The sequence below is a fragment of the Lycorma delicatula genome, chromosome 12 (assembly GCF_047948215.1).
Source record: "Lycorma delicatula isolate Av1 chromosome 12, ASM4794821v1, whole genome shotgun sequence".
Lineage (NCBI taxonomy): Eukaryota > Metazoa > Arthropoda > Insecta > Hemiptera > Fulgoridae > Lycorma > Lycorma delicatula.
The window spans coordinates 12,213,007-12,285,095 of NC_134466.1; the positions used below are offsets into that span (position 1 = coordinate 12,213,007).

At 29.4% G+C, this 72,089-nt stretch overlaps 1 protein-coding gene across 1 annotated transcript; it reads right to left on the reverse strand.

Moving 5' to 3' along the window:
• Nucleotides 1–9,028: 9,028 nt before the first annotated feature.
• hb (zinc finger protein hunchback) lies at nucleotides 9,029–50,461 on the reverse strand. Its single transcript, XM_075380376.1, has 6 exons — nucleotides 50,229–50,461; nucleotides 19,370–19,514; nucleotides 17,496–18,040; nucleotides 15,212–15,413; nucleotides 11,788–12,501; nucleotides 9,029–10,200 (listed from the first exon to the last, which is right to left on the reverse strand). The coding sequence occupies exons 1-6, from the start codon at nucleotides 50,294–50,296 to the stop codon at nucleotides 9,478–9,480; spliced, it is 2,397 nt and encodes a 798-aa protein (XP_075236491.1). The 5' UTR covers nucleotides 50,297–50,461; the 3' UTR covers nucleotides 9,029–9,477.
• Between the last annotated feature and the right edge of the window lie 21,628 nt (nucleotides 50,462–72,089).

A 72,089-nucleotide genomic window follows, 5' to 3' on the forward strand; every position in this document is an offset into this window, starting at 1 on the left:
TTATTCTACAATTAGATCTATTTGGTGGCGCTGGGGTCGTGATATTTCTAAAAATTGTATTTATGGTCCGATTTAGCTCATATTCGGAATATATATATATATATATATATATATATTAGTTTGAAAAGACATATTTTTGCAAAAAAAAGAAAGAAAAAAGATTTTCATTCAAGAAGATCGAGTGCTTTATTTGATGAGAATTTTGAAGTTGTTTTTTCATAAAAATAAGAAGAATCTAACAGATGAATAGTTATTGACTAACTTGATTTATCGTCCTATCAATCAATCGCATGATTTCAGATTCAGTATATTCTTGCTGTTCTACTTGAGTGGTATCTTTCTCTTTAACTTGGTTATTTTTTTCAGTGCGTTTGGTAAAATCTTTTCAACTTGATCTTCAGCTACATAGTATTAGTCTCATAGGTAATTTGAATTATAATTCTCATCCTCTCATTCTTAACAGTATTAACACAAAACAAAAATACTTTTTAATAATAGCTTCAGTGCAACATAACCTATCGCTTGAAGTTTTTACCTTTGAATAAATAAGTAAATATGAACAATGAGTAATATTTAATATATTTTAATTAGGTGTTTATTAGCTTGATATTGTGCACAGTATACGTCCAATTCATATTTATTTTTCCAAGTAAAAAGTTGATTAGAATTTTAAAAATCAATTTAGTGATATAAGGCTAAACTAAAACGCATTCTTATGGTAGCATAATTATAAAATGAAATACATTCTCGCAAATAACATAATTTAAAATTTTTTTAGATATCAATAGATATTATATATTGTGGTTAAAAAACGTCTGAATATGACTGTAAATTTTAGTTGTAATGGCTTTATTTTGAGTAAGTAAAGTTTGATTACTTTCGTAACTATTTCAGAACACTTTCATAGTATATTACGTAACAGAAAACACGTTAAAAGTTTAATCTTCCTCAAAAATTCATTGAACATGAATTGAATTTTTTTCTGGTATATCCTTAAGCATTTGTTAGTCAAAAAAATAATCGAATGAATTCAATAAAGTTTTTGATATTTATAATATTTTAATGAATAAAAATACTTTTGTGTCTAATTTTGAAATTAGAAAAGCGTTACTTTATCATCTTGAAAATTATATTTTGATTTAAATACACATTTTCATTTATTTTTTCAGCGTGGAGTATTAGCTGCATTTTCGCTCCTAGTATTTCGTATACGTATTCCGCAAAGCGGTGGTAAAACTTCTCGGTTTCGTATACGAATTCTTGTTTAAGCATAATAATCAATGTTCCGAGATTTTCAGCAGATTCTTGTTGAAGCATTGATATTTTGCTCCTTTTTTTTCTTCAGTCATTTGACTGGTTTGATGCAGCTCTCCAAGATTCTCTATCTAGTGCTAGTCGTTTCATTTCAGTATACCCTCTACATCCTACATCCCTGACAATTTGTTTTACATATTCCAAACGTGGCCTGCCTACACAATTTTTTCCTTCTACCTGTCCTTCCAATATTAAAGCGACTATTCCAGGATGCCTTAGTATTTGGGCTATAAGTCTGTCTTTTCTTTTAGCTATATTTTCCAAATGCTTCTTTCTTCACCTATTTGCCGCAATACCTCTTCATTTGTCACTTTATTCACCCAACTGATTTTTAACGTTCTCCTATAGCACCGCATTTCAAAAGCTTCTAATCTTTTCTTCTCAGATACTCCGATCGTCCAAGTTTCACTTCCACATAAAGCGACACTCCAAACATACACTTTCAAAAATCTTTTCCTAACACTTAAATTAATTTTTGATGTAAACAAATTATATTTCTTACTGAAGGCTCGTTTCGCTTGTGCTATTCGGCATTTTATATCGCTCCTGCTTCGTCCATCTTTAGTAATTCTACTTCCCAAATAACAAAATTCTTCAACCTCCATAATCTTTTCTCCTCCTATTTTCACATTCAGTGGTCCATCTTTGTTATTTCTACTACATTTCATTACTTTTGTTTTGTTCTTGTTTATTTTCACGCGATAGTTCTTGCGTAGGACTTCATCTATGCCGTTCATTGTTTCTTCTAAATCCTTTTTACTCTCGGCTAGAATTACTATATCATCAGCAAATCGTAGCATCTTTATCTTTTCACCTTGTACTGTTACTCCGAATCTAAATTGTTCTTTAACATCGTTAACTGGTAGTTCCATGTAAAGATTAAAAAGTAACGGAGACAGGGAGCATCCTTGTCGGACTCCCTTTCTTATTACGGCTTCTTTCTTATATTCTTCAATTGCTACTGTTGCTGTTTGGTTCCTGTACAAACAGCATCTTCCTTTTGCTCCAGAATCTTCAAAATTGATTCTAGTTGAAGCAATCAAATTATACTTTTTCCAGGTTTCAAAAGATTTTGTTGAACTATTCTGTTTATATACCAGTAAGTTACTTTTATTTTTGATATATTGATAAGGAATTTAAGTGATTTTATTCTGAAAATGGAGATCGATTTCCTCACTACTACATTACATCATGATGACGTGAAAGATATTCTCAATAATCTACGACTAACGAAAATGCATATAAATCTGTTTAGGTGTTTGATGAAAAAAATTTGAATTTTTCTTTCCCAGTCGGAACGTATGCGGATGGACGCATTATTCCTGTGTCGAAAGACACTGAATATATTCAGATTTTGTACACCTGGACATTACGTTCGTTGCTACTACGATACAAAATTTCTTTATATTTATGACTCTATAAATAATGATTGATAAACTGAATAAAGAATTGGAATTTTTCTTATGACACCTCTTTCTACACGTGGTTTGAAAACGATAAAATTCCGAAGAGGTCAAAATCAAAATAATTTATTAACTGTGGAGTTTTTTCTATGGCCTTTGCGGTTTCACTTGTATTTTGTATCAAGCCCGATAAAGTCAGGTATAATCAAATATTAATGCGACCACATTTGATGAAGATGTTTCAAACATAGATTATTGAATATTTTCCTCAGGATCCGCGCTTTTCTGTACAAAAAATCGTTCCGTTAAATGAAGTTTCACGTCAACTAATATTTAGGATCATTTGATTCCCTTGATTTATTGAAGATTCTTTTCATTACGATGAATTGACCCCTTTCATTTGATTCCCTTGATTTATTGAAGATTCTTTTCATTACGATGAATTGACCGTCAATGTGCGGCAAAAAAACAATTTAGAATATTCAAAAGTGTTATCTCGAATTAGAATCGCTTACTTGAACAATGAAAATCTAAAACAACTTCATTCTAGAAAATTTGTTTTTACAAATACCGACTACTATAATAATTTGCTCGAATTGTGCAATTACATCGATAAACTACCAGTAGATATAAATGTCTTACATATAGCAACCCCCTTATTTTTACGTATGTAAGAAGAAATAATCTTACATATCTAGTCTTCTTACATATGTGTTCCGAAATAGTTACGAAAGTAATCAAATTGTACTTTACTTCTTCTTACATATGTGAAACATTAAATACCGAAATGTTAAGACGGAAATGTTACGTCTCTTCTGAAGAAACTGAATTAGGCCCTTCATAACGTCATTTCCTAGGTCAAATTAGTGCTAAAGTCATGTCGATTAGAAATATGAATGTATCTCAAGAATTTGTTAATGGTACCGTAGGTATTGTAAAAAGTATAAAAAAACGATGATAAAAATGATGTTCAACAAGTAACGATTACTTTATTTTCTGAGGAAGAACGTATAGTTAAAAGAATAAGTGTTAAATTTGAATTGATGGACAAAGTTTTAGTCATGCGGAAACAATTTCCTGTGTTTAAGCTATGCTATCACAAGGAATTAGTACAAAAAATGTCTTCGTAGATGCTGGTAATAATATTTTTACAGTCGGTCAAGCATATGTCGCTTTTTCAAGAATAACGTCTATTGAGGGATTGCATTTGATCGATTTTGATCCATCAACGATCAAGGCCAGTTCTGAAGCAATACATGAATACAATAGATTAAAAAGTAAATATAGGCTTGATCTTCTAGTTCTTGAAGAGAAAAAAATGAATTTAAAAAAGTCAAGGATGATATTTGGGTTAAGCGTAAACGTATCAGTGAGTACCAAGAATCGAATGATGCAAGCGATATTAACCACGCCAAAAATAGAGAATTGCACGGATTATCTAATGGTGATTTAGTTTCTTGTTACGCTAATTCAATTATTCAGTGTTTGTTTAATTGTGCATTATTGAAGAATGAGATCCTGAAATTAGCGAAGAATCATATATTACATACGCGACTGAAAAATTATAAAATAAAGAAAACGTAGACGTAATAGAAATAACAAAATTTGTACATGAGAATTTCAATATTCAACCACAAAAAGAAGCTGTTGAATTTTTCACATATTTAATTGACAAAGTTGAACCTTTCAAGAAAATTATAGAACACACTATCCAATTCACGATTATTTGTGGAAATGATAAGTGTAAGTATGCTTCGGACCACAAAAAAAAAATAATTTAGTTTTGCACATTAATATTAAAACGGATAGTTTAAAGAAAAATTACACTTTAAGTCTCCAAGATTTAATTCATAATTTTAATGAGAAAAACTCATGTCAAAGCTACATGTGCTGAATGTGGAAACACAGATTTCATACGTAGAATGGAAATTCAATTTTTAGGATAACTGTTGATCATTCAAATAAAATTATTCGAAAACAAAATAATTGTTATTTTGTTTACGCAAAATAACAAACTAAAGGAATGAATAAAAAAAGTGTCTAATGATGCTTGGAAACTATTCCAGAAAAAAAATAAAATTATAAGTATATATTTCATCACGGGCAGTCGATGAAAGAAGGCCATTATAGTAGCATGATCAAAATTGGGAAAAATTGGATTTACTAATTGTAAAAAAGTTGGCCAAGAAATTCCAAAAACGTTTATGTTTCAGTTATAGAAGAAATTTGATTTTTTGCTAGACGTGAATACAATGGACGAAAAGTTATTAGCAAACACATAACAGATACCAGGAATTTTAGAAAAAATAAAAACAGTTTCATTTTAACGAATGAACCGAAAACAAAAAAAAAACACAGATTATATCAAACTCCCAAAACAATAAAATTGTTAAGGTGTCGGCGAGAGTTTACAGTCAGTTGGAAAGATCGAAAATCAAAATTCAACAATTTATTTATTTATAGTTCTTCAAAAAGACATTGTCCGAATCAAAAAAGTTCAGATATGTATGAAAGGCGAGATAATAATAGTTACATATCTTTCCTACTTAATTTTCTTAATATATAGTTAATAACATAAATCGTATAATAAAAAATTCGTCAAATGCAAAAAGTCATGCCCGCCCGATTTCATACTTTTAAGAACAAATTTGAAAGAAACTTCAGTATTTTACGCTTAACATTTATTATTATTTATTTTTCCACGCAAATGCATTACGATCTCAAAAATAAGTTCAACTTTGTCCGTAACGGGAAAAAATTCTATAAAGTAATATAATCAATTTCTGATTTCAATAAAAAGATCACTTGATGAACAGATCAAGTATTGATCAAAGATCATCAGTAGGGGCAATACGGGTCGTTATGACAATTTAAAGTGAATGTTACACACCTTATTGTGTGAACTAATTATCATTCATAGGTTTCTATTGACGTATTTATCATATGTTCCTTATGGTTAAAAAGTCAGAGTATTAATCATTTGTAATTTTACGTTTAATAAATTGATATTTTGAAAATTCAAAGTGACGAAATCATTTCTAATGTCACCTTCACTCTAAAGCATCATACTACCATTACTGGTTCTAAAATTACTCGTTAATTAGCTTGGAAAAAAATAACTTTGTGAATAAAAAAATTCTTAAAACATATTTCAATTTTGTGATCGAAATTTACGTTTTGTTTTGCCATTTTGAAATTATACAACATTTTTTCTAGAATAGAATTAATTTTTGAAACAAAGAAAATGACGAACCGTTAATATTTTTTAAGCTAATTAATTAAACCCCACCGGGTTGGTCTAGTGGTTAACGCGTCTTCCCAAATCAGCTTATTTGGAAGTCGAGAGATACAGCGTTCAAGTCCTAGTAAAGCCGTTATTTTTACACGGATTTGAATACTAGATCGTGGATACCGGTGTTCTTTGGCGATTGGGTTTTCAATTAACCACACATCTCAGGAACGGTCGAACTGAGAATGTACAAGACTACACTTCATTTACACTCGTACATATCATCCTCTGAAGAATTTTCTAGACGGTAGTTACCGGAGGCTAAACAGGAAAAAGAAAGAAGAAGAAGAAAGCTAATTAATTATTTTCATTCATTGAATCGTTTTATACTGTCACGAATTAAAAATAAAATATCAAAACATTTTTTCATTAAATTTAAACATTGTAAAAAAATAAGTATGTTCATGAAAAATTAGAAAATAATATAAATTAAAATACACATTATTTTGCATGAAACTCCCGAATTCCGTTAAATTATTTTATACCGTATAAGTTGTTATAGATGACTAATTAGGATTTAGAACTAGAGAATGATCACTCATATTATTTGCATTGGGAATTATCGTCTTTCAAAAGCAAGTCAAGAAGCAGAACACTCTATGGATCGTGAATTATTAGGATTTATGAAGTTGTTTAAAGTCAGCAAGAGTTTTTGCAATTTCATTAACATATTTGAGAAAATTTGACGATTTTTTATTATATGATTTGTGTTATTAAGTATGTATAACGATTGTTTATCTCCAATTATTTCTTGATGATTTCATATGTTTTATTTTAAAAAAGGTTTCATCATTTAGTTACATTATTAGTAGAGGAATAAAATATTTAACCGGTGTATATTGTTTTGTTTGAAGAAATGAAGTATTAAAAAATATATAACATTTATTATCCCGCCTTTCATATATATATCTGAACTTTTTTGATTCGGAAAATGTCTTTTTAAATAACTATAATTAAATGAATTTTGATTTTCAAAGTTTTCAATTGACGGTAAACTCTCGCCGAAACCTTAACAATTTTATTGTTTTGGAAGTTCGGATAACTTTTTACAATGAAACGGTCTATACTTTAGAGATAATCTCTCTTGTACTTGTAAAAATATTAAACAGCCGTCATTTTGGGTAGGGTTTCGTAGCCTAATTATTGCGTCAAACGTTTTGTTTTTCAATGCCGTATAAAATTAATTAAGGGACACCCGAAAAATTACTTGGGGTACACCCACGTTAATTTAATGCATTGATTTGTTGTTGTGGGAGGGGGGGGGGTCGTTTATAAGCTTGAATTATGTTTAAGTAGGCTGTTCTTTAGAAACAGATTACAATCTTTTTGTTGCACATAATAATTTTCATTTAAACTTCTGACAATGTGGTATGCCTAAGTTTATCGCTACAATGTTGGTATTTTGATAATCCTAACTTTTGAGCGATAGATAATAATGATGACCCCCATCACCCCATAGAATTTTTAAAATAATTGAAATGTTAATGTTTTTTTAATTTTAAATGAGCTTAACCACTTATTTTCTATATAAATGTGAAAGTTTGTCTGTTCTGCAACAGTATCATGCGAGAATCAGCCGACCGATTGCTTCGAAATTTTCAGGTTACATTTGTGTTATCCCAAGGAGTGTTTTAAGCCATAGTGGCCCCGGCCCCCTTGGAAGTAAAATTGTGAAAATTAATGATATTCATTAAATTAACAAAAATTAATCCTTTTAGTTAATTATATTTCTGTCACAATGGCAACAGAAATATAATGAAATAAAATGACTAATTCTATTTTCTTTAATGAATATGTAAATTATTTATTAGGCTCATAACCATGTGGATAACGAAAATGTCGGGAGCAGGGGACGGAGCCTTGACCGGTTAGTTTATATGCACATAATTTTTTTATTATTTTTCCATTCGTGATGCTTTATTAGCTTTAAATATAAACCGAAATATAAATTTCGAAGTAAATAGTTTTGATTATGATTTCAATTATTACACGATAACGGATTGTTTTCGTGAAATTCGAAAACATCCTTTTTTTTTAAAAAAAAAGCTCAAATTTTGGTGATCTCATATTTAAAAAACACAGCTTCATAGTTGAATTTAAATTGAAAAATAAATAAATAAACACATTGATTATTTTTAAAAATTAATCTTTTTATTAAATAAAATGTGTAAAAATATTTATAAACTTATTAAACAAGAATTTAAATATACTTATATATATATATATATACTTATATATATACATCTTTTGTGGTATTTTATTTATTTATATTCAATTTTTATCTATATTTACAATATTTAATTAGTTATATTTGCTTAACATATTTTAATATAAAAATATAAACGATTTTTTTAAAACTTAAAATTTCTTTATAGTACAATAAAAAAAATTATAATTTAAGTGTTTCTTAACACTGAATATTTATTTTATATATTAATGTAAAGTACAACTAAAAGGTAAGAAATTATTATTTAATTTATAATATTTATTCTAAAAAAAAACCATTTCTTCATTTTTAATTACAAAAATATATATATATATAATAAAATTTAAATGTACACACTTTAATTAATAAAAAATAAGTGACTTCAAATAAATAAATAAATCGTCAAATGATCAGTTAAACAAATTCTTTCTTTTTATATACAAGTTCTTAGTTTTTATTTATTTATTTTAATATAAATCTTAAATAATAATAATAATAATAATAATAATTCTCTTATAAATTTAAATTAATATATACATTTTTATAAGAAAAAATAAAAATATGCGACTAGTATGTAGGTATTTAAATAAATAATAAATAATCAAAATGATTAACATATTTTACAGATTAATTATTAAAGAATACATTTTTTTTTTGTTTAAATTAAATATTTATATAATATATAATAATGACAGTATTTCATACATTCATTTTTTAAATACATATTGCAAAAAAAAAAATAAAGTAAAAAAAAAATATTATCATAATATTAGTAATTAAGAATTTTATTTATTGAAAGTATAATTATTATTACAGGGTGACTGACATTATTATCGGTGAGACAAGAAAATAATTGGATATATATGGTACTTGAATAAGATATGCTGAAGAGGATACACTGTCTGGAGAAAGCTACGTATAAAATCATATATAACAGGAAGTAAGAAACTACTTAAAAATGTTATAAATAAATGTAGAAAACATTTCAATTAAAAGTTTAAACCAGTTTAATTAGTTATATAATTTATAAATTTATTGAAATAATCACATTTAATAAGAACGTGTGTGGGTTTTTATTATTTTTTTAATGTTTATAGTAATATATACGGTTGTATTTATCAGAATTGGACCAAAAGTATTCCTTTGTGTACTCCTTGACATCACAAATTAAAAATTAAATGGAATTATTACTTTTATTGTTTGTACACAAAGTTGTTTTTTCTTGTAATATATAATTTTTTTTTTTTTTACTTTATATAAAAAAATTATGAATGAGAAATCCGAGCAATATGTAAAAAAAATGATACTTTATCTGTAGTTTGTTGTCCACACATATTACATTTAAATGGATCCTGAAATCCGTGATAACCTTTGTGCATTTCATACATAATGATATCTTTAAATGTAATATCACAATACGAACAAGTGTACGAGGTATCTGTAACTGCCGATGATTTTGTTTTATTTATTAATGATGATGAAGAAGAAGATGATGATGATGATGATGTTGATGGTGATAGTGAATTTGGATGTTCATTCTTTTTTTGATCATCATCGTCATAGTCTTCTTCTTCATCGAGTACACATTGCAGTGGTAATTCCCCTTCATTTGTGGAACCGTTACTGTGATTGTTATTATTATTGTTGTTGTTTTCTTCGATATAGTTTTGTTCAATGTGTGGTTTTTTTAATAAGGGTGGCTCACAATCAAATTCTTCTTCACCTGAAGACGAATTTTGTTGTTGTAATCTTAGCGCTATTGTGTCTAATCTAAAAGCTTTACCCTTTCTTCGTCTTTCGTTTACTTTAACGCTGCCATTATCGTGAATTCCTGCATGTGTTTTTACAGATAGACTATTGTTCCTTATGCTTTTATTTTCTTCTTGTGAATCCGATCGACTTAGATCTAATGGAGCTCTACACGGTTGATCGAATTCTGTGGTTTTTTCTTCTTCGCATTCAGGTATTGATTCATTTTCCATAGTTTCCTAAAATAAAATATAATAGAAATAAATGTAAATAAATAAAAATAATTCATTTTTAAAGCTGTAAATAAAACAAAAGTAGCAGTTATGGAATGATACGTTGAAAACAGTGTTTTACACAAAACAGGTTTTGTGTAAAATGAATGGAAGGAAAAGGAGAGAGAGAGAGCAAACAAAAAATTAATAAAATATAAATTAAGTGTTTAAACTATGCTTACTGTAACTTTGATAAGTTTAATTTCATCCACGCTCATAAAATACAAAACTGTATCGTTATTTGGCACATTTTTCATAATTAAAATGTTACTGTTGATTATTACCTTTCCCTTAACGGTCACTTATTGCATTTGCATAGTCCTATTTTCTGGAACTTTCTAATAATATTACTGTTTCTTTATTTTTTTGTGATTATTTATTATCATATCACGTCTTAATAATTAAATTAAATTAAATTTGAGATATATGATATTTTATACCTCTGCTTTTTAATGTTTTAATAAATATTCTATTGTACAGCGCCAAAGCCAGATTTGTAAAAAAATATTTAACAGTTTTCTCATTTGTGCAAATTAAAATGATGCCTTTTAGAACATGTATTTTATCATTTACATGTAGTTTTTTTTTTCATTTTATTGAGTTTCTTCATAACCATAAGTAGATAAACACTTTTAGACTTAAGAAAAAGGTGTTTTAATATTTTCTTAAACATCCAACTCCTAGATCATTCCTTATATCTATTTCTGCCTTTATAAAATTTTAAAATCCTTTAGATTTTTTTAGTCTGCAAATTTTAATTAGACCTATATTTTACACATGACTTAATCCCAAATGGTTGCATATATATAGAGAGAAAGTAGTATATATATATATATATAGAGAGAGAGAGAGAGAAGTATATATATATATATATATATATATATATATATATACTTCTCTAATGGAAGACAATAGAAATTCTGAATATGGAATATGTAGCACCATTTTCCGCAGGAAATTACAGATTTTAAATATCATTGTAAATATGCAGTAAATTATACAGCCTCTAAGAAAATGTTTAATTATCTGTAATTTGATATCGATATTTCAACACAGTATCATTAAAAACTATTTAGATTACACACCCAGTAGAAGTTTTTTATCTATTAATTAAAATTTAAATTACAAATAAAGAATTTAATGAAATATAACCAAAGTTTATATTCCACATTATTTGGAAAAAGAATATTAGACTGTTTTTGAAAAGAAAAAGTGAAAGGCAGTATTTATTCTTGCCACAAACCATGATTACTTTTCAGAACATTTGTATAAAATTATAAGATATATATCGGCGAAGTGCACCATCATTTATAAATCATTTCATAAAAAGTATTTGCATATTAAAAGTTAAAAATGTATTCACATTAAAAGAAAATATTTTTTGAACTATTTATTTTGAAGCGAGTGCATTTTGAGAATAAAATAAATAAATGTTGAAATATTTGACAATTTATGTATTAATAGTGTCTCTTTGTCGAACTTTAAAAAAAATCTATAAATTAATGTTAATAAAAATTTCATAAAAGGTAATTTTGAAGATTAAGGTTTGCTTACCTCGTTAAATTGTTCGCTGGAGTTATCATTCATACTGTTATGCAAGTGATTGTTTTTAGTTTCATAAAAATTATTTCCGGATTGTCTGTCTTGTTGTTGTGATGTTTTTGGATTACTCGAATCCTGCGGTAATACTGAGTTTCCTGTTTGGTACATCAGTGGATGTAATAGTGGACTGTAGTACGGTATGTATGGTGGTGCAAATAATGAATGAATTGAACTCAAGCCAGATCCTCCATTTCCAGATTGTGAATTATTTTCATCTGTAATTGTCATTTTTGTCATTCTTTGTTTCGGTCCTCTTCTTGTACCGTAAACGTCTACTATCGGTAACGGGTTTGGTGAACCATCTGGATTTAATACCATCGCCGGTGTATGTCCATATTTACGTAGATGTAGTTTTAAACTGTGGCAGTATTTGGTCGCATAAGTACAGTCTGAACAGCGATATTGATATATATTACTATGGCTTTTTAAATGTGAGTTTAACATTGATTTGTTAACACAGGAGTATATGCACTTGTCACATTTAAATGGTTTTGAGCCGAAGTGATTTCGTAAATGATACTCTAAATGGTGTTTATATTCAGTTACGAACGGACATTTCGGACATGTTAACAATCTTTCTTGTTTAATATGACTTCTTGTATGTTGCCAGAATTCTAATTTTGTAACCGCACTGAAATCACATTGTTTGCATCTGAATGTCTTAACCTGTGAACAAAAAAAAACTTTATTTAAAAATAATTGTGATAAGATTTAGTCTTAAAAAAGAGTAGGAACATCGTATTTATATAAAATGTATGTATACCAGTATTTTGGTGTTTAGTGCAACCCCAAATGTTTCAAGTAACAATAAATTCCATAAAAGAAATAGCTTCTGCTGTGGATACAATTAGATATAAGTGTCAACATCATGACACCACAGTTGATGATGGAATAGCAGCTTATATAATTCCAATATTATATATCTGAGCAATAATGGATAAAGAAAAAGGAAAGGAGGAAATTTGAGTAAGGATATGATAAAGCCATGGAAAAAGTGCCTCCAATTGATGTAGTTAACATCTCGGCCAGGATCAGTGATTGCAAGAATAGCTTTTTAAATATACAACATTTATTTTTCTTACTTTCTTTTTCTGTTTAACTTCTGCAACCACCATAAAGTATCAGAGGATGAATGAGGATGTTATGTATGAATGTAAATGAAGTGTAGTCTTGTACAGTTTTAGGTCGACCACTCCTGCGATATGCGGTTAATTGAAATCCAACTCCGAAAGAACACTGGTATTCATGATCCAGAATTCAAAAACTGTTTAAAAGTAACAACAGCGTTTACTAGGGTTTGAACCTTATAACTCTCGACTTCAAAATCAGTTGATTTGCGATGACAGAGTTCACCACTAGACCAACTCGGTTGGTTTAAATACATAAGTCTGTAAAAAGTTAAAAATGAAGTTTTTTCTTTTGTACAGTTTTTCCATTAATAAAATATTAAGGAATAACAAATTAAGTAAATTAAATTATATTCAATTGTAAGAAACATTTGTTTTGGGATTTATTCATTCATAATATTTGGAAATTTGAGGAAAAAGTAATTGAAGGTCAAAATTTAAAAAAAAGATGGGAGTACATTAAAAAGTATAAAATTTAACCAAAGAAATTCAGTCTCAATTCAATTTGTTAGAATTTATGACTATATAGTATGTATAGTGTCATGATGTAATCTAATGCTCTTGATAAAACCGATGGTTAAAAAACAGAAATAATATGGTAATAACAATTTTTATTGTAGTTAAATGTGATTGTTATAAAATATACTTGTTATAAAATAAAATAAGATTGTTAATAAAATGATTGTTAATAAATATAATTGTTAGTATTGTTAATAAAATATGATTGATTACTCTATGTACCCGATAAACTAATTATAATTTATATGCAGTACTAGAATAATTTTACCATTTTGTAAAAGTCAAGAGTAGATCTTTGTTCGTATTATGTAAGTAAATAAATATCTGATTTGGATCTGAATGTAATTACTTGTTACACAGATCATATCAGGAATGGTGAGTATGGTTTTTTGCATTAAAATAAGAACCGATCTAGTGATTGCCATCGAAGGAGCAAATCAGATATGGAAAACCTTTATTAGAACAGCATTAAGAAATACAAAATAATCAAACAGAAAGTAGTTTTAGTATTTATATTGATCTGGCTTTATGAAGTTGATAAATAACTCAAGAAGTCATAATGTCATTTGACATTGTCACAAAGTCATTTGACTTTCAGTCAAATGTAAAACTCATATGCTTTTTAAAAATGTGTTCAAAAAATTTAATTTCAACACCCACCACATAAGAGAGGATTACTCTTTTAATAGTAGTCAACCATCTAGGAATGAAAGGGTCCGACAGTAATATACAATTAACGGGTAAGAGCAGTATGGGCACAGTACAGAATGAATAAATATAATTCAGTCTGTATAAACCAGCAAGAATTAACCGATAGCAACAGATAATAGTACAGATTCATAGCAGATATTATACTTTTCAACAGCCTTGTATAATAAGGACTTACCTTGTTTGCTGAAATACTGATATTATTTACTGATTATAGTAACAAGAAAATAATTCTCAGGTTTGATATGAATAAATATTGTTATTTTTTTAAAAGAACAAATAATTATTTATAGAACAGTATAGGAATATAAATCAGTATGATGGTATTTATATGATGATGTATTTAGAAAATCTAATCATGAACGTAACAAATAACACCTTACTTTTTTAACTGTAGGAATAAGTTGTATAAAAAAAATTACTTTGTATTATTTTACACTATCTTGTACTTTAACTGTTTTACATGTTTCAAATATTAGAAAGAAAGTTAAAAACTATTAACTGAAAAACAAACATACTAATTAACATTTTGTAACAATGCATTATATTCACTGTCTACAGCCAGTAAAAGTGTACTGTTATATTAGATGCTTTACTTAACAAAAAACAAAAGCACTAGCATTTTTATGGGTGCTAATCTTCCTATAGATGAAAAGATTTTAGAGATATGAACTTTTGCTCTCTGAAGGTTATCAGTTATAAGAGAGCTCTGGATAGTAGGGTTTGTTTTTCTTAATGTTCCCCTTGGAATAATCATCATTTTATAACCCTTTTTTTCATAAAGCTTTAAATCTGTTTAAGAAAGCTTAATAACACCACTAAAAAATACAATACTTACTGAATATAAGGATGCTATTTTTATTCATTTCATAATAATTTTCTTCTTAACATATAACCAATATCGCTACCTAACAAACAACCAACGTAACAAATCTATCTTTAAGATAATGTAATGTTTACCCACATTTTCTATAATTTACTAACATTTTTTTTAAATTTTCATTAAAATTTTAGTTCTTTACCTTTCCTTGAGAATTTACTTTTGGTACAGCTAATCCAGGTTCCTCTTCATCTAATGCATCGTCATCAGCATTTCCAGCTAATATTACATCATGCGCATCACGCATATGTTCCTTAAATTGATTTGTAGATTCAGCTGCGAATTCGCACATACTGCATGATCTTTGATCCTCGTGTGATTGTAAATGTGTATTGAAATTTACTCTGTAATTAAAATAAATAAAATATACTCTTATAATATGATAATTCACAGAATATATGAAAATTACTAATAATTATTAATTATGTATGCAATTAGTTCTTTCAGAATATATTTTCTGACTACACATGGTGTTACACTATTGTTTGTATTAAAGAAAAAGCTGTAAAAAGATTTGAAAGAATAATTTACTAGTTTTTAATGAGTGATTTTTAATTATCCACACACACACAAAACTGATGGTGATATGGTTGAAAGATGGTTGGATTCTAATGGTTTGCACTTTGTATATGATCCAAAAAACAAACTTTCTCTTCTGCAAGATGGAAAAACTACGTTATAAGTCAGACCTAGCATTTGTTACCAAAAATAGCGTTGGGATACCATTACCAGCTAGGTTAAAGATCCTGTACAGCTTCCCTCACAGTCAACATCGACTAGTTAAGACAGTCATAGACCTAACAGTTCCATTTGTTGAATCACATCCAAGACCAAGGTGGAACTTTGGTAAGGCAAATTTGAACAAAATTGCTCAAAATTTTGACAATGCATACAGCCATGTGTGGAAAATTATAATAGATTCATTAGAATCAGTATCAGTGCTGCCAAGAGGAATATCTCAAGGGGTTTTAGATTGTATATTTCAGGCTGGAATGAGGAATATAAAGAAATCTTAGATTATCGGTACATAGAGGATGACAGTTTTGGGAATGCAATCGAACTACTGAATACACGTGATTATGGACGGAGAAAAAAGTAAAAAAGCATTTGAAACTATGAACTTCTAACAATCAAGCAAAAATACCTGGACTTGTTGAAACGATTGTCTCTGAGAAGCACATTAAAAAAAAGAACCGTCAACCCAAATAATATGGGTACTAAGCTTGTCGATATGAATAAATTCAAGGGAAATAGATTTTTCACAGGGAAAATCAAAGAGGAACAAACTATGAATAGGTCCCTCGCTGCTCAGAGAATGTAGTTCTCAGTAATCATTTGAGACGGAGGAGGTTGATCGGGCGACCGCATCGGTCAAAACATGTAAAGCTGTTGGTGCAGATGAGTTCTTGAAGAACTGTGGTTAGAATGCTAGAGTGGCTGAAGGGTTTTTTCAAAAGCATATTGACCTGTGTGAAATTACTATCCTCATTTCATTTTATAACATTGCTGAATATACATTATAAATTGTTAGAGAGGCTATTGTACAATAGGATAAACAATAATTGACAACAGCTTGCTAGCTGAGCAGATTGACTTTGGTGAAATTATGCAGATCAGGTATTTGCACTTACCTGTAGCATTAAAGAAAGATTCCAGAAAAAAATAAAAGAAGGAATTATATTCACAGTCTTCCCTTCACTGTATAATAATACTGTTTGGAGGCAAGGGCTACTAAATAAACTAATAAGAGTAATCAAGTGCAAAATCCTTAATAGCATGATACTAATGGGATTTTAAAATTTAGGTCAATTTTTTTATCGACATTGTCAATGTATATACACTGTTCTGCCTTCACTAGTTTTATATTCAGCATTGTCAGTTGCCTGTATACTATTCTACCTACATACTTGTAACAGTTTTCAATAGTAATAATTTGGAAAATATAAAATTTAAACTGTGATATGAAAATCTTGAAATCTTTGAAATAATATTGTTATTTTTTATAGATGTTTGATTGCTGTAATATCATTTAACAGTTTTTTCATTTATTGATCTTTCATTGATTGAAATACAAAGTATAATATTATTAATATTGGCATTCATGACAGGATGATTTACTTTTGGTTTTCATATGCAAAATTCTGGATTTATATCCTAATCAAGCTTAGCATTTACACATAACAAAATTCGTTTATTATTTTAAAATTAAAAAAGGTTGTTGGATGTAATTTAGTATTATTACTCTTTAATCACCAATGAGAAGAAATTAATCAGCTCATATTGTGGGGTAATGTCTGACTACGGTTGCCAATCTTTGTTTTCACCCGGTAAATGAATGTTGTCGCATTTGCAAAACGCTAAGCTTAGTCAGGGATTTGAATATTTCTTATATTGTAATAATAATAATAAAAATATAAAGTATTTACCTTGAAGTTGTTGAAAATGTGCAAATAGGGCATTGTAATGGTTTTTCGCTATTATGGTGATGGTTGGGTATAATAACTGATGATTTATTCGGTGGAGGAGTACCCATCATTCCTGTCCTTTGCAAAGCCATCTGAAGACGTCGTAATGGATCATCTACCAAACCATCTGGTAAATATGTTGGACCGTTGCTCGGAGGCCTTATCGAACCGTTATCGGATCCTGTCGAGTACGTTGATGACTGGCTGTCATCGGTACCCTGTCGTTGATTTTGTATATCACTGACGCTGTTTGTATCTAATTGCGATAAATTATCTTCTTCAGTGCTGTTATTGTTACTTGATTCTTCCTTAATTTGCAGCTGATTTTGATTGATCTGACAAAGACTCGTATTGTGATGATTATGATGATGATGGTGAAGAGTGTTATATACTGTATTCGGCAACGTACTTTTATTACATTCCCTACTAGCACTGTATGTTGGACTGTTTGTATTTTTATCAACAAGATTGGTATTTTCTTCTTTTTCTTGCATCGATTCCTCTTTCTGCAACAAAAATTATGCAATTTTTTACTTAAAAAAACCAGATTAATGTTTTAATATTAGTATATTGCTTTATATGGAACCACCAATTCACCCGTTTTCTGGCTATATGAAAACTGGAAATTTAGATTATATATTTCTTTAGAAAATTTATAGAAAAAATAAGTAAAATTGTCTTATTAAGAATTCTAAAATGGTTAAATTAATAATGAGTTGAAAGGAGGAGCGTTGACCTAGAAAAACTGGAATCTTGAAATCCTGGTATATATGTTCTTGAATATTAAGCTGTTAAACTGAAAGGAACTTTTTCCAGCTAGCCATAACGGGGATAAAAATTATTCAGACACATATGTATACTTCTAAGCAGGTAAGTCCTTGATTCTCTCGCTATTAATTCTCCTTTTTCTCAAATAAATACAGAGGAGATAAAGTTAAATACAATTTGAGTAAATAACTTCTCTTAGTGCCTTAGATGCTGTACATGTCTCAAAGCTGTAAGAATGCATAAGACAATAACCTAAATTAAAAAATAAGCAGAATCTTTCTTGATATGATTCAATGTACTATGTGCCCTGCCTCAAATTTGGAAGAACATAATGATAAAAAGAGATTCATAGTGATAATTGGTTAAATAGGTCTTTTGTAAGAAAATGTGCTCATCTTCTATTAGATTTTTGTCAGAATGGCAAAAAGGGTTATTGGTTGACTTACTATGGAAGTAGACATCTCAAAACCCAGCTGGACCGGTCATTTTCATGATAGTGATTTAATGATAGTTTCTTGATACAGTCTACCGGTTACCCTGTTGGAATCTATTTACATTTAAATTATTAAATCGTATTAGCTTGATGATTTGAGGTATAAATACACTCGCTAAATGATTAAGGAATGCTAAGCTATCTGTCGTTCCAACCAAAACCGATAAAAGATTTAACTAGACATCTGGAGATTTCTATAATATTAAACAGAATTAGATTGAAATTCTTTTTGGGTCGATCATCTACTTCCCGCATTATCTACACTATTTATCATCCTTGATTACTTCTTTCTTAATATGAGATACATTCGAAGTTAAATCATTATCAACATGACAGTGTGTATTGAACTATAAGTATAGAGATCTGTTCTTTCGATAATTGAAATTTTTAGTTTGCTGGCACCATAATAAACGTATGCTTATTTGATCTCATTTTTTATCTGTTGAAATTAAAAGAACGAGCTTTACTAACATTTATCAATTAATATCGGGTAACTTAAAGCTGCTACTGTCTAATCTAATGAAAAAACATAAATAAGGTGTTTAAATATTATATATGATAAACATATACTTACTGTTTGGTGCCAGGGATTAATATTAAGAATTCCACCTCCAAACAGTTTATGTCTCTGTGTAGGTCCCAATGCACAGGTCGAGTTCATCTCTTCTTTACAAGTGTCAGACAAGGTTTCATTCGAATTTACAACCATATCATTTGTTCTGTAAAGAAAAAAATATTATGTAATGAAAACTATTTTTTTATTTTTTAAACTGCATCCATATTCATGCTTAATGTCTGCGATGTAAGGATTCGGTAATTCACATTTTTTACTTTTCCTACAATTTTCACAACGCCATTCCCTGAGTACATTTCAGGAACTATCAGGTCATTGTGTGTGTGGGCGCGCGCACTTAAGTAATTTATCTATGCAACAGTCGGTTGCTAATTTTATAAATCTTTTAATTTAACATAATTACTACATTCTACACCCCCAATTTTCTATTTTACATGTTAACTCTTTGTTTGCCCCCCTCAACATGTCTCCCATAGCCTAACTAACTTAATCAGAATTTCTTATTAAACGGCCATCGATCCAGTTCGTTTTGGCAAGACACTGCCAGAAATTTCTCCTCTCTTTTATTTATCTTAAAATCCCTTTGCTTCGAATTTTATTCACTCACCACTAGTTTTACTTTCCCGTGTAGATAGCGCCATAGCTTTAGAAGGGGAAGTATTGTATTCGCTCCAATATGGGCATGTGCGGTTTTCACCGGATTTTGATGTTTTTGACACTTAAGAAACCGAAAAAACAGGATGGAAAATTTCCGCATGTTAATGTTCATATGTACGTGTGTTCGGTATTTGCTTCTAAATAACCTTATATTTCCAAAACTACGGGACCGATTTTGACCACCAGATTACTTCTACATATAGCACATTGACCACATTAAATTTTCAAAAAAGGTCAAGGGGATAAGGCTGTAGAGGAAGATCGCCCACAGTATCTTGAGATTTCGCCTAATTAAGGTCATATTTGTTAATTAAAAAACAACAATATTTATAAAAATGTTTTTGCAAAACCCACCTCAAAAAATTATATAGTTACAGTTCGCTACGTTTTGACGTCACAGGTGAGGGGAAGAATTAAATAAATACTATTTAAAATGTAAAAAAGAAACACTTTGTCTGACTGGATCTCGAACTCGATATTCCGGTCTATCCGATACCTGGTGCGTTAAGCCTCGCGGCTACACCGGTTTGCCGACCGTCGCCGCTATCACCGCCACACCCGCACGAATTAGTTCGGTGCGCGCTCTTTAGTTAGAATCGTAAATAAAATAAACGAAAAAAATATTAAATTAAAATAAAATTATAAATATTTTTAATTAAGTTATGCGTTTAAGCCGTGCAATTTTCAGTAAAAGGTCAATCGAGAGGTAAACTTATCACTGAAATTCAGAGTTACTATGATGTTCCTATAACAAAAAATAGACGTAGTATAAAAGACTTGAAGCGGCTATATGGGCTATTTTTTCATTAAAATCACGCCAAATGAAAACCCTTCACGCGGGTTTGTCCGTGAAACATCACGGAGTATCATCGAATAAAAAGTGCTGATTAGGAAGCAAAAATAGTTTATTAATATAGTACTGAGAAAAACAGGAAAAGTACTCGACCAGAATATAAGGATGAGCAGAAGAAACCCCATACAATGTAGAATACGGTGCTGGGATGCATTGACCTGCAGTAAATGATGTTTTTTATCGTTTTCCGAAAATTGCATGTTTTTTTAAATAAAAAAACCCATTATCTTATGCACTTAGGTAGGAAAATAAAATTTGTACATTGTGTTTGTGTAAGCAAGATACAACTGAGTTTTTTAAAATCTGATTATTTATATTTTCTAAAACGTTAACTTTTTGTGCAAAAAATTAACTTTAATAAACAGGAAAATTGAATAAAAATTGTAAGTGAAAAAATTTTTGTAGTAAAAGTATGAGAAAAAATTCACTAGCTGAAAGAAAAACCTTAAAACAACTGTGCAAAATTTCCTCGCTGAATTTTTATTGTGACTTGAGATAATTGGTCTTAAAGTTAGAAAAAATAACATTACTGAGAAACAAGGTACCGGTTGCACTTAAAGGAATCATCAAAAAATATACAAATAAGATTTTTGAAATGTTATAAATAAAATATAGAAAAGTATTCAGAGTTATTTATGACATAACAATTCTTAGAAAAAAATTAGTTATATATCTACGTATCTGTATAGTTATATTTTATTATTTAAAGCTGTAAATAAATGTAAAGAAAGAATAGCTAAACATCCCTCAAAAGGGGTAAGAACCCATTTACTTAAATAAACCGGATCACATCTTACTTTTCAGGTAGAAAAGAATATAAAGCTCTCTTCCAACAATAGATGTTTTCAATTTTTTTGTTAGGCAAAAAATATTCAAAAATCCTTTCTTTCTTTTCTCTTTTTTATTCAAAAAGGAAATAAACATGCATGGTATATAAGTTAACAATAATACAAAAATGTTCTGTGTCGTTTCTCATATATATATATACGTGTACCAAAAATCGTATTTCAAAGTGTAAAAAAAACAATTTATATACTTTGTTAAGCAGGTATCTCTTTATCAATACAGATGTAGCAGCTGAAAAAAAACTGTAAAAATTTCTTTAGGGCTTCGTATTCTGTATTTTTACTAGTGGAATGTACAGTTTATGTTTCATCCTATTCGATGACAGTTTGTTAAGATGCAACATGCATCTTTATCCTAATTATATATATATATATATTGTACCTAGCACAAAAGATAGGGCTTCATATCTCTTTCGAAAAAACTGAACTAATGGCCATAGATCCTCTGGTAATAGAGCACATTACGGTAAACAATCAGAAAATTAAAATAGTAAAACAATTTAAATATCAAGGGGAAATAATAACTTATAATTTAAATGAAAAAGTGACATGGCAAAACAGGACAAATAAAATTATTAAATCCCAAAAATTAACTTGGTCAACATATAACAAAAAATGCCTTTCTGCTAAAACAAAACTTAAACATTATAAAACTGTAGTACAGCCAGAAGTCACCTACGGAAGCGAGACACTTTTCAAAATCACTCAGAAAAACCGAATTGAAAAAATTCTGAAAATAGAGAGGAGAATTGTCAGAACGTGTATCAATAAAAACACCAAAGAGAAGGCCGATGGTGGATTGTGCCAAATGAGGTGGTGTATCGAGAAATAGAGCCTGTTACTGATACTATGCGGAAAAAAAGAATCTCTTTCTTCGGTCATCTCATAAGGACACCGCAAACAAGACTGTCAAGAAATATCATTGAAAAGCTCTGGTTCCAAAAGCTAGAAGTAGGATGGATCAAAGAAATTAGAGAAGATATGAAAGAATTGGGAATTTCCCTGACCGACCTACAGAATAAAACTGGAAAAATTACAAAGCTAAAAGATAAAAGCATTAGATTTAAACAAAAGACAGACAAACGACAAAATACAACGAAGAAGGTGTTTACGGATGAAGAAAAGAAAGCAAGATCTGAACGGATGAAGAAATACTGGGCAGCTCGAAAGAGTAAAATAACACGCTTTTCTCAGAAAAGATCCAACTAAAATTGACTTAAGTGGTCCCATGTTGGCCGTAAAAGCATAATAATAATAATAATATATATATTGTTACTATTTTCTATGTTTTATACTTTTTTTAAAATAAATTCACTAATCCTGTGACTTTCTTTTTTTTCTTCCTTTTACGAAGTAAAGAAAGTATTGTAATCGCGAAAAATTTCGGTTTACAAATTTTAACGGAAATATCCATTTTGACCACCTTTGAATCCATTATGACTTTTTTTCTTGTTTAGCCTCCGGGAATCACAGTCAGATATTACTTCAGAGGATGATATGTATGAGTGTAAATGAAGTTGTAGTCTAGTACAGTCTCAGTTTGACCATTCTGAGATGTGTGTGGTTAATTGAAACCCGATCACCAAAGAACAACGGTATCCACGATCTAGTATTCAAATCCGTGTAAAAGTAACTGCCTTTACTAGTACTTGAACGCTGGAAGTCTCGGCTTTGGAATATTTGTCGGGAAGTACATTAATTTTTTAAAATATATTGGGAATTTTCTTTTCTCGGTACTTATTTTGTTAGAAATAACATTTAAATTTTAAATAATAAAACTAAAAAAAAGTGCTGCATTTTAAAAATAGTAGTTTTTTAATGCTTTCGAATTCATGTTATTGAAATTGAAGCTAAATGTATTGTATTTAATTCGAAGCCGACTTTTAAAGGACAACATTTAAAGAAATAAATAGTTTTATTTTAAATTTACTTATCAATTATTTTTAATTATTATTTTTACATTTATTCATTTTAAAATAGGTTTGTTTTCTTTTAGTTTTCGTGGTACTATTTATATGTTTTATTTAACACGGCTGTTTAAGTCTGAATGCTCGTTTTGTTTAGTCAGTTCTTGAGCGATTTTCTCTTTTGAGATTTTGTTTTTTGTAAACTAATTGATAACTGGAACAAAGCATATTATCAGCAGTTATTACGAAGCTACTGGCTAATCATGAACTTTCGTAGAGGAGGAAGAGAAAACTTTACAAGGCGTAGCCTTGGTAACCCTCTTATTTTACCTATCATTCCTGGAGACTTAAAAAAACAAAACTGCCTGCTTGTTTTTAAATTGTAATCTTATTAAATTTGTCATGTTACGATCTGTCTTTCCTTTTTACTATATGTGTATATTTTTCCAACTGCCGGTTTTGGGTGTGTGTGTGTGTGGGGGGAATGCAATAACCTTACTTTTACCTGCTTAACAGGCCTGACGTAGTGCAGTGTAAGTATATACGAGTATGTACATATATGTACACGTGTAAGCACGTCTTGAAAAGACTCAGGTCGACCGCTCCTGAGACGTGTGATTAATTGAAACTTAACCACCAAAGACCGTTATCCATAGTATGTGTTTACAAGAACGAACCTTAGAACACTCCGAATCGAAAATCAGCTGATTTTACGATAACGAGTTTAAGCACCAGATTATTCCGGCGAGTTCCTTTCTAAAATATTAACACTATAATTAATCTTTATGAAATAAACGAAATAAAATATGATAGTTTAATTGTTATTCGAAAGAAATCACAAAAAGGGAAAAAATAGAGAAAGTTTTTTATATTTATCAATAGCAATTCAGTAGACGTCTTATTTTTACTTATTTCTTCTTTTTCTCGTATTATTCTATTCATTTTTTTCTCTTTATTCATAGACAATTTCACGGTTACGTAAATTCTGTACCGGTTAAAAATAGGTCATTCCCGGGTTAGGATAGTTAAGAAATATCAAAACGTGCAAAAAAATACAAAGAAAAAAAATTGCTAACATCCTAGTCTGTCCTTTTTTTATTGTGTTAAAAATTACCTCATCTATTTATTTACCCATTATACGCATACATTCTTCCTACTTCCTAGAAAATACAAAAGAGGGAAAAAACCAACCGACTGAATAAAAATGACCTAAACTTTTTATCTTTTAGAAAATCGTACCATTTTATTCACCGTACATTTTTGACCTATTTTTACGTATTTTTAAATAATATTACCTACTTCTTTCTCATCTTATATATATTACGTGAAAGTTTTTTTTGTTTGTTTGTTAGCGAAAAACTTATTCTTGTTTTTCGACAGTAATATATTGGGCGTCCCCAAAGAAAAAGAAATGTATATACTTCTACAATCCATGAACATTTTTTAATTTTTGTTAATTTTTTTCTATTTAATATAAAATCATATCTCGAACTCAAATCTATATTGCATTTAAATATGAAAAAGAAGAAATTTGCCCTAAAATAGTGTAAGTATTAGAAAAAATAATATTCAAATAGTTCTAATACGAAACTAAGAGTAAATGGAAAATGATTCTGTAAAACCACCAAGATAATTAACCGCGAAATTTTCACGAAATCTTTTCAGAATTTGACATATATCGTGAGCCATAAACCGGGCACGTCGTTTGTAAGTTAACTTCTTAATATCAGATCGTATCTTGTTGAACATGATATTTGAACGGACATTCTTTACACCTATTTCTAACGTAGATTAGGTTGGTAGATACACTCAAAAAGGTCTTAAACGCGAAAAAAAATTCACTACAACATATAAATTATTGCAATGGGTTTCGAAGTGTGCCCTAGCGGACATGAACGATTAATTATTTAATTTGTTTATTAACAAATTAAGGAAAACTTTTCAGTTTATCGCCAATAGCGGTTTATATTTAAATCTCATGTAAATATAATAAGCACAAAGATATACTTGAGAAAATTTTGCATAAAAAAAACTTACAGGTATTTTTTATACGTGCACAACTAAGGACTCGTACCGAATTTTACAAAAACTTCCAAAATTACGCTAGGAAATAATTTCTTAATTTTGCCGGTAGAAAATATTTTACGGAACTTTTATATACAAACTTGTCTTAGTCTTCTACCGGTTTTATTTCTTTTTTTCATAAGATTAAAAATAAACAAAATATTGACGAAAAAAAATATATTTTGAAAAAATTACGTTTCTTCCACAAACAGCAAAAAATTTGCAAAATCTAAGGCTACACATTTATAAATGACGTATTTTTACATAAATCTACAAAGTTGCGTAAAAATATTTGTTTTGTTAATCTTTTATAAAAATTTGTTTATAGCGTCATTTTCATGTGTTTAAGAAGCGTAAATATTTAGTTCCTAAAACTCATCGATAAAGTTTTTGAAAAGCCACATATGCCCTTTTTAAAGTACATCTTTTACCTGAGAAATAACAATGAAAATATTTTTTTATTTGAAAAAACAAAATTAATAACGATCGGTTTTGAACATTAGTAAAGGTACCAAAACACGTTTTTTCTAAAAATTCAATTTTTAAATGTTCATAAATAAATAATATATAGAGATATCCCTATGAAACGAGTAGGTATTGAGCTCAAGAACAGAATGTTACATTGACTTGTAATTTTTTGCAATCTGTTTATTTTTATAGGCGTTTTATGAACAACTTGAAAATTTTCACAGCAGATCCGAATTAACGGGCGATCAGGAATTAAAAATACTTCGAAAATTTGACTGAGCCGGGTCTTATAAATCTGTACATTCGTTAATTAACCATAATAGTATGAGAGTTATGGAAGTTTATTTATTTCGCGCCCTCCACCGCGCTACCTACGTATGATAGCTGTAGCGCGATTTTTGTGCTTATTGTAAAATTCGCTAGCGCTCCTTAGTTTTGCTCGGTGAAAAACTACCAGGAAGGTTTTTTATGCGAAATTTTATCAGCTACCTATCGGTGATTTTTTCATGCGATTAAAAAATAAAGCCGCTTTTACCGAAAAACTAAAAGATATTCCTTAATTTAATTAAAAAGTTAATCGTTCATGCCCGCTAAGGTACACTATTATTTTATAATTTTTCCGAAGTAATTTCAATAATTTATTTGTTTTGGTATATTTTTTCGAGGTTAAAATGTCTATCGACTCGGCTAGATAAGATGAACGAATCGACCTGGGAAAAAACAGTCCAACCGGGTAGGGATTGAAAGTAAATCCCGGTACGCAAATCGCTACATTAATTCACCTGTTGAACTGTAGGCGTCTCACAATACGTTCAGACAAAAATCCGTTGATGTCATTCTTATCGATGAAAACACTTCAAGTTAATTTTTGTAATCTATTATATTAATATAATAAATAATAGGAAATTATAAAGCGATTTATTATTAAAATTATTTACAACTTATTTCAAATAGGTTTTCTTTTTATAATGCAGGAATTATCGGTAGTAGATTGTATCTTACTATTACTGTATTTTTTAAACATTTTTATGTATTCTGTATAGTTATCATATTTAACGGTTAAGCGGTCTGATATTGAAACGAAAAACTCTGAAAGTAGCATAATCATTTGCAAAATTAAGAAATTGTATAAATGTTAATATACTACCGCGTAATTTATTTTATTTCAATTTCTGCACGATTGTTTTTAGAATATTTAAATTAAGTTTTTATTTAAATATTAATAGATATTGTCGCTGCCTTTTAAATCACTAAGAACAAAAAACAATTACAACATTATACGATTATTATCGTTAGTTTCATTTTATTTGTAATAACTCGAGATAACAACCCTTGGCTCATATATATATATATATATTTTTTTTATATCTTTATTACGTTATATGGTGTATAATAAAATACGTTTTTTTTAAAAATACTATTGTGTTTTATACTAAAGTAATAAAAATCAATCCGTTCCTTGATTTATTTTATTTAGTGAATCACACAAGAATGGCTGAACCATATAATAAGAGATTACAGTATGAGATTTTACAGCTAATTATTTACAAAGAAAGGAGTTTACTCGACTAAAAAATTATTTTTTGTTAGAATTTCAGGATTTAATTTAAAAATTTAATTGAGAAAAGAATTGTTTATTTTATCTTTTATAAATGAAAAAATTTATAAAATTTTAAATCAAAGTTACGAACTTCTGGCGAATTTATAAAGTGATTTACTTGTTAGGATATACCGGGTGATTCAAAAAGGATTTCACAATTTTAAAAAGATTAAAATTTATTTAGAAACCTTAGATTTGGTTGAAGTCATTTCATAACAAAACACATATAAAGTTGTAACTCGCGTATTTAATTAGTTTAGATTCGGCCATTAGCTCTCTCATCAGTGTTGTTAAAAATAGATACAATTACTGGTGCGGAATACGGTTGCTGTGTGTTTTGATTTCACGATTTGCGGTCAGTAACTGCAGTTAAAACTTTTCTTCTTTGTCGAAAGTACGGTAGGGGATCTCGTACTAGGCGTACAATTTATTCTTGGTACCAAATCGTTGAGAAAGGTTGTTCTGTTAAACGTGCCAAAATCATCAGGACGCTGACGCGTTTTCCTGAAGATACTGTGCAATAACTCGGAGAAAGCTTTGTATGTAGTGTGAAGAAATCAAGTCGATATGCGTCACGTTAAACTGGCATTCCATAAACGACTGTTTGGCGGGTATTACTTATTGCACTTTTTTCTTTTTTTTAACCTCCGGGTCCGCAGTTAAGCATTATTGCAGAGGATGAGATGATTGATTTGTAGCGAGTGTGAAAAATACCATACCTGACCGGGATTCGAACCCGGGACCTCCGGGTGAAAGGCCGAGACGCTACCACTTGCGCGCAAACGATTGCACTTAAAGCCGTACAAACTAACCTCGGTACAAACCATTACAGATGACTACAAAGTAACTAGGCTACAGTTTTGTGTGGAAACGATGGGTAGAATTGCAGACGATGAGGGATGAGTAGTTTTACATCAGCGGCAAAGTTAATACATATAATTGCCTAATGCGGGGTAGAAAAACCCCTCTTGAAACTTTGTGGTACATTCGTGATAGCCCTGAGGTCAATATTTTTTGTGCCCTAAGCTAAGCTAAGGTAAACGGTATCGTTTTACTGTACATCCTTCAAACCTTTTTAAAACTTCAGTTAGACAATGAATACAAAGATGGACGCCATTATTATCAAGAAGACTACATCAGTACCGCCGCGAATTCAGAGATTTTCTTGAAACTCTGATTCGCAGATCTGTGGAACGGTCGTGAAGGACCAATCGCATGAACACTTCGTTACCCTAATTTGATCCCGCTAGATTTTTTCGTGTGGGGGTTTAATTAAAAACCTGGTTTACGTACCGAATTTATCTGCTGATTTTGTTGAGCTAAGACTTCAAATTAACATTGCAGCTGCAGAAGCAACGCCCGTATTGCTGGCTACAGCCTAGAATAAAATAGACTTTAGAGGGGATGTATATCGCATTACAAATGGAAGCCGTATCGAAACAAAATGATTGTTGCGTGATAAATTTACTGTGTTTTCGTATGAAATGAGACCTCAACCGAATATGTAAGTTATCGTAATAGATTTTTATGTGGTTTTAAAAGTGTGAAGTCCGTTTTGAATCATCCGTAGTTTTGTTAAATCTTTTCAATAGATTTTTTTTACAATTTTCTTTTTACAAATTATAATTTTTTTAATAACTTTCATTTACAAATTTTTACTTTCCTATAAATTTTTTTTAAGTTGTGGATAAAAATTACTCCGAATTTAATTAACTTATGATATATACGGAAAAAATATTTATATTTTTTAAAGTGCGGGAAAATTTTTGTAAGATTGTATAGAAAATAAAATTTCCTGTATCATAAAAAATATATTTTTTTGGGGGAGGATTTTACTAATAAACATATTAAAAATTACTATTGTTAAATAAAATGGCAGCAATTTTTCCCCGGGAGAGGTTAATCCTTTTTTCCCTTCAAAATTGTTATTATTAATTTAATATTCTATTCCCTGAGTGAAAAAAATGTTTGGTACTCGCTGGATTTCACATTTTATAGAATATTAATTAACATTAGTGGTTTCATAATTTATTTACATTATTATTTACTAATAATTAGCTGAGAAAAACAATTATTAAAATAATAATAAAGGCAAAGAGAAACGCTGAAGGATTATTTATATAAATAAAAAAAATTAAAATAGATTTGCTTTTTGATCGTTAGTAGTAGTAATGTAAAAATAATAATATCCAGTTGTCATACACATAATCGACTGTACGATTCAAAAGTATAAGTTAATTTAGGGATCAATCGTGTGTTACAATTCTATAATTTTTGTTATAATCTTACAATTATAATTTTGGGTCTATATCAATTATTAACGGATATACCTATTTATGTTGCATTAAACAATGTTTAAATGAAATATTTATAAAAAAAAGACTTATTTATAGTATAATGTAACTTAACAATTCATTTGGTAATATTGCAAAGAATAAGTTTTTGGTTTTCAATTTCTTGTAGACTTAAAATAATTGTAGACCTAATTTGATACTAATTTACGATACTAGAATTAACAACAATTAATATTTAATCGTAAAGTGGAGGACATGAAAACACTGAAAATTACAATATCGATTTTCTGCTATTATTCGGCTATTTGTTAACCGATTTAAAAAAATAAAATGTCATTTTGTTCAAAATAAAAGACTTAATATTCAAGCAAAACCATACATTTTGATAAAACATATTTATAGAGGTATAACAGATTGAAAAATAAACACTGCTGCCATTTTGTAATTTGTGAAGGTTTTTATGTTTTGATTTTTTTCTAATTTTTTAAAAACTTTATTATCGTGACGCTTACCAAATATTAAATGCGATTCTTCTATCCGAACTTGAGATATAAATTTTTATATAAAAATAACAAAATTGAGGACAGTGGGAGAACGAAGAAGAAATTGCTACTTTTCGTAAGAATATTCTTTGTTTAGCTTTTACAAGTAGAATCCGAAAAAGTATAGCCAGCCCTTCAGTTTAGAAACACTCTGTAGACTACAATTTAATTTGGATAGTAATGCTATTTACATATATTTAATGTTTTTTTATTGTACGTAATTACCATATATTTATTAAATACTTATTTATTACGTACTAAAAATGAATTATTTAAACAAATAAACTCCTAAAAAATTATTTTTATATTATAAAGTTATTCGTGCTAAAAAGTATATTTTGATCTATAATTTGTTTAGTATTAAATTAAAGATTACATAAAAACAATTTTATTATTTTATTGGTATGGTGTAATTTAGCAGAATATTACAAATAAAATAAAATTTATTTGTTTATTTATTTACAAGCAGGCTTATTTCGAAAGATTATTTAATTTTTTATTTTAATTTTCAACTTGCGTTTGTGTTTATTTAATTGAGTATGGTCAAAGTTTCACGAGATCAATATAAATAACTTTGTTTAAAATACATTTTTAATGATTATTCTAATATTTACGTAGGCGACTTATTTGAATAGGATGCTTGTGTGCATATGTACATAATTGTTGTGGGCGCGTTTGTGTGCGATTATATATATAAATAGGATATGTATAAATATATGCAGATTTACTTGGTAGTTATAACATCTCGATCTTTTATCCGGAGCTTCTGGTTTCGAATCCCGGTCAGGCATCGGATTTTTCACGAGCTACAAAAAATTCTGTTGCTATATTACCAGCTTCGAAATTACACGGTAAATTAATTCATCTAGCAAAAATATGTACGCTTTATTACCCTACGAAATGGAGGTAATGCATATATTACATTGTTTCCTTACAAAGGGCTGTATTAATTCGTTGCTCTGTAACCACAGTTACAATCTTTCTTATAGTTGTGAGATATGTAAAGCGTGTCTGATAAAGGCGGGAGTATCCAGAGTTACTTTCTTGAAAGTATTGATCTTATTATCGAATTAATTTAATCTTGCACAAAACTAGAGGTGATCTACCACTTATTTAAGATGTCTTTTATCAATATTTGTTATAATTAATTAAATGTCGAAAATCAGGCGTATCTATACCCGTCACCAGTTTTTCTTATCGCGATTCATTAAATATAAATTTCTGTATATTTGAACCTTTTTCTTTTTTTCTCGACAGCAATTCAACATGTGTACTTCGTAGTAGTAGTAGCTATTCATTCGTTGTACGCGTTTAATCTGACGCTTTCAACAAAAATAATATTTTTTTTAAAAATTACATTTATAATTATTATTTAACATTACGATAATAATAATATAAGTTATTATTTAATTACACAACTGAGTCTTCGATGGAACATTTTAGTTCTTTCATTTGGCCAACTCTACAGATGAACTCTACATGATGGTGTCTTCATGTCAGCGAGTCGCTTTTAGTATATCAGATCGAAATAAAAACTAGACATTGACTGCGTGCTAAATTCAATTTTAACATAAAACAAACACTAAACGGTAAATTATATTTATTTCGATTAATATTCGATGGCAATTTTGTTCTACATCGGTCTATGATACGAGAAGAGAGACATTAAGTGTTCTAAAACAGCGGTAAAGATACTCGCGTCGTCGTTCACTGAGCGCGCCGTGCCAGCTTTGCGACGCTTCCGAAACAGTCCCGCTCGCTACCGGACATCGGGGTACCTACGCGTAACTTATAACCTCCACTTTCCAGCGATATACGTAATTTATATTTCCGGTTGGCTTTTGCGCGGGCTGAGGCTGATATATTGAATTTTTATACTCGTTTACATGTTTAACTTAACTTTTTACGCATAAATATTGTTCAAAATACACTTATTATTACGGAAATCGATGTACCCCGATACACTCTGCACACAAACACACGAATCACCGTGCTATCAAGTCGTGAGTTTCACTAAATGGAAATGAGCGAGAGCGTCAGTTTTGTCCTATCTGTGCTGTGGTCCTCCTCGCCGGTGACGAATTCGCATCGGCTAGCTGACCGTATAACTTATAAAATGACACCGCATTTACGTCTCCGAGACTAATAGGGAGTTATTAAGACGTGGCTATATAGACCTTATCGTTACGCTACAAATTTCGGTTGTGTTACCCGTACGTTTCGGTGTGATTTTAGACGTTTCACGTAAAAAAACGGTATGTTAAAAATTTAGTCAAATCGTAAATAATTATTATTACTTAACGTGAATGAGAGACATGTTTTTTAAAAATTTAAATGATTATAATGAACGCATTACCTGTTGCGTTATATATTTATATCTATTAGACCAGCCAATCGTAAAAAATTATGTTTTAAAACCTTTAAAAAAATTATGCCGTCATTTTTTTGTCTACATATATTGAAGGAATAAAAATTTACTTTTCCTGGAAATTCTTTCTAAATAGAATATCTTTATTAGATTTATTACTTTTATTTCCTAGTTGGTTTTCCAAGGAATTGTATTAATCATTACGATCCATTGGTCAAATATAAATATAAAACCGCGCTGACTCAAACCCCTCACTTCATTACCTAATTGCATAACTGTTTGTGTCGCTAATCGTTTGCTACCAAGAATAAAACATTTTCTTCTACTTCATGTATAAGAATTACATTATAAAGGAGCAGGATATTAGATAAATAATGTTTTATTATTAAAAAAAATTAACATTGTATTACAATATTGATTAACATTGGTATAATTGAATTGGAATTTCTTTTATTATGTTTGGTATTCTCAAATAATATATTTAATAAGTGAATGAAAATTATCAGACAGATTAATGTACGAACAAACAAATCAACGAGATGACTTCCAAATTAAAACAAATAATTTAACGTTAATTTAATATAATTATTTGATTAAAAATGAATGAGTTTATTTAACTTTTTCCTTTTTTTTAATAAAATAAAATACGATTTATTTTTTTGTTACAGATAATCCAGACATATTAACACGGAAAGAATGTAACAAATATTTTTTATCAACATAAACAACAAGATATGTCAGTTATTTTATTTATTTTTACTTCCTCGTAAGAAGTAAAGGAAGTATTGTGATCGCGAAAAATTTCAATGAAAATATTTATTTTGATTATTGTGATGTCTGTACGTACGTAAGTATCTCCTTAACTCAAAAACGATTAGCCATTGGATGTTTGAAATTTTGTATTTACGACTGTTGTAACATGTAGTTGCGCATCTCCCCTTTTGATTGCAATCGACTGGACCAAGTGTCCGAAATAGCGTAAAATCCAAAAAAGTTGGAATTTTTCTTAACTGCAGTTATAAGCCCTCATTTGGTGTCAACGATATATCATAAGTGGTACTTTTTTTCATCGGTTCCAAAATTACAGCAAATTAACATTGTAATTAATGAAATATTTGGATCTTACAAGGGAAGACGCATCGATTCGAATCAAACTTCATTTACGACCTTTTTTTAATTTAAATACTATTGATTTATTTATATAATATTATTAACCTCGGATTGTAAAAAAAATTTACAATAAATAATAAATTCAATAATAACAATAAAAAAGAAAAATTAAAAGTTATTAATGAAATAAAATTTATACACTTTTCATTTTAAAAAAATGTGTATACGTAATTTAATAGGCGTTCAAGGAAGTCATGTGGTGTCCACATCAGATTTTTTTAAGTACAATTAATTTCATTATAATATTATAAACAATTGTAAACACAATCTTTAATAAATGAAATAGCAAAAAGAAATTTAAAGAAACGTTTAGTATATAAAAAAGTATATACAAAAAACCTTTTATTCTCATTTCAATTGTTAATTAATTATTAGATATATGTGAAAAATTAATTTAAAACAAACATATATATACATAAAACTTAAAAAAAGTAATAACCAAAAAATTAACTCGTGTGAACAGTAGAAAGAATTCTTTACCTGTTTTTTTTTAACAGAAAAAAGGTAAAGTGTAACAAACCTTTGCAGCAGATGAACCAAGCATAAAAAAAAGTTATGATACAATTTATATACATCGAAGAAAGCGGGGTTTTTTAATTTTTAGTAATGCATAAAAGGAAAAAAACCTTTGGTGGGCAGGCACTTTTAAGTACCTGCCTTTTAAGAGAAAAATAAGGCTAAAGTAAAATGTGATTGAAAGAGTCATATGAATTTTAATTTCAGCGAACTCAATATTACCAAATTTAGAATTTTTTTTTAGGCAATCAAATCGCAAAAGAAATTAAGTAATGTTGACATCAGAAAAAACATTACTTCTATAAAAACAATGACTGGTAAAATCAAATATTAATCGAAGAATTAGAATGATATTTATTTAGGGTGTAAAGGTTTGTAATAGAAAAAAAAGGGGAATATACAGGATTTAAAATGTATTGTTACCGAAGGATGTTAAAAAATAGGTAGGTAAAAAAAGAAATAATGTTAAAAAGATTAGAGGTGAACTATGCGTGTATTAAGATATGTTAATTTAATGAATAAAGGGATTTGTAGAAAGTAATACGTGTAGAGTAAAATTAGCATTGATATTTGTGGATTTAGGATGTAATAAATACGATAAAATTAAAAGATTAGCAGAGATGCGAAACGAATTTGAGTATAGCTTCAAACCAATCAACTGATTGATGACTTAGAAAAAAAGCTTATATTTAGGAAGAAAGGGATGTTTTTAATATATTTGTGTTTTTTTACGTTAGGAAGTGACGGATGACAGAAATTATAAAACAAAGAACTAAATCTGTTGAGATATGGCATTTATTAGGCGGGATGATAAAAGTATGAAATTGAGAGGTTTGTGGTAAAATCTTGAAAAAGGTTGAAATAGGCACGCTATATATACAATGGATTCAGGTACAATGAATTCGGTTGTAAAATGAAATGCGGAGGGTAAAACCAGAAAAAGTAGAATACTCAAATAATAGTGAGAATTTAGAACTTGTACTAACTCTTTAATTATCGGCATAGCATATTATAGAATCGGATTAGTGTGCAGCAAACTGTATGACAGTCATCCTGGTTAATTTACACAACCTATTATTATCGTATGACGCTGTGTATTAAGTTTTTTAACTACGGTTTTTTTAGAATAAAAAATTAATATTTTTTATTCTAAAAAAACTGTACTTGTGTTTTAGTTGCGAACATCAGATTTTTTAGATTTGCAAGACGATTACATACTTTTTACCTTGTAAATAGGTGATTATATCTTTTTATACCCTAAGAGTACGAGTAATATAAACACAGTTGATTTTAATAAAACTAAATCTGAAAGAAATGACTATTAGATTTGCATTACGTATTTCTGCTAATGTACGGTTCTTTAGTTACCCCAATCAAATTTTTCTTAAGAGTTTTCATTTTTTTATCGATGAAAATTTTTATGTAATTCAAATCACAGTTTCAATTATAATTTGCAATAATATACTGAGTGATTCACGAATAATATAACAAACTTTCAGGAGTTAATTCTACTGGTGAAAATAAAGAAAAAAGTTCGGAAACGCTTCGTTAGACTCTTTTAGCGAAAGATTTCGCCTTCATTTCTGCAACTTCGAGAAAATTAAACCAAATTCTTGGAATCCAAATTTAAGTATAAATTTAGTGGTTTTGTATGAAATCTAACTTTCAATATTTAAAAAAAAGAAAGAAAATACTATATTTTTAGTATTTTTTCAAGAAATTTAGGGTAAAAAAAGACAAAATATTGGGGTCGAAAACACTATGTTATGTGCGGGCTAAATAACTTTGTTTAATGGATAATAAAACACATAAAAGTTTAAAAATTTGTAGAGAATTTTATTCTGAGTAAAATTGTAGGAAATCCGCAGAAATAATCGTAAGAATTTCCAAATCAAATTTTAAAAAAAATTATTATTTAAACTGAATTAATACAAACTTAAAACAAAAGTAATATTGTTTTAAAATCTTGTCTGTTCAGTAAACAAATAGTTTGTCACAGATTTTTATTATATTTTCGATAATAAATTATAATATTTTCGTTATTATGTTCGTTTTAAGTTTTTTTTTCTGAATTATCTATATTAGTGTCGTAGTATATTTGGTGATAAGTATGAATTTTAATTTACTCGCTACAAATAAAAAATAAATTTTAGGGTAATTAATTTTTCCTAATTATGATCTATTATTCTGCGTAATTAAGATTATTTTTTAATACTTTATATATACACTTTCAGGAAATTATTTTCGAATGAAATGCGCTGAAAATCAGAATCCCGTTCCCAAAAGAATTTCCTTATTTAACTGATTAATGATTTTTTTTGTAACACTGACTTTTCAACTGTAAAAAAAAAGTTATGTTAATTTTGAACAACCTAATAAAAAAAGGTCACTTTTTCGTTTTATGCCACCCAAAAATTCCTGTCCAAATCAACTCAAAAAATTTTATAAGCTTGTAATTGTAGATATATATTAAGAAAACTTAACGTACGCTCGTCTGGACCTGGTCTAATTAACAGTAGCAACGTTATGATTATTTAAATAATAAATAAGTAATGAATTTATTATTTAAATACGTTAACCGTTACTGTGTTAATTAGTCAAGGTTAGCGAGCGTTGGTTAAGTTTGGTTAAATTAATATAAAGTAAACGGTTATATTGAACGAATACATCTAATGACGTTGAATTTAATGAACGTAATAGGTCGCTATGCAAAAAACGAACTTGTCTATAAGAAATTGGTTTACGCAATAATACACGGTTACAAGATACGCAATTATCATTTGATACTCTTGTAATATTTATTTACTGCCGGTCAAAGGAATATACAAAAAAAATAATAATAGCTATATCTCCTTAGTACAAAAAAATCAAAAAAGAATATTTGTCAAAAAAAATTACTAGATGTTTGCGTCATAATAGTCGCAAACATCTTACAAACATGATGTTATTGTCTTTTTGACGTAAGAATTAATTTTATTCTTCACGACCGACTATTATAAATATAAGTTAATTTAAAAACGATTGATTTGAATTTAAATTAACATTTTTTTAAAAATCCTTAAAGATGGAGTAACAGCTCTTATAGTACTAGGATTTACATTTTTAAATTGTTAGCAAGTGGAAATTTAATTTATACAAAAAAAAATTTTTAATTGAATTAAAAAACTTCTCGCCTAACCTTTGAGTTGATTTTGCAAACATTTTTGGTTGGTATAAAACGACATAGTACCAGGAAAAAATATTGAAAAACAAACATTACGGTAGTGTGCGAGTTGTGTTTGTGAATAAAAGTATTATTTATTAACTCTAGCCAGAAAACAAATATTACATTATGTATAATAGTACACAGTAGACGTTTTTGTGTTTAATAGCGGTTGTTACTGTAATTGTATTTTTTCCTTGTAATAGTTAACGTTAACTAATAGTTAAATAATTATTATTACATTTGTTTTTTAAATATTATTTCACGCTCGTAGTAAATAGTTAATTCCCATCAACTCTTCTGCAAATAAATATTTATTATTGTTATTATGATCAAGGGAAGTTTGATATAAAAATCAGTAAAAGATTAATTTTTTAGGAATTGTCAAAGCATGATATTTATTTATTTTTAATAACAAAAGTGTCTAGCGGTGTTTGGTTAAAAATTAATATAAAAGAAAAATTCGTATTTATATTTTAGTTTTTTTAATTTTTTATGAATTGACAAATATCAGTTAAAAAATATTTTATCGTGATTATATTAAATTTTAAACTCGACGTAAAATATATAAACAACTCTCGTTTTTTAATTCTAGCAATTAACACTTTGTTGCTTCTTTTATTTAGATTCATCTTAATCGATCACTGTATGTTTACTAATATAAAAATAAATAAAACTGAAAACCCTAATTTTCTTCTTTTTTTTTGTTAATTAAAGACCTTTAAAAATTGTATTTTTTTTATTAACGTCAGACATCTGTAGAAATGTTTATTATTATTAAAGCATTTAAAATCATTTAATCTACGTAAATAAAAGACGACCTTAGTTTTGTAATTGCCCTAATATCTAAAAAAATTGCTTAATGGATTTCGCTGAAAATGTAAGGTTATTATTATTTAAGTGTTTTACATTTTATCGGTTCCAGATATTTTTTGTCAGGCATGAAATGTTTTTGAAGCGGAAAAAAAATTACTATATACAAATTGCTTCTATAATATATATATATATATAGGACTAATTGCGTATCCATTAATAAAGCATATAGGAATAATTAGTATCTATAGTAAACCATTGCCGGGTTCACTAATAAATAATGATGAAAGATAATTAATAAATATATATACACAAATCTGAAAATATTATAAAAAGAAATCTGCTTTCAAATGATTAATTTTTTTATACATAATATAAATTACCTTTATTTTATTTTCTTTATAAATAATAAAAATGTAAAAAAACTTTACACAAAATTGTAAATAATAAATTACGCTGTAATTTAAATTTCCTTCATTTACGTCTTGATAAATTTTATAAATACATAATATTTTGTAGAATTAAAACTAATAAAAAATTATTTCACTTACCTGTAATTAATATTTATTTATCCACGTACTTGTCAATGAAGCGAAGTCTCTGTTGTTATTTCATTCAACGATGGATGGACGTAGTCGAATAGAAGTATCTAATTATATAACGCGTTAATAGTTACTATAAAATTAATAACCGTATCGTTTAGTTTATATAGTACGTAAAAAACGAAAAAATAATAATTATGAAAGTCTATAATCGCTCAGACAACAAAATTATAATACCGTGTTACCTCGTTCGAGGGTGGACAGTGACTGACGATTCAACATAACATCGAATCTCACCCCTACACACACGCATAGACACCCCTACGACGGAAACAACCCTGCCTTTTCTATCCCCTCCATATTATCTTATAGACAATTTCTCTTTTTCACTCTCCTTCCCGTTCTGTCTTTGTTACACACTCTGTACTTTATTTCATCTTTTTTTTTATTATTCCTTTCGTACCTTTAACCGTTTGATGACATTGGGCGGGTAAAATACTAATAAGTAACGAAAACGGTATTATACAACTAATAATAACACTGGTTATACCTTAATTTTAAATTAGAAAATAACAATGAAGTCTCTAAAATCTATACCTCCATCATCAGAACTTGAATAAAAGTGTTTGTTTATATATATATATATATGTTTTCGTTTTTGTAATAAAACGAAAAAAAATAGTAAAATTTTTACGTTTATTAGAAGCGGACAAAAAAATTACTATATACAAATTGCTTCTATTTGGTTTCTTTCGAAAAGGTTATGTCAATATTTTAGAAATGATTTTGTGTGTTAAAATCATGAAAACATTTTCCATCGAGTACTATTATAAAATTATTTCATTATTTACATCTATTTGTAATGTTTGTTTTTTTTTTCTAAAAATTTAATTAATTTTTCATACATGTAAGAAATTTAATATACATTTTTGTGCGTCACATTTAAAACCACACGTTGGCTTTCGCCAAAAAAAAAAAAATATCTGAACCCTTACTTAAACATCAGATTTAAAAGTAATAATTTTAAATAAATATATATAAATGAAAAAAAAAAATGGTATAAATATCAAAAGCTTAAATATCTTCTTTTTTTGTAAAATAAATAATTTTTAAGAAAATATCGAAATTGAATTCAAATAAATCATATAAATAAGAAATAAGTAATTTTAATGTGTGTGTGTATATATATATATGATATAAAACGAACCAATTTTACATGGGCTTTTTTTTTGTAATCCCGCTACAATAAAAAAAAAAAACAAAAGAAACCCTTTACTTGTCCAACGGAATAATTTGAAACTGAAACTTTTAATAATTTCAACTAATTATGTCATTTCGATTTTTCAACTTGTGGGTTTTTTTTTAAATTAATTACTAAAAACGGAATATTAATCATTGTAAAATAATAATAATTATGAATTTTACAAAAATTCATAATTATTAAACGATTATTATTGAGTAATCGTTTTTTCAACTTAAACACAATAATTATTTTTTATTAATCACAAAAAAAGTTTTAAAATATTTAGCGGTTTATACTTTCGAATATACATTTACTTTCCCGTCTAGCGCTATAGCAGTGCTATAGATGTAGAAAGAAAGGTATTGTAATCGGTCCAATTTGGTCGTATGCGGTTTCACCCGATCTTGACGTTTTGATGCCTAAGGAACCCAGAAAACCGGGTGCAAATTTTCCGGATATTCGTGTGTATGTTCGGTCTCGACCCTAAATCACCTCATATCTCTCTTAATTGATTTTGACCAAACTTGGTCGGATTACTTCTATATATGGGGCATTGATGCCATTAAATTTTCAACTTAAAACGTCAAGGGGATAAAGATGTAGAGCAAGGTCACCCTCAGTATCTCAAAATTTCGCCTAATTAAGGCCTTATTTTTCTTAGGCGCATTTTTTAACAATAAAAAAATAATATTTACAAATTTTTTTTGCAAAATCGCACCCTCAAAAATGCTCTAAATGAACTACTTGCCGAATGGGAATACTGTGTCATTAGTTCCATTTTTCACCACAAGGAGCGCTAGTGTAGCACCGATGTACAGCTTCGTCTATTATGTTGTGATGTCATAGATGACCGGTAGAATTAAATAAAAATGTAAATGTTCGTTTGTTCAAAATTTTAAATCTCCGAAATTTATTCACCGATCGCTTTGAAATTTTGACACAACGTTGCATTTGAATACGCGCGTATATAATTGTTTTTATATACCTAAGATGTCACACCTGTGACAGGTAAAAACATGGTTTTTTTGTAAAAACAGCGCTATCTGTTGGACGTTAAAGCAACACACGATATACTAAATATTTTACGATTTCTTTTCAATGTTTCTGATATGTGTGTCCGCTGTAGACTAAAAAAGTACTGGACCGATTTACGCGCGGTGAAAAAGGGTGAAAGGGAAAAATCGAAAAAGGGGAAAACTGTAAAAAGGAAATGGAAGAGGGAAAAGAGAAAAAAGAGAAGGGGTAGAAGGAAACTGTAGAATGAGAAATGAGGTTGGAATTGGTAGGGAGAGAAGGGGGATTGGGAGAAGGAAATGTAATATGGTAAAAATGAAATGGGAAAAACGGAAAGGAAAAGAGGAAAATGAAAGTGTGAAAAGGGGAAAGGAGGAAAATGGCGAAAGGGAACAAGGGAAAGGTTAAATTTTGTGAAGTTCCGTAATGTTCATTTTGTTAATGTCTGATCAAATTCAATTATCTTCATGTAATTTACATGAAGATAATTCTATATATATATATATATATATATATATATATATATATATATATTTAAATCTAGCAATAGTGAAGCATTGCCAGGTCTGCTAGTGAATAATATTTAAAGTGTAAAAAAGTATCTAAAGTGGCCGCTGGTATCGCTACACCCACGCGAATTAAATACGATATGCGCATATGCTTTAGTTAGAATCATTGAAATAATACACAAAAAAGTACTATATTTAAATATAATTATAAATATTTTTAATTAAATTGTGTTTGTAAGTGTGGGTAAGCCGTTCATCAGAAAAAAGCCGCTGACCGGAAAGTCCTACAATTGTGTTGTCAGTTTTTTTTTTTAAATTACCCAGGAAGTGTTTTTTTAATTAAAATTATTTTTAAGTGTTTGCTGCATTTTTTTAAGGTTGTTTCTATACAAAGCTAATGAAATAAAAATCAGCTAATTTTATTTTTAAGTCGTTTTTGACGGACTTTTAAATCAAAATTTCTTAATCGGACGCTTTTACTTATTCAGTATTTTTTTTCCACGAGATAAACCGGTTTGATGATTATTTCTCATAATTTTTTTGTAAATAAAGTTTCTCTAGTAATCCTGTTGTAAATTTTTTCCAAGTAACTTATCTATAAGATTTTTTTTAGCGAAAAATTACATCGCTTATATAAACTTAATAGATTATTATGATACGAAAATTAGAGAAAACTAGTCTGAAAACTTCGAGGAATACCGTAATGTATATTTTTTAATTCCGGTCAACCGTTAGTCTAGAAACCATTTGCTTGCAGTATGTCATTGAATTTTTATTTTATTATTTTTTTGTCAAAATTTTTTTATTACAATTTTCTCGCATTTGAGCTTTTTGCAAACGGATTTTTTTTCATTAGCGTTTAGTTTTTTCTGCCCCTATCAACATTTAAAATTTTAAAAATGTAAAATAAAATAAATATAAACAATTAAAAAAAAAAAAAATATATACATATATAAATTGCACTAATAGTACGAAGTAAAGGAAGTATTGTAATCACGAAATATTTCGGTTTTCAGATTTGAACGGAAATTCTTACCATCTCTGATTCCATTTTGACAAGTTTCGACGTGACGTCTGTAAGTACGTACATATGTACGCCGAAGGTTGTTGAAATTTTCGATTTAGAACTGTTGTAACATCTAGTTGTGCACCTTCCCTTTTTATTGTACTCGACCGGACCAAAAGTGTCCAAAAAAGCTTAAAATCCAAAAAATTTTGGACTTTTACTTAACTGCAGTAATAAGCCCTTAGTGAGAGCTTTTCAACGATATATCATAAGTGGTACTTATTTTCAGTGGTTCCAGAGTATAAGGTTAACTGGGTATACTGCGTCAATAGTACTTCCACTCGCCACAAGAAGTGCTGGTGTAGCACTGACGTACAGTTATTGTAGCTGTCCGCTATTCTTATTTTATTCGGGCGGTTGTGGCAACCGCGCGAATAAAATACTGTATGCGTGCACTTTAGTTAGAATTATTGAATTAAATAAACTAATCATATTATGCTGTAAATTAAATTTCCACATGCCCACAATTTAAAATGTATAAATCCTAAATTAATGTGTAAACCCAATTGTATTAATACCAACAATGCCATATGCTTAGTAAACTAAATCTATAAAAATATTATATTTAAATAAAATAACTATCTTAAATTAAGTTGTCTATGTAAGTGTGTATAAGCCGTGCATCAGTTAAAAACCACGGGAAAGTAAAGTTGTTGCAATTGTACGATAGGATATATATATATATATATATATATATATATATATATATTCTATCTCTTTTTAGTAATGTATTAAACATAATAAAAATTAAAAAATCTTTAAGTGTTGAAAATTGTTCAGTATATTCAGAAGAATACTTCTTTTTGGGAATAAATAAATAAACTAACAGTTTATAATTTTGATACGAAATGGCCTTATTAATTAAAAAACCGCGTTTTTTTTATTATTAAATGTATTGCATTTTATATTTTACAATTTTTCTTAATTTAAGAACATTTTAAGAAGTGTTTTTTATATGTTAAAGATTAATTTATTTGCGTACACACGCTTTTTTTTACTATAGAGAAGGTTCGGCACTCGTGCAGATATTTACAATAAACAATATAAAAATGGTGATAATTATTTATGCGTATAACAGTCGGTTTGTTAAGAACCGCGTAAATCTACACATTCTATAACGGTTTAAAAAAAACCGAGCCATTTTATACGCTACCAGATTTTTTTTAACGTGTTATTTTCTTGATGAATAGGAAGGGTGAATAATGCACTTGAATATATACTGCGCATGCGTTAACCGATGATAAAACACGTTGTCCCCGCCTTTTTTCTCCCACTACTAACTTTTTTTAACTCGCTCTTTTTTAAGAGAGAATTTCTATTACGTGCTTAGGGGAAAACCTATCGCCCTTGTCTTGTTGACTGATTCTGTCTGCTTCTCCAACACACATGAACGCCTGCAAATCTTTTCTACCATTTATTCTGTTTTATATTCAAGTTAAAAGACATTCATTTATTTATTTAAAAACGCTGTTTAAATTTTGTGAAATCGCTTAAAAATAATTAAAAAAAAAAATCAATCGCTTAAGTACAGAATTTTATTATAAAAGCTTTTTATTGTAAATTAATTATAATTGATTTCCTTTTAACCGAATCGTTCGGGGCCGACCGATTAATTGAAAAAGTCTGTTAAATGGAAGAGTTACTTTTCTATTATTATTATAAAGTAACATTACGTACCATTTTAGGTACGTAAGTCGATAAATAACAATAAAATAATAAGGGTACTTTTTCGTTTTATGCCGTTCAAAAATTCTTGCCAAAAGAATTTTTGGCAATTTATGGCTCCTTTTTTAACCTAAATTTATTGATTTATTAATAATTATTAACCTCTGATTCTAAAACAATTACAGTCAATAATAATTCAATAACAATAATAATTAAAAAAAAAAAAAACATGAGCTTTTTAATGTTATTTATAAGTGGTACTTATTTTCATTGGTTCCTGAGTTATAGTCAAATAAAAGTTTAATTAATGAAATATTTGAATCTTACTAGGTGAAGGCACATCGGTTCGAATCAGAACCGATCCTTTTTTTAACTTAAATATATTGATTTATTAATAATTATTAACCTCTGATTATAAAAAGAAAATTACGATAAATAATAATTAAATTATAATTAAAAACATGAAAAAAAGTCAGAAGTTATTAATGAAATAAAATTGTATGTACTTTTCATTTTAAAAACGTGTATATTTAATTTAATAGGCGTACAAAGAAGTTATGTGATGTCCACATCAGTTTTTTTAAGATTTTCTGGAAAAAATACTTTTAGTGTGAGGTGAAAGATATTTTGATTTCACTGTTTTTTAGTATCGAATTATAAAAAAAAAATGATAAGAAAAAAAAGTGTATGATGTAACTTTAATTTTGAAATTATTCCCCTTAAATATTGAAAAAAAAATTATAATCGGACTTCCAGAAAAACCTCTACAACAAAATAAAACAAGAAATCAGTGCATACGGGTGAAATTAATAATTAAAAAAATGATTTTTCGCTGTACGCAATTTATCAAATAAAATAGTTTCCATTATACAGAGTGTCCCATGAATAAACATGAGAAACTTTCAGGACGTTTTTCTGGTGAAAATAATGAAGAAAATTAATATAAGTATAGGTCTGAAAATGCTTCGATTTACGACTAACGTTAGATTTCGCCCTATTTTCAACTTTTCTAATAAAAAGAAGCCCTACTTTAATTTTTAGGACCCAAATTACGCAGTAAAGTTATTGATTTCTTATATAATTTGAGCTGGGAAATAGGATTAAATAGGTCCCAGAACTGTAACTACAGTAGTTTTTTTAAGATATCCGACGTAAAACACAAATATCGGTGGAGAAAAACAAGCTTTTTTAAGTTTGTAGATAGGAAGATTTAGTAAAAAGAAGTTTTAGAGAATTTATTGAAAAATTATTGAGAATTTATACTCAAAATTCATTGAATTTAATTCTTGTTCTAAACTCTTTTCATTTGTAACTTTTTCTGGTCTTGAAAATTACAATGGGACGCCGAATTTCCCGATGTTCAACAATATTCGTACTGCTTACATCCACAGTAAGAGTGTAATATTGAAATTTATTAAATCTAAAATACTATTCAAATAAAGTTTTCCTTCAACAGGAAATGTATTTTTATCGATCTTTGTTTTTAATTGATATTATTATAAATCGTATAGCACAATCATAATTAAATTTAAGCCGGTGTTCATCCTAAAATTAATTTCTCAAAGGATTGATGGAAACATTAATTTTTCAACTATGAACTTTGTTATGGAGATATTTATTTTCTTTTCATATACAGAGTAGGTCAAAGCAAAACGTATTGTAATTTTTTTTATCGTTTTTTATATTTTTTATAACAGTAAATTAGCTCATTCTTCGATACATTTTAATTTTTTTCATATAACTAGAATTCTATACAGAAGAATTGAGAGGAGAGTGGAAGAAGTGTTAGGAGAAGACCAATTTGGTTTCAGGAAAAGTATAGGGACAAGGGAAGCAATTTTAGGCCTCAGATTAATAGTAGAAGGAAGATTAAAGAAAAACAAACCAACATACTTGGCGTTTATAGACCTAGAAAAGGCATTCGATAACGTAGACTGGAATAAAATGTTAAGCATTTAAAAAAAATGAGGGTTCAAATACAGAGATAGAAGAACAATTGCTAACATGTACAGGAACCAAACAGCAACAGTAACAATTGAAGAACATAAGAAAGAAGCCGTAATAAGAAAGGGAGTCCGACAAGGATGTTCCCTATCTCCGTTACTTTTTAATCTTTACATGGTTAATGATGTTAAAGAACAATTTAGATTCGGAGTAACAGTACAAGGTGAAAATATAAAGATGCTACGATTTGTTGATGATATAGTAATTCTAGCCGAGAGTAAAAAGGATTTAGAAGAAACAATGAACGGCATAGATGAAGTCCTACGCCAGAACTATCGCATGAAAATAAACAAGAACAAAACAAAAGTAATGAAATGTAGTAGAAATAACAAAGATGGACCACTGAATGTGAAAATAGGAGGAGAAAAGATTATGGAGGTAGAAGAATTTTGTTATTCGGGAAGTAGAATTACTAAAGATGGACGAAGCAGGAGCGATATAAAATGCCGAATAGCACAAGCTAAACGAGCCTTCAGTAAGAAATATAATTTGTTTACATCAAAAAATAATTTAAATGTCTGGAAAAGATTTTTGAAATTGTATGTTTGGAGCGTCGCTTTATATGGAAGTGAAACTTGGACGATCGGAGTATCTGAGAAGAAAAGATTAGAAGCTTTTGAAATGCGGTGCTATAGGAGGATGTTAAAAATCAGATGGGTGGATAAACTGACAAATGAAGAGGTATTGCGGCAAATAGATGAAGAAAGAAGCATTTGGAAAAATATAGTTAAAAGAAGAGACAGACTTATAGGCCACATACTAAGGCATCCTGGAATAGTCGCTTTAATATTGGAAGGACAGGTAGAAAGAAAAAATTGTGTAGGCAGGCCACGTTTGGAATATGTAAAACAAATTGTTAGGGATGTAGGATGTAGAGGGTATACTGAAATGAAACGACTAGCACTAGATAGGGAATCTTGGAGAGCTGCATCAAACCAGTCAAATGACTGAAGACAAAAAAAAATTTCAAGTAACTTTTATTTTTATGAAACAATATGCAGTAAGTTTTAATTTCTTTCAAATAATTTTTGTAAATTGTGATTCTTTTATTAGCAAATTTCTACTAACTGGATTTTTTTTTATGTAACAAGGAACGAAAGATTTTGTAATCGCGAAAATTTTCGGTTTTCAGATTTAAACGAAAATATTCATTTTTTAATGGATTTTAATTATTAAATTTAAAAGAATAGATTTTTTTTTGTTCAGTTACATTCTTTTAGGTTGTGAGTATTTAAAAAAAAATCTATCTCAAGTACATACTTTTTTTACATTTTAATATTTCATTAAGTGTGATACAAAAAAAAACAAACAGGACGATATGCCCAGTATATATGATAAACATTTTTTAATTTTTTCAAATATTCGAATTTCTGATTATACCGGATTCGGTTTTGGAAAGGTCAATTCGGATGATCAATGCTTCACATATTCTACTTTAGATGTTCCTAAAATTTGGATTTCGAGTAATCCTGAAAGATTTATACTATCTTAGTAGTTGAAGCAGAGTTAGATTAATTTTTTAGATTTAATTTCAATGACTGAGGTAGTCATTGATCTATCTCTAAACGTTTTAAAAATTACGTTTTTATTAATTTATTTTTATAAAGAAATATTCTTTTTCAAGAATTCTCTACGAATTAATTGATTGAAACCTGAGACACAAAAAATAAAAGTAACGACTTGAAAATAGTTTAAATTAATTTTAACACACACACACAACGTATATATATATATATATATATATATATATATATATATATATACACGTTACGTACTTTCTTGTACGATGAAATGTGGGTTTTCAGATTTCAACGAAAATATCCATTTTGACCTTCCCTCAATCCATTTTGACTAGTTTCGGCGTGATCTGTACTTACATACGTATGAACCTCGCGTAACTCAAAAACGATTAATCGTAGAATGTTGGAATTTTGTATTTAGGACTGTTGTAACATCTAGTTCTGCACCTTCCCTTTTGGTTGCAATCGACTGAGCCAAAAATGTGTATTCAGGGGGTTTCAATTTTGAAACATATTTTGGATTTTTCTTTAACTGCAGTAATAAGCCCTCGTTAATAGATTTTCAACGATATATCATTAGTGGTTCCAGAGTTATGGCCAAATAAAATTTTAATTAATGAAATATTTGGATCTTACAAGGCGAAGGCACATCGGTTCGAATCAGACATCTGTTTTCCTTTTTTTTTTTTAAATATATTTTTTATTTTAAATATGTTGATTTATTAAAAATTATTAACCTCTGATTGTAAAAAAAAAAAAATTAACAATAAATGGTAATTTAATAATAATAATACAAAAACAAATTACGAAAAAATCAGAAGTTATTAATGAAATAAGATTTTAGGTACTTTTCATTTTTATTCAAAATATTTTTACAATCAGAGGTTAATAATTATTAATAAATCAATATATTTAAATAAAAAATGTTACAAAAAATATATGTATATGAATTCGGGTTCGAATCGATGCTCTCACTTACACCAGATATCTACTTCAGTGACGTGAAACAATATTAATATATAAACTAATATAAAATGCTAAGGAAATTTTTAAGGCTAATTTTGTCGAGTGTAATTGAATATTGCGTGTTAGTATTTTGTGATGACACGTAAACTATTCACACACGCTATGTGGTCAAATCGGTGTCTGGAAGCCCGTGCCTTCCCCTTGTTAGCTACGGTAATATGGATCTTAGGCGTCTTAAACTGATTAGATATATATAAGACTTAGATTTATTTAAAGAGTAATAAACGAACTTTTACTCTATCCTAATATTTCAGGTAAGATTGTTGAATTAATAATCGTATAAATATTTTATGTTAATAAAAAATAATATTTCAGTAATTGTGTATCTATTCACTTTACAAGGAACCGGAGGATCGTATCTCACATTCAAATGATGTACAACAAAAAATATGTATATGTAATTTATACAAGGAAGTCATGTAGCGTCCACATCAGATTTTTATAATTACTCATCGCTTCATTATTGTACCTTTAAAAATATTACTAAAACACCTATATATATGATTTTTAAAATTTTTTCATATGTTGGTGATGTTCTTTGTTTAAAAATTTGGAGTATAATGATCGTATCTCGATCAGAACTGTGTGAAAATAAAACTAGGAAAGTTAATAATTAGGAAATAATAATTATTATTATTATTATTGACTGTCTATGACATATGAATCTTTTAAAACAAAAATATAATTTATAATTACGTTTTGATGTGTCGTTGTAAAAATGATGGACACTGAGTATGATGATAATTGCAAAAATGATGTTAAAACCATACGTAATTCATTCCTTACTTTCTGTTATATAAACGGTAGACAATAAAATTATTATTTTTATAACAAGACTATGCCATTTTTAGATTGTGTAATTGTCTCGCATTACAGTCGCCTACTACACACTTTACATCAGTTCAGGTTGGCTGCTTACAGTAACAAATAATTGCTCCTTTTTAGTAAAGAGAGAAAAAAAAAATGCTTACCTCGTTATATTATTTTCAGAATTTAAATCCATTTCTTGCCAAAATGTTGACGTTATATATCTGTCCATTATTTTGTAGGTAGAAAGAAATTTCTATAGAACTTTCAACGTAAAAGGAAGGCAAAGTACAATTCTGCTTTGTAACAATCCTTTCTTTTTATATTAAAATAACCCCTTTTATTTCAGTTCACCTTATCTAGTAAAATCCAAGCGATCGGTTAAATAGAAATTCTTGTCGACGTTTAAACAATGGATTTTAAAATATGAAAATCTTTTGTTATTTATTAGTAAAATATACCTGAGAACATGTTATAACAATTACTATTTTTACGTAGACTTAATCTTTATTTTATTTGATAATATAACATAATAAGTATTAATTATTTATTTATTCCTTATTTTAATTATTGTTAGATTTATGAATCATTTTTTGGATCTGTCTGTGCATTTATATTATAATATAAACGATATTTCTTATCTTTACGTATTGCAGTTTCTGTTTGTTTTAAATAACGAATTTTGTTTAATTTTATTTATAGTTCTTTAGAAAATTTCTGCGATCGATAGCGTTTAAAATAGTTTATTTGTTTATTTAACTTTCGAATTCCCTTCCGTTTTTAAATAAATAATAAATTATCGATTATTATTTTATTAGAAAACACATTTTATATCGTTTGTATAATTACCGATGACAAATTAGATAAATATATGTATTTATCTATTTTAAGGATTATTTATTTAAGAAAAGAATAAAGATTTTTGTAAATATTTTAATAGTTCCTATTTTATTTGTTACAAAAAAATATATATGTACATAATATTTCGATTTGGTACAACTTAAAATTTGTACGTTAACGTATTTCAAGAACCGTTGAAATACCGAGTTTTTCAAAATTAATATTAATGTTGTAAAGTTATATAATTTTACATTAATTTTACTTAGCATGGCCCGTTGGTATATACAAAATATAAAAATATAACTATAAGTTCTGCTTACCAAAAATTTATTACAATTGTTGGTACGCGGGAATTATAATGATATTTTTATATATATAATATTTGTTATGTGCCAAATAGGTGGATTGTGCCAAATGAGGTGGTGTATCGAGAAATAGAGCCTGTTACTGATACTATGCGGAAAAAAAGAATTTCTTTCTTTAGTCATCTCATAAGGACACCGGAAACAAGACTGTCAAGAAATATCATTGAAAAGCTCTGGTTCCAAAAGCTAGAAGTAGGATGGATCAAAGAAATTAGAGAAGATATGAAAGAATTGGGAATTTCCCTGACCGACCTACAGAATAAAACTGGAAAAATTACAAAGCTAAAAGACAAAAGCATTAGATTTAAACAAAAGACAGACAAACGACAAAATACAACGAAGAGGGTGTTTACGGTTGAAGAAAAGAAAGCAAGATCTGAACGGATGAAGAAATACTGGGCAGCTCGGAAGAGTAAAATAACACGCTTTTCTCAGAAAAGATCCAACTAAAATTGAAAGTGGTCCCATGTTGGCCGTAAAAGCATAATAATAATAATATTTGTTAAAGTTTACTTAAATTGATAAATTATATATGAAATGAAAGATCAACTCAAACAGTTTTTCCTATAAATGTTCATTGTTAACACCATTATATAGGAAAGTTCATCCCGTACTTTAATAAACAAGTCTAGAGTATTTGATGCGACAGCTGTTTCAATCCTGCGTCTCAAGTCGGGGAGGTCAGCCGGTAACGGTGGCGCATACACTTGATCCTTTATAAACCCCCAGAGAAAAAAAATCGCACGGTCTCAGATCGGGGAAAACTGGAGACCACGGCAGACAGTCACCTGGTTTCCGACGACCGATCCAGCGGTGGGAGAGGATTTCTTTGGACTGACCGCGTACAGCGTTACGGCAGCAAGGAGGCGCAGCAACTTGTTGCCAAATTAAATTCTGCGGTTCGTATTGCAGTCGAGAAAAGAGCTGTAGTTGTAGCATATAAAGATATTTCATTCCAGATACATTTTTTCCCCGAAAAAAGAGCCCGTAAACTTACCGTTCGATTACGGCACGAAGAATATTCAGTTTTGGGGAGTCTTGTTCACACTGCGATATTTCATTTGGATTTTCTGATCCCCTGATACGTACATTATGAGCGTTTACTTTTGAAATGTTGAATCGTCTCTGAATACCGATACGATAAAGAAAGCCTTCATTGTCACGGTGCATCGTTTCATTTGCGAACCGTAATCTGTAGGCTTTAGATCTTGTAACAGCTGTAACCGACATGGACGCAGTTGTAAGCGTTTCCTTCAGTCCTCCATACGGACATATTGGAATCGCTAATTCACGGCTAGCCCTAAAGAATTTCCTACGACTACGCATAAAAGACTCTCGTACACGTTCAATATTGCCTTCGGACACACTCGGTCGTCCTGCACTCTTCCCTTTGCAAATACAGCCACTGGTTTCAAATTTTTTATACCGTCTACGAAAGTTATTGTCACTCGGACACCATAAAGGAACGCACGCTGATCGGTATTTACAGATTCACACTTTGCAATTGCAGGTCACAGAACGCTTTCTGTTAGGGTGGTCGCAATCTTTGCTTCTAGCGCTTTCAAGCAGAAGATACAGAAAACAGTTTATCAGGTCGTGCACATCTTGACCCCGAGGGGAAGACATCCACCATGTAACAGGTCCGACCCCCATGCCCCCTTCTCCGTACTTAACCCTTAGGGGCTTTACCGGAGATCATCTTAATAGCCTCAAGACATCTTTCAGTCTTTTAACACGGACACTAACCCTAAACTGATACCATTTATCAGTCTCAAACGAGAAACGAGAACACACCGGTTAAGCTGCACGACTTACCCGAGAGGTTTTTAAACGGTTGAAAAATAATCTGAAAAATTTCAACGGTACAGAAAATGACTATCTTGATCGAAAAGGATTTTGAAAGAAGTTTTTCGAATTAAAGTTTCCTTTAGATGAAAATAAAAATTACAATAAAGGAAAATGAACTGATGAAAGAAGAGCTAAACAGTCCGAAATTATATGAAATTATATCTGGGTGGTCGTTGAAGACCTATTCTCAGAGAAAAAATAAAAACACTTAAATTTAAAAGTTAAATGAAATATTAAAAAATTACTGAAAATTAAAAATATTTTTTCAGCGCTTGTTAAAAATTTTATTAATTTTATTAAGCATGGCCAATCGGTATTAAGATATAAATTATTTATATAATAGTTTCCAGTTACCAACAATCTTTAATAGTAATGTTCGAACGCTTTTGGATTATTAATTCATCTTCAAGAAGAATAATGTGTTATACATTATAATTATTTACTTCACATATCATTTATTATACTAAGCAAGTGCTGCAATATCATTTCATATTTTGATGAGTACTATACGCGTTTGCAACTGCATAGCCGTAATTATAGTTGAATTTGGGGCTCCTGTAATAACTCTTAGGGTCTTATATTGTACTTTTTCAATTTTTTTGGATAGCGGACTCCGGTGCTGTAACGAGTAATTCTTTTTTTGCATTCATTTTATAAAAGAAAATAATTATAATAATTATTTACTATCTTCAAAATTTATTGATTTTCTTTTCTTTTTAAATTAGTTTTTTATTAGAGTTTGGATAATTTTCAATTTTTATCAAAGGAACACAATCATTATACTACTATTTTTATTAGTGTAATTTTTATAACTAATTTTTACTCTATTAAAATATTAATTTACACATTATTCAAGATTTTTTGTTGTTTTTAGAATGTAAAAAAAATAGCTGCCAACACAATTGTAGGTGCTAAAACTATGCTACTGGTGCACGGCTTACACACACATACACAACTTAATTTAAAATAATTACCATTGAATTTAAATATAATACTTTTTTTTCATTTAATTCAGTGATTCTAACTAAAGTGCTCTCATACCGTATTCATTCGCGCGGGTGTAGCTTTAAATATTATACATTTATTTAATTCGACCGTTCACCTGTGACGTTACAACATAGAAGACGGCCGGGCTCCGCGCCGCGAGTGGTAGTTCTCGGCCTTTCATCCGGAGGTCCCGGGTTCGAATACCGGTCAGGCATGGCATTTTTACACGCTACAAAAATTATCATTCATCTCATCCTCTGAAGCAATACCTAACGGTGATCCCGGAGGTAAAAAAAACACATAAAAGATGACTACAACAGCTGTACGTCGGTGCTACACTAGCGTTCCTTATGGTGAGAGAGGGTACTAATAACGCATTATAATCGCTTGGCCGCTAGTTTATTTAGAGCATTTTTGAGGGTGAGGATGCGATTTTGAAAAAAAAATGTTGAAAATTATTATTTTTAAATTGTTAACAGATGCGGCTAAGAAAAATAAGACCTTAATTAGGTGAAATCTCAAGGTACTGAGGGTGACCTTGCTGTACAGATTCACTCCCTTGACCTTTTAAGTTGAAAATTTAATGGCATCAGTGCCCCCATATGTAGAAGTAATTTGACCTAAAATTGGTCGAGTAGTTCTGGCGATATCAGGTGTGAAATACCGAACTTTGACACACACACACACGTACATGCGAACATTTCCATCCGTTTTTTATGTTTTTAACGTAAAGATCCGGTGAAAAACGCATATGCTCAAATCGGACTGATTACAATACTTTCCCTCTTCTATAACGTTATGTAGAAAGGAAAGTAAAAATTATGTTTTATAGGAAAAATACATTTTTTTTTGTAATCGATAGCTAAATTTTAAGTTCTAAAAGATTAGGGAAGTTTTTTAGTTTAGATTTTTATATCTTATTAATAAACAAAACATAAATGAGGAACACAATAAACGTTATTAGAATTTGAAACGCCTTTTTTTATTTATATTAATTTTTTTTTCTTTTTTGTAGTTCGATTAGAAATGTTGAATAATGTAATTAGTGTTAAAATATGTGTAGAAATTACTAAAAGGAGTACACGAATAAAAATTAAAATATATATTTAGAGGGTACTGATCTGTTGGAATAATTGTGTTATAATGTATTTATTGAACTATAAAAATGTGTATGTATTTGTGCGCCGAACGAATCTCTGATGAGTAATCGCGTGTGGATGAGATAGTAGCAAAATTCAATTAAGTATAAAACAAAAATATCTCTTTATTTAAGCCGTAATTTATTCTATTCATAAAGTAAACGATGTCTTCAAAATTAAATGCTATTTTTTAAATATTTAATTCGTCGTAAAATTCTAAAGAAAGAAAAAAAAAAAAAATATATATATATATATATATATATACGTACATACATTTTTAACCTTGTTTAATTTTACGTCTGATCTAAACATAGGAATTAGAAACTAAAAAGTTATTTATTCTTCGGCTAATTAACTTTATCTCGGTAACTATTATAGGCCTACTGCTTTGACTATTTTAAAAACTTAATGTAAAAAACCATCAAAAATATATTTTTTTAATTTTCTTGTAAACAAAATTTCTATTTCTATTTCGGTTAACATCAGCCTAATTAACACGAAATAATCGACGTCTTGTGTTTTATTACGTTATCTATTAACACTTTCACCCTTTAGATAAGAGCTGTTAAAGAGAAATACAGAGTCTAATACGATTAAACGTTATTAGTTCTGGATAGGAGTGGGATATAATAATTAAGAATAAACTTTTCCTGTAAATATATTTTCAGATAGTAAATATTAACGACTGTCTGTTTTTTTTTTTTTTTTTTATATATATCTGTTTAAACATAATTGGTATATGAAAAACTGTTTGAAGTAACTCGATAAAAATGTTAATCCAAAATCAATACTTTTTTCTGTTATATCGACAGTTTCATTCTATGAATCTATCTATCAGAAAACGGTGCAACGAATAATTATTTGGTTTTTTGTACTACCAAAAATTTACTGCCGAGGTGGGGTACCTTCAACTAAATCCGCCATTTTTCCTGTTATATTTTAGATACAACTTAGCGTCAAACCTGGAATAATTATTTTTTTACGATCGCTTCCTCTTTCTTACGATATTTAATTACTTGCCACATAATTTAACGAAGTTATTCGCTCGATCGGTGTAAAAAACGTACATTTCGGTTAATAAAAGAACGTTTAGAAAATGAATGCTGTAGAGCAGTGATTCTCAACTATTTTAGCTCCCCCTTAAAAAGTTAAAAAACCCAAAAAGTAAAAAAAAAAGATAGATAATGAATATTTCGCGAACCCTCAACCCCAACCCAATAAAACCTAGTTAAAGCTATTTAGCTGCGTTGCAACGGATATGAACTTGTATGAAGTGAGTATGTGTTCCTTGTAATTGGTCTGTTTGCATTTTTTTTCGCTGTGAGAGGGTCATGTTCCGACGTGCATGTGATACGTTTGAAAACGTCGTGCTGTCAGCGGCATAAAAGAGGCGTTAGGGACTACAGAACGTCAGTTTAATTTCGAATGTGAAGTGTGCGTCTAGTATCTTTATTTAACTTTTTTAAAGCACAGTTTTATTAAAAATAATAATAATAACAACTGAGATATCAGTTTTTTTGTGTGCAGTCAAACAGTGTAACTGTTTTTTATGAGATTTCATAAGTAGGCTACATATTGTAGTGGGTATCATGATTCGACTTCCGGAAAATGTCGACATATCTTCACGTTTCACATCCCTCAGACCCCAAAACCATTGTCAGTTCAAAAGTTTATATATATATATATTTCACTTTCTTGTGCACACGATAATTACCGTAATTTTGCGTCAATCAGTTCCAAATTGATACATAAAATATGACCATGGGGGTGGAAATGGGGGGACTTTTTTGAGAAAACAAAATATCGCTATAGCTTTCTTATTAAGTAAAATGTCGAATTCTTTTAAAGTTCCTACTATTCTTAGCCTCCTCTATGAATCATGAGACCTTGCCGTTGGTGAGGGGGCTTGAGTGCTCAGGGATTCAGAGTAGCTGGACCGAAGGTGCAACCATATCGGAGAGGTATCTGTTGAGAGCCAGACTAAGGAATGATTCCTGAAAGAGGGCAGCAGCTCTTTCAGTAGTTGTTAGGGGCGTGAGTCAGGACGACTTAAACGGCCGTATCAACATCACTCAGTCCTCTGATTACTGCGCTGCTGAAAGCAATGGAAAACTACAGCTGCTTTTTTTCCAAGAAAATGTGGCTCTCTGCATTTTCACATAGCAATAATGGAGGCGCCTTCCTTGGTAAAATATTCCGGAGGTAAAATAGTCCCCCGTTCGGATCTCCGGGTGGGGACTACTAAGGAAGGGGTCACCAGAAAATTAAAAAATAACATTCTACGAGTCGGAGCGTGGAATGTTAGAAAACAAATTGTTGGGGATGTAGGATGTAGACGGTATACTGAAATTAAACGACTAGCACTAGATAGGGAATCTTGGAGAGCTGCATCAAACCAGTCAGACTGAAGACAAAAAAAAAAAAAAACTATTCTTAGGATAACGGACTAAAACGTATATAAATAAAGTTTTTTGTATCACCAACCGTTGGCCCAGAGGGTGGAAAAAATGGGGGTTTTGAAGACAAAAAAAATCTATACCTCCCTTAATAGGCACAGTATCGAATCGATTTAAAGTGATCGTTAATCCTCTAAACATTACTTAAACCGTTTGTCTGAAACAATTTTTGATATGATCAATCCTTACTGCAAGGGATGACCAAAATGTTGCTGGAATTGTAAGAAGATGGGGCTTGTCGTTGTCATTTGTATTGAGTAAATTTTAAGGCTTTCTTAATTTTAAGGTGGAAATTTATTTATCCCCTAACTAGCACCGGTGAAATCTACCTCCGCCTTCCGGCGTGCTGAAAGGGATTTTTTTTCAATTAGATTCTTATGCAAAATGGATAAATTTATGAAAAAAACGAGGTGAGCTATATATATCCATTGAATCGATCGGTAAAAATATAAGATTGTACAACGGCAGTTATTTAAATTATGGTTTTTACCTCATCGGATGGAAAGCCAATTTGCTGTGTTTGCGTTCTGGTCCTTTCCGATGAATTTATGAAGCCATCAGAATTAATTTGACTCTTGGAAACTAAACTTCTGGATCACAAAAACAAACCCTTCGAATTTTTTGAAATAAAATTACATACTCTTTTTTGAAATATAATTACAAATTTCTATTTGTAATCAGGTCGTACTGATAAAAGTAAATTTATAGCAACTTCCTCGTAGCATTAATAGTAGTTAAGATGTCCAAACCTTATACAATCGCAGAAAAACACATATTCCTGCTGCAATTTATACGGTCATAAGCCTGGAAGAAATAAATAAATTCCGTTTTCTGACGACATAGTATCAAGACATGGCTGCCGATGTTCGCGTTCAGATAATTCAGCCAGCGAGTTCAAGTGAATTTTTTAATATCCAATTTGACGAATCATCATCTGCGGCAAAAATTTCTCAGTTTTTATATTTTTTGAGATATGAATGCGATAGGGATAGATCGATCAAAGAATACCTGATCGTGAAATAGGACAGTGTCATTTTGATGTTTTTTATGAAGCTACTAAAAACTATAACATAGGTTAGACAAAATGTATTGCAGGTTAGCCTCCATTCTAGTACGTAGACGGGTAGTTTCCTTAGGAGGGGCGTCTTGGTTGCCCAAAAGAGGAAGTTGGGGCGTCCATCCAAGGTGGACCCAGGTTGGTGGCCTCTGGGTTGGGCCAAGCTAGGGGGAGCAAGCTGCTGCCACGACACCCTGAGGCAACCGAATTATGTCTAACCGGTGGGGACCGGTTGCCTCGGAGGGTGTTTTAAAAAAAAGAAAAGAAAAGTAAATTCGAAATAAATATTCAAAACGTGTTAATTTCCATACAACTGTGGGTTCATATAGACATAAAATTACATCATCAGCGTTTTTTCTGCAGTAATTATTGTAAGATTTTCAATCTCATTAACAAAGATATATGATCATTATTATAATAATTTTTTATCTACTTTTATTTTATATTCCTTCAATTTATGTTAAAGAGTTTTTAATGTACATTTACGTGAAAATAACAAACGAATAATAATAACCAATAAATAATGAGGGAAAAAATCAGTAGAGTTATACATCATATATATTGTGGGAAACATTTGTCGATTACTTTACAGATTAAGAAAATAATCTTAACTGCTTTAAAATAACAAACATTTGTTATCAATACGGTTAATGATTTAACATATATAATTATTATATAGAATAGAATAAGAAAAGAAAGAATACGCAAAACACTAGTTCCCTACATTCCTACATCACATTGTAGACGTTGTTGTAAACTTTCTCTTTATGATAAAAAAAATAATTTACGATGTATCCTGGAGAAATCTATTAATCATTTTATTATTTCGGTATCGGTATGTTGTAAAATATAAACTTTTTCTTCGAAATTAAACAGATTAAATTTCTATTAGCACCATTGCAAAATATATATATATATATATTATATAAATTGTATCATGAGGAAACGGACACATTTTTTGAATCACATTCTACTGTTCAAAATAAAATAAAAATTTATAAATTTAGGAGAAAGAAAGCTTATTTTTTGAGGTAAAGTTAAAGAAAAGTTATATCAAATTGTTAAGCTTTAAATTATTTTGAAAATTACTCGTTTTCTACGATATTTGTTCTCGAAATGTTCAAATAATTGTTTCTAGGGCTGCATAATCTTATTAGCTTCTATGAAATTTTTTATTTTTCCTAATCTTTACGTTGCAAACTGTTGAACAGTAAGCACCCCCTCCCTTTTGTCAGAATGCGATGAGGATGATATGTACGACGACATGTAAACGAGGTATACAGACTCAGGTCGACTTGAGATGTGTGGTTAATTGAGCTCCGACCACCAAAGTGTACTTGTATTCATTTTCTAGTATGCAAATCCGTATAAAAGCAACTAACCTTTATTAGGATTTCACCCTTAGCATCTGAGACTCGAAAATCGGTTTTTGAACAACTGATTTGCGATGACAAGTTAACCACTACGCCAGTCTGGTGGACGTTTTAATGAAGTGGAAATTTTAATAAATCGTAAAAAGTCGTAAAACGTACTATGTTGAGGACTGTTGAATTTATTTGGCGATGTTAAATTGCCATAAAAAAATAAAAAGTTTGAAACAATTTTTAATTTTGAGAAAATCAATTCGTTTGGAAACTAAGATTTTCTTAAAAAGAAAATTTACATAATTTTTATTTAAAATGTAAAAATTAGATGACCGTTTCAATTATCAGGCGTGTAGGTCCGTCTTACTGGAATCACGTAATTTGTGGAATTCTTGCTTCAGAAACGGGTTATGACCGTGATTATGTAACGCGTTGTAGTAACGGTTGTAGGTATTCCTAGATCCTTCTTCAAAAAAAAAATCTAATACCAGATGTCGAAAGAGCACACCACACTGTGGTCCTTCGGATTATCAAACGGTTTTCATGTAACTGAAATTTACTCCACCATCGACTTTTCTGTGTTTATTAAAGAAGCCGTTCAGGTGAAAATTTGCTCATCTAACGTAAATAAATTTGAGAAAAATTGAAGAATTTCTCGCAAATTTGAGAAAAGGTGAAGAATTTTTCTCAAAAAAATTGAAAACTTTCTCGTAAATTTGAGAAAAATTAAATAATTTCTCACAAATTACGGTGGATTAAGTATTCATCACCATCAAATGTGCTGCCACATTTCTAGTCTAAAATTCATGCCAACAACCGAATCAGCTTCTTTTAATTCCGGAACAATTTGAATTTTATAGAGGTTAAAACGTATGTTCTTATGTAAGATACGATATTCAATACTAACACATGTTTAATAGTAGAATGTTTCGTAAGGCGAGCTTTGGCAGTTCGAACTCTTATCAGTTTTCTGCCGTTCTAAGATTTTTGTTATTAGATTATATTTAAAATTTAATGTGTACCCTACAAACCTTTTAAACCGTAAGGTTAATGCAATGAACAGACGGTACCCGCTTATAACGCGGAATATTAAACCGATTATGAAATTATCTTCGTTCAATTTTCGGTGGGGTTACCATTTTTGTAAAGCGATTTAACGCTGAAAGCATCTGACTACTGTTCTGTGTTCATTAAATGATTGACTATGTATTATCAGGTTTAGTATCATCACCTAAACATCAAACGAATAACCAAGCTTTTAAACTTTTCCCGCTTCTCTAATATGCTCTTTATCAAATGAAATTAGTAATTTTTCATCGTTGTTTGTGTTCCAAGAGTTTTAGTATAATATTATTTTAACCTTGACTCAGAAATCAGGTTGAAATTTTTTCTGATTTGTGACTCGAAAACAAAGTATTTTTGTACATTCATTTGTATGTGAAACTATTTCTTAGTTTTATACTTAAATGTAATTTCAAGATAAATTTTATTTTTTCAATCGTGAAAAATCAGTTTAGATATATCTTGGGCGGTTTTTGTACGTCTTATTCAAAAAAGCTTTCACATCTTTAAAAGCGTAGGAAAAATTATTGAAATAATTGATAGATTCGATTGAGATCTCATTTCATAGCAAAACATATCAAGTTTTGATTCGCGTAGTTCATTAGTACCGAATTCGGCCACCAGTTCAACTTTGTTCAACGTTCACTTTGCTGCGTAGTTATTGGTTAAAAAAAAAAAAATTACACTTTCTTTTATTATGACACCCAATATTCAAGTTACTAAATTGAAATATTCAAGTTTTCATTTATGAAAAATTTGATTTTTTTTTCCTTCGTAAAGTGTCTAACTAATTGTCTATTGAATTGTTAAAAAAAGTTGAATTAGACACCGTTACACACACACCCGAAAAATGTAATTTTAATGAACTGAAAATAGTAATAAAATATCGTCTTTCTTTGAATTTCATTTGCAGACATGCTGTTACAAAAATTAATTTTGTCGGTTACTTAGGATTTCTTTACTTGAAAAGCTTTCATTTAAAATAAATAATAGATGTATAGAAGTATAAAGGTCCAATAGCGATTTGCAGAAACTTTTACAACAGCGTTGTAAGCACTAGGCTAACGAAAAATCCTCTTATATTTGCATTCTTAAATTTCATTAAAAATTTTAATACGTTTAACAAAATAAATGATATGGATAAAAAAATTAAACGAACAAAAATAAAATTTTCAAACGCAGATTTTTTTTAAAAACCGTAACGAAATATCTTCAGAAAAACTGTATAAAAACATAAAAAATCATATGTTCACACCGCAAGACTTCCTTTTACGCCTATTAAATTACATCTACACATTTTTTTTTAATGAAAAGTTTAAGTAAAATTTTATTTCGTTAATAACCTTTGATTTTTTTTCAGATATATTTTTTTATTATTATTGAATTAATATTTATTGTAACAGACTTATAGGCCACGTACTAAGGCATCCTGGAATAGTCGCTTTAATATTGGAAGGACAGGTAGAAGGAAAAAATTGTGTAGGCAGGCCACGTTTGGAATATGTAAAACAAATTGTTAGGGATGTAGGATGTAGAGGGTATACTGAAATGAAACGACTAGCACTAGATAGGGAATCTTGGAGAGCTGCATCAAACCAGTCAAATGACTGAAGACAAAAAAAAAATTCAAATAACTTTTTTTTTATGAAACAATATGCAGTAAGTTTTAATTTCTTTGAGATAATTTTTGTAAATTGTGATTCTTTTATTAGCAAAATTCTACTAACTGGATTTTTTTTATGTAACAAGGAACGAAAGATTTTGTAATCGCGAAAATTTTCGGTTTTCAGATTTAAACGAAAATATTCATTTTTTAATGGATTTTAATTATTAAATTTAAAAGAATAGATATTTTTTGTTCAGTTACATTCTTTTAGGTTCTGAATATTTAAAAAAAAATCGATCTCAAGTACATACTTTTTTTACATTTTAATATTTCATTAAGTGTGATACAAAAAAAACAAAACAGGACGATATGTCCAGTATATATGTTAAACATTTTTTAATTTTTTCAAATATTCGAATTTCTGATTATACCAGATTCGGTTTTGCAAAGGTCAATTCGGATGATCAATGCTTCACATATTCTACTTTAGATGTTCCTAGAATTTGGATTTCGAGTAATCCTGAAAGATTTATACTATCAAACCAGTCAAATGACTGAAGACAAAAAAAAAATCTATAGCTCTGCTATAGTGCTGGACGGAAAAGTAATATATGACTAATTTGTGGGTCATTCTCAACTGCCAAATTATTGTAAAAGTGTTTTTACAATCAGAGCTTAATAATTATTATTAATAAATCAATATATTTAAATTAAAGAAAAAAAAATTAAAAAAAGGGTGATGAAGAAGTATTCGAACCGATGTGCCCTCCCCTTCTAATATCCAAATATTTCATTAATTAAAATTTTATTTGGTTATAGCCGTGAAACCAATGGAAATAAGACCTACTTATGATATATTGTTGAAAATCTCTCAATGAAGGCTTATTACTGCAGTTAAGAAAAAGTCCAGAATTACAATTTTTTGGACGCTTTTGGTCAAGTCGATTGCAATCAAAATGGGAGATGCACAGCTAGATATTAAAACAGTCCTAAATACAATATTTTAACATACTGTTAACCAGCCAGACATCGCCGATTCTTGGAAGCTTCACCACAACGCGCCGTGCCACACAGCGCTGCTGCTTAGGGAGTTTCTGGCCAAGCACAGGGTTGTGCCTCGTTGTTTCACCCCCACCCTTCAGACGAGATCTCTCACCGTCGGACTTCTTCCTCTTTCCTCGGCTCAAGTGGGACCTCAAGGAAAACCGATACAGCTCCGTAGAAGACGTCCAAGGGACCGTGACGGCATCTCTGAAGGGATCTCGGAAAGCGAGTTCCAGAAGGCGTACGCGCAGTGGGAATCGCGTTATGTCGAAGCACAAGGGTGCTATTTCGAGGACTACTAAGGATTTGTACCGATCAGTTCATTAAAAAAATTTTAATTAATTCAGTCTTACTACTTTTTGATCCTATCCTGTACGTATAGACCTCACGCCGAAATTCGTCAAAATGGATTCAGGGATGGTCAAAATGAATATTTCCCTTCGAAATCAGAAAACCGTAATTTTTCGCGATTACAATACTTCCTTTACTTCGTACAAGGAAATAAAAATCGTATCTCCAAAGAGCCTCAGAGCATTTTAAATTAAAATATTTTTTTCTTAACTGCAGTTAAGCTATATATCATTTTAAGTATAATATCATGTTTTTTAAGAACAAGCTATACAATAGATTAAATCGAGTTAGAAAATAACTAATTAATAATAAAAATACGCAGAATATAAATTTTTTTCTATGTAAAAAAAAAGAATAACTATATCCTTACAATTCGGGACAGAATCGCTGTGGATACTTCGACGCGCTAAAAATGGTACGTAAAGAAGAAAAATATAACCAGAATTATTTTTCTATAAGAAGTAATATTTAAAAGTATTATTACCTTATCGTAAAGTTAAAATATATCTTTTCCTTTCAAAAGATTAATTCGCAAAAAATGTACTTTAGACCTGCAAAAGACATTATGAAAATTCTTTACGCTGTAAAATTACTATTGAAAAATATATTTTAAGATTTGTTGGAATTTATTTCCGCTTATAGGAAAATAACGGTAAAACCTATTTTAACCAAATTGTTCAAAGGTCCTGACCATTTTCGGTACGAATAAAATAAACTGGTTATCATACAATACCTTTACCACCCGTGGCTTTCCAAAAATATTTCTATTAAACTATACCAGATTTCTTTTCCTAGAACTATCAATAATTTTTGCATTCATCAAAGAAAATAAAATTTTGGGACCTTTTTTTTTAATTTTTTAGATTATATTTCAATTAAAACCAAGAATTGCAATGTGATTTAATTTTACCGAAGGCGCATAAATATTTGGCCAGCCGATGCTGGGTAACGAAACGTTTTAAAATCTATGTTTATATGAACTTTCTTCTATATTTTCACCAATAGATCATTTCCTGAAACTTTGTTGTATACTTCTTAGGTCACTCTGTATAATAAAACTACTTTTAAGTATTTTTAAACAAATATGTTCTGTTTTAAATTTCCATTTCTGTTTCTAAAATAAATTTATTTTTTTAAGTAGTTAACCATTACAGATAAAGTTTCTATATATACATATATATATATATATATATAGAACATATATATATATATTTATATATATATATATAGAGTGTTTCTAAAATGGTGGGCTAGAATTAACAATAAATAAAAACTAATAAATAAATACTAGAATTAGAAATAAATAAGAACATTTATTATTTTATTTAATTGAATGTAAAGTGGAGGACGTAAAAATAGACACAAAATTACAACATTAATTTTCTGTCATAACTCGGCTATTTGTAAACCGATTTTAAAAAGTAAAATGTCATTTTATTTAAAATAAAATACGTAATATTTTAGCAATAACATACATTTTAATAAAACTAATATTTACGGAGATATAACGGATTGAAAAATAAACATGGCCGCCAATTTGTAGTTTGCAAAGGTAGTTAATTCCAGATTTATTGATACTTTTTAAGTTTTATTACCAAGAGGCTTACCAAATATTAAAGTGATTCGTTTATTCGAACTTGAGATATACATTTTTATATCAAAATCGCGGACGGGGGAGTACGAAGGAGAAATTGCCATTTTTCCTAAGGATATTTTTTATTTAGTTTTACAAGTAGAATCCGAAAAAGTATAGCCAGCCTACCATTTTAGAAACACTCTGTATAAATATATATATATATATATATAAAACATGTCGTGACCGATTCAAAATTAACGCCCAGCAAAAGCTACTGAAGATAAATTGATGAAAATTTGTACGTACGATTTTCTTACAGTGTAAATGCACAATAAGAAAGGTTTTTTTTGAATTTCCGAGTTTAAAGGGTTGAATTAATCTTTACATGGAACTAGCATGTTAATGATGTTAAAGATCAATTTAGATTTGAAGTAACAGTGCAATGTGAAAAGATAAAGATGCTACGATTTGCTAATGATATAGTAATTCTAGCCGAGAGTAAAAAGGATTTAGAAGAAACAATGAACGGCATAGATGAAGTCCTACGCAAGAACTATCGCATGAAAATAAACAAGAACAAAACAAAAGTAATGAAATGTAGTAGAAATAACAAAGATGGACCGCTGAATGTGAAAATAGGAGGAGAAAAGATTATGGAGGTAGAAGAATTTTGTTATTTGGGAAGTAGAAATACTAAAGATGGACGAAGTAGGAGCGATATAAAATGCCGAATAGCACAAGCGAAACGAGCCTTCAGTCAGAAATATAATTTGTTTACATCAAAAAATAATTTAAATGTCAGGAAAAAATTTTGAAAGTATATGTTTGGAGTGTCGCTTTACATGGAAGTGAAGCTTGGACGATCGGAGTATCTGAGAAGAAAAGATTAGAAGCTTTTGAAATGCGGTGCTATAGGAGAATGTTAAAAATCAGGCGGGTGGATAAAGTAACAAATGAAGAGGTATTGCGGCAAATAGATGAAGAAAGAAGCGTTTGGAAAAATATAGTTAAAAGAAGAGACAGACTTATAGGTCACATACTAAGGCATCCTGGAATAGTCGCTTTGATATTGGAAGGGCAGGTAGAAGGGAAAAATTGTGTAGGCAGGCCACGTTTGGAATATGTAAAACAAATTGTTAGGGATGTAGGATGTAGAGGGTATACTGAAATGAAACGACTAGCACTAGATAGGGAATCTTGGAGAGCTGCATCAAACCAGTCAAATGACTGAAGACAAAAAAAAAAGGGTTGAGTAACAATGAAATTTTTATATTTTTTGAATTTTTCGGTAGCAAATGAAATATCCTCTTGATTTTTTTTTGCGTGTAATATTCATGAGAATATCTAAAAACCAGTTCTACTTTTTTCGAAAATGCACCTTGAAAGGAGTAAAGAAAGGTAAAAAAATGTGAACAATGATAGAATGGTTCAGAGTTTTTCTCCATTTCCGACTATAGTAAAAGATATATCACTAGATGTGGGTTTGAAAATATTCTTCAGATAAATATATAAAAGCCATTTTCGGGTTTTTATTTTACTTTCGAAATTTTAAGGAGTGTGACAGTTTACGGCGCGGTAGTTCAACCAACGCAGCCACTGCCACTGTTATTATACGTGTGACTGGCTGCACCTGTCTTCGGTTACTTGACTAATAAACATAGAATAGGAAAAAAAATTATTGCGACGGGAAACGTAAGTAACCATATATCGCCGGCGAAGCCGCTACGAGAATGCTAATGCACACACACACACAGAGAGAGCGTGTGTGAGAGAGACAGACACACACACTTAGTATAATATGTTAAGTGTTACTAAATTTTGTGATCGTGAATGTGTTTTATATCTGTTTTCTGTGTTTTCGATCAATATTTCTTAATATACTTTTGATTGCTTTTAAGGTATTTTTACTTGAAATTTCCAATTATTAACAACTTTATTAGCTTCTAAGTCAACAGTTAAAGTTTTATTTTTTAAGTGAATTATTTAAATTTGTTTAATTTTAATTAATTCATCTATCTTATTTTATTTAAATATTACCTTTATATAACCATCGTAGAAATCGTCGTAATTAAATATGTGCGTGTGTATTTTGGATTATACTGTTATTAAAATAACTGAACTAAATTGGGGAATAGCAAAAAAAAAAATATATATATATATATCTATTACTATTTTCATCATATTATTATTAGTTTTTTACTTCCTTGTACGAAGTAAAGGAAATATTGTGATCCTGAAAAATTTAGGTTTTCAGATTTCAACGGGAATATCCATTTTGACCATCCCTGAATCCATTTTGACTAGTTTTGGAATGACGTCTGTACTCGCATAACTCAAAAACGATTAGCCGTAGGATGTTGAAATTTTGGATTTAGGACTGTTGTAACATGTGGTTGTGCACCTACCTCCCCTTTTGATTGCAATCGACTTGACCAAAAGTGTTCAAAAAAGTCCAGAATCCAAAAAAAAAAAAAATGGTTTTTGGACTTTTTCTTAAAGTAATAAGCACTCATTGAGAGCTTTTCAACGATATATATCAAAGTGGTACTTATTTTCAATAGTTCCAGAGTTATAGCTAAATAAAATTTTAATTAATGAAATATTTGGATCTTACAAGGTGAAGGCACATCGGTTCGAAATACTTCACCTCCTTTTTTTAACTTAAATTTATTGCTTTTTTAATAATTATTAACCTCTGATTGTAAAAAAAATTACGGTCAATAATAATTCAATAACAATAATAATTTAAAAAAAAAAACATGAAAAAATGTCAGAAGTTATTAATGAAATAAAATTTTATGTACTTTTCATTTAAAAAAACGTGTATATTTAATTTAATAGGCGTACAAGGAAGTCATGTCTTGTCCACATCAGATTTTTTGATAAAAATACTTTTAATGTGAGGTGAAAGGATATGTTTTTTGGTATCGAATTATAAAAATAATGATAAGAGAAGAAAAATTGGTTGCGTGTATGTGTAAATTTAATTTTGAAATTATTCCCCTTAATATATGTAAGAAAAATTATAATCGGAGTTCCCGAAAAACCTCTACAACAAAATAAAACAAGAAACGTTAAAATCAGTGCATTTAGGTAAAATTGTTTTTTTTTTTTTAATTTAAACGTATTGATTTATTAATTATTAACCTCTGATTGTAAAAACAATTTTACAATAAATAATAATTCAATAATAGCAATAAAATATATCAGAAGTTCTAAATAAAATAAAATTGTATGTACTTTTCATTTGAAAAAAATGTGTATATGTAATTTAATAGGCGTACAAGGAAGTCATGTGGTGTCCACATCAGATTTCTTTTATTAATTTTAACCGCGACTGATTGATTATTAGCTATATTTAATTTTTTTTTTTTTTTAAATAAGCTTACATAAAACAATATTGTTTTTTGTTGGGTAAGGTTATACTCGGCCTTTATTTTTACATTTTCATTTACAAGATACAAAAATATAAAGGGAAACGTGACAAAGTATAATCGACATGGATTGTGTTAAAACAGGGCATTGATGATTTTTAAAAGTGACAAGAAATAAGGTTCCAAAAATACTATTAGTCTGCAACACACTAACTTATCACCTAAAATACATACCAAACACACACACACAATGAGATAATATTAGTGGTGGAATGAGTGGTTTTGTCTAGAAGTGGTCTAAGATTGCGTAGTAAGAGTGTGGGGGTGTGGTTTGAGTGCTTTATTCTTACATGAATGGAAAAAATAAAAATAAGAAGTGGTAGTGTAGAAGAGATTGTTTAAGTGAGAAGGGGAAATTCTGTTCTCCCTCGGGTCGGATAGAGAGAGAAGTTTCCGGTGTTTGGCACGCGACTGCTTCTGTTGCTCATTAAAGACCCCACCTCTCTTGTATGCCTTCTGCCAATTAACCTATCCCAAGACGAGAGACGCCTGTCTCTTTCATTCAACTGTGTACACGTATTACATCGCTATCCGATGACTTGTGTACAGTCCTTGCTTGCTTCCGTAGATTTTTATTTATTATATTTGTTCGCGATAAAAATTATTACAAAATTTAATTTAATTATTCTTATTTTTATTAAAAGAAGAAAAACTTTTAACATAATAATTTTAAAATTACAATAATAAAAGATTGTGGAAAAAAAACCGTATTGCAATCGACATTCACTCAATCACGTCAAACAATTAAAATATATTAAATGATAATACTTTTAAATAAATCACTATCATCTCAAATATTTTATGAAAATTCATCTTTAATGGCTTTTTTTTTGTCTTCAGTCATTTGACTGGTTTGATGCAGCTCTCCAAGATTCCCTACCTAGTGCTAGTCGTTTCATTTCAGTATACCCTCTACATCCTACATCCCTAACAATTTGTTTTACATACTCCAAACGTGGCCTGACTACACAATTTTTCCCTTCTACCTGTCCTTCCAAAATTAAAGCGACTATTCCAGGATGCCTTAGTATGTGGCCTATAAGCCTGTCTCTTCTTTTAACTATATTTTTCCAAATGCTTCTTTCTTCATTATTTTGCCGCAATACCTCCTCATTTGTCACTTTATCCACCCATCTGATTTTTAACATTCTCCTATAGCACCGCATTTCAAAAGCTTCTAATCTTTTCTTCTCAGATACTCCGATCGTCCAAGTTTCACTTCCATATAAAGCGACACTCCAAACATACACTTTCAAAAATCTTTTCCTGACATTTAAATTAATTTTTGATGTAAACAAATTATATTTCTTACTGAAGGCTCGTTTAGCTTGTGCTATTCGGCATTTTATATCGCTCCTGCTTCGTCCATCTTTAGTAATTCTACTTCCCAAATAACAAAATTCTTCTACCTCCATAATCTTTTCTCCTCCTATTTTCACATTCAGTGGTCCATCTTTGTTATTTCTACTACATTTCATTACTTTTGTTTTGTTCTTGTTTATTTTCATGTGATAGTTCTTGCGTAGGACTTCATCTATGCCGTTCATTGTTTCTTCTAAATCCTTTTTCGGATATATATATTTTTTATTAATCACTGGATATTACACCGATGAATTATAATTGTAGTATTTCTATTAACTCATTGATGTAAAATTGTTTGGATTTGTTTCCGATGATTAATTTTTCATAGTAAGACCAAATTAATTTTATTTGAAACAATATCAATGGTTGTTTTCCTTTAAACTATTCGTTCTCAAAGTAAGCGACAACGGCCCCTTGCGGACACTGGAGGCTTTCAAGGGGAGGGAGCGATAGAAGGCCGACAGAAAATTGGGGGCGTTCAGGCGATCTAGGAAGAAGATGACTGATTAAAAAAAAGAAGCAAAAATAACGTTTTCTGTTATTTCAAACTAAAATTAAATACCTACTACGCTAGTATAAAAAATTAAAGGGACAACTATATTTTATGATAAAAAATTATTATATTCAAACCGATTTAACTTTGCAACCAAGAGGCTTAGAGAGACGAATAAAAAACAAATTAAAGCTTTAATACTCTACTTTTTGATAGTATACTTCAGATTTCAAAAATCATCAAATTAAAAAAAAGTCGGTGAAAAGAAAGGGTTTACTTCGTGTTTGGGGGAAACGAAATTTTGTCAGTAAATTGTATTAAAATCGTTTGAAAGCTTAAAACTTTAGCTTTTATTTCTTTTTTGTATGTCTCTACAAATTTTAGTTTCACTTTTATCTTTAATGCTGTGGATCTTCCGATCTAAGCAAACCGATACAAATAAATATGGAAATTAAAGGGTTTTGTCTTGCTTTAATGACAAATTGTGAGGTCTTTAATATACCGTTGTAGTTTATGCGTTTTGCTCATTTTGTACCGAGGTATTGAAATCTTTAAAGATTGAAACGATCTTTAAAGATTGAGGATGATATGTATGAGTGTAAATGAAGTGTTAGTCTTGTACATTCTCAGTTCGACCGTTCCTGAGATGTGTGGTTAATTGAAACCCAACCACCAAAGAACACCGGTATCCACGATCTAGTATTCAAATCCGTGTAAAAATATCTGGCTTTACTAGGACTTGAACGCTGTAACTTTCGACTTCCAAATCAGCTGATTTGGGAAGACGCGTTAACCACTAGACCAACCCGATGGGTTCGCTTTCAGCTTAAAATCATGATATGCCACGTTTAACCGTTAGGATATGCCACGATTAAAAGAATAATTATAATTGCTGCTTTACGAGAGCAACTTAAAAACAGCAATTGCAATTATTATTTTTAACAGACGGTAAGTTTAAACATTTTGGGGCGCTAGAAAAGTTTTTATTCTCAATGTAGGTGGTAGGCGAAAAAGTTTGGGAATCAGTGCTTTAAACCGCCT

Bases quoted from the DNA above. Each gene is read 5' to 3' on its own strand.
- hb (XM_075380376.1), bottom strand. From the start codon at position 50,296: ATGGACAGATATATAACGTCAACATTTTGGCAAGAAATGGATTTAAAT. The intron at 19,515-50,228 runs GTAAGCATTTTT...TTTTCTTTACAG, and splicing joins TCTGAAAATAATATAACGAG to AACAAATGATATGGTTGTAA. The intron at 10,201-11,787 runs GTAAGCAAACCT...ATTTTATTTTAG, and splicing joins CCAGCGAACAATTTAACGAG to GAAACTATGGAAAATGAATC.